This window comes from Coptis chinensis, chromosome 5 (assembly GCF_015680905.1).
Source record: "Coptis chinensis isolate HL-2020 chromosome 5, ASM1568090v1, whole genome shotgun sequence".
Classification (NCBI taxonomy): domain Eukaryota; kingdom Viridiplantae; phylum Streptophyta; class Magnoliopsida; order Ranunculales; family Ranunculaceae; genus Coptis; species Coptis chinensis.
In genome coordinates, this window is record NC_141460.1 from 79,047,742 (window position 1) to 79,119,552 (window position 71,811).

Consider the following 71,811-nt stretch of genomic DNA (forward strand, 5'->3'; position numbering starts at 1 on the left):
AATGAGGAATTAAGCATGCTGGATCAGACATGCATGCCCAGCATGTGATTCAGCTATCAAGATAATATATCATCTATAAATTACAAAAAAATTGAGCCAAAGAAAAATCACTATATCTTTTGTTGTAGTCTGATGCATAACAAAGAAACTTATATGGTACTAGACTATTTCTAGATATCTGAGTTATTATTGAATCATGAAAGTTTAAAAATGGTAGAGGTAAACCCATTCTGAGTATAATAAAGGTTCAGAATGAGGTATCAGCTCCCAGTTTAGCCGATTCATAATAAGTAAAATGATCCAATCCCATTCACAAAGATGAGTGTTATCCAGTCACAGTTAAACGAGACATTCCAATTAAAGTTAGATATAAAATTGGATATACAATTGCGGTATAATGATTTCTTACCATACCCCAGTAACTAGGATTAGATATACCAACACCTCCTGCAGGATAGACATTAGACCCCGTGGTGTCACAGAGTACCTCTGCCCAGAGTGCAACTATATTACGTTCGAAAAGGGATGAACGGTCTATGGAAATGATTATAGAGGATTCATCCCCAATTATAGTCCAAGGATTAATGTTTGAGGGAGTGTTCTGCCCACCAGCTTCAAAACCTGCAGACCAAACTGTATGAGCACCTTATTGGTATAAACAAACTTGGGGATACAAAAGCCACTGATCTTTCATTCATTAAGAGAAACAACCACCGTACTGATCTCTGACACTTCTAGTGCAATCATAGCATCTCTAGACACCCCCTCCCCCCGACACACACAGACCCACATAAAAAGAAAAGCAAAATCAAGTATTGCAAAAATAAACAAGAAATAAGAGACTTGCCCAAAGCATGGATTCCATGTGATGAATAGGGTAGGATACGTATGATCTGGTCTCAAATGAATAAGATAGTTACCGTTAGAGAATACTAAGTGTCATGAGCATGATGCCCACATTCAGTCTGAAGAATTGTATGAAGTTTTACATTCTAGACGCAGCATGCTTACTGTTAGGTAGAAAAACCACATGTGTCGCCACATTTCAGGGACACAACAAAGTTTGAAGGGGAAATTTAACAAGAGGACAACATATAAGGTCCATTTGAAGTGGCATGTAACTCCTTTTTAAGTTGTATCATATGTTCTGGAATCTAGTGGCATGTGACTCATGTTAATAAATAAATATATGTTTTACTTGCAAACTATTTTTAGGAATTTATAATTGACCTCTGTTGCATACAAGTTCTGCCCATATCCCATCAGCTCCTGCATGATTGATCTCATGCATGAAGCATATCATGGACCAAAGTGTGTAAGGTAGGAATGAGTCAGGGTTAAGAATTTATCAATAAGCCATGAAATAGCTTTTTCTTTTTCTGATTGGCAGCCATGAAATAGTTCACCTCAAAGAATATGCCAAATAGTGTTTCAGAAGCCTTCCTACCTGTTCCTTCAGAAGCGTCAAAGACCAAGTATGATGTATGGTTCGTCTCTGCTTCTATAGCAGAACATTTGTACAAAACACACACAAAGAAAGAAGAGACACAAGAAAGTACTCGAGGATGACCCATTGATTCTTCACCTCATCCAAATCTCGTACAATCGATGAGACAATAGACATTACAGACTTTAAACATACTAGTTCAATGACATCAGAGTATCTGAAGATGAGGTGGGAGCAAGTCAGAGATGACATAAAGAATCCATCAAATCCCGAAAGAGCATTTATGGAGCCCATTGGATTGTTGATTGCGAACTTCTTCTCTGCCATAACAACCGAAACTGGACTACACCTACAATCCAATAGACTCCTCTCTTAAGAGACATGGATGGTTTCAAACATCAAATACAACTTTTTTTCTGAGATGATTTGTTATGTCTATTAGTCTATATATAGAAACATGATACAAACTCTTTACAAAACAAGTGATACAATCATGTAATTATTGTTTCTTTTGGCAAAAAGCCATCTAACTATCAAACGACACAAAAGAGAAATTGTAGTCACTCCAGTATGGGAGACATGGAGTGTTACAAATATATAATGCAGATGGAAGTTTTTATCAGATAATATGTTGTGTCTAGGAATTCCTCATAACCAAATTTTATTAACGACGCATGGAGCACAATTAAACCTAACTTGAACAATTTGATCATGGAGCACAATAAAAAAAAAAAACTTTATAAATTCGCTAGATGGGGTTTGGGTAGAAGAAAAGAAAAAAAATGTACCTAGTTTATTTCCTTCTTCGTCGGCGAGGGTTTGACAGAGGAGAGGGGGAAGTGTTCGATAGAGGCTTGAAGAGAGAGACGAGAAGGGGAAATCATCAGGCACAATTTTGTTCTATTTAATTTAATGTTGTCCGTTAGTTCCGAATATACCCTTCTGGTCATTATTTTAGTTGTTTGCTAACGGACAAAATTGTTACCAAACATTAAAATACTGGATTTGATAATAATTAGTAAAATCAATTGAAATATACTAACGGATACCAACAAACCTCACAATTATGTCCGTTAGAAAGGTAGTAACGGATATATTCGTTACAAATGAAAATTTTGTTCGGTTACAAAATGACCCTTATAGTATAGTGATGGGTGGCATTTTCCAGAGCTTGCAAAAATTGTAGAGGATAACATTATGTATGCCAAGGCAGTAAAGCTAATGGGGGACCGCGTGAATGTTGTTGATCTTGATTTCTCTGAGGTAAAGTCTTTGTGTTCCTGAATTTGCAAAAGGAAAACTATCTTACTTGATTAGCAATGTTCCATGTGCATAACCGATGAGTTTCCAAAGGTATAATATAGACAAGTAAAGAACCTTGATCGCGTGCTTCTAGCATCGTTGCGTTGTATAGAATTTTTGTTGTTTTGTTATTTGCTTGCCTAGTGCATGTAACACTCTTCATACTCTATAGTTTAGTTTTTGAGAGGATAAATTATTATAACTAGCATTCTCTTAGAATTCATTGTATTCCATCCCTCAAATTATAACGATTGGCTATTTGTTTTAAAAATTACCTCAGTTCCTTATTTATAAGTTTTAGAGATAAGACAAAGTGTTCAATCTAGAGTGGCTAGTAGGTTAGTCGGTAAGAATTAGTAGGTTGACTTAGGGTGTGTTTGTTATGATGGAAACACTATGGAAAGGAAAGGAAAATAAGAGTGGTCCACCTTTTCCATAGTTTTTAAGGCGTTTGTTTACCCATGGAAAGGAAATGGGCTTTTCCATATGGAAACAAAATCATAGAAATAGAAAAGGTTTTGTGTCCTTAGCTGACCCCTGAAAATTTTGTGGAAAGGAAAGGAAAGGAAAGGAAAGGAAATAGATAGATAGAGACTTACTACTAATACAGCCATGACCCAACAATACAATTATTCCTTTCCATAGTTTTTGCAAACAAACATGATTATTCCTTTATCCAGTTTTTACTTTCCTTTCCCCAGTTTACCAAACACATACCATTTAAAATTATTTCCTTTCCATTCCATTTCATTCCATTCCATTCCATAGTGGACCACCCATTTTATTTCCTTTCCTTTCCATGAGTTAAAATTTAACAAACACACCTTTAGTAGGTTATTCCCGAAAGCGATTGGATTTCTTTGCTTTGGGGATTACTGGGTTACAGAAGACCAACACACAAAAGTCTGAAGAAGCCCAAGCCCAAAACCGACCCGAATTTCCATCCCTAAAACCCTAAATAAGTCGAAACCCTAAAAACAACAACTTCCCTTTTAAACCCTTTTTCCCAATTCTTGTTCTCTTTCTCTTTCTCCACTCCCGCTGCCCTTCAACACAGGGAAAAAAAACACAGAGGTAAGCCCTTTTGTTCTCTCCCCCTTAAAGAGCTGAAACCTATAAAGCCCAAGTCAGCAAATGTTATTATTACTCTTGTATTGTTTTCGTTATTAACAAGTTTCGGCTGTTTGTGTTTTCCAGTTGAATAAAATGTTGGTGCTATTTGAAACGCCTGCTGGTTTTGCTCTTTTTAAAGTTTTAGATGAAGGGAAGCTCTCTAAAGTTGAGGTATTTTTTTTTTTTTTTTTTAATTTATTTATTGATTTTTATTTTGTTATATTTATGTTGATTATTTGAGTTGTGTGTGTTACAGGACTTGTGGAAGGAGTTCTCTACATCAGATTCAGCTAGAAAGGTACCTACTTTTAGTGTTTTTGTTTACTTTTGGATCATGTTAGTTTTACTACTTAATTTGTTATGGTAATTATTTTGGATGAAGATGCACTGGTTTGAGGTGAATGTATCCATTAGTAATATGAGGTTGGTAGATTAAAAGAGAGTTCTTTAGAGCATCTTGAATGACAAAATTAGTTTAGGGAACTAATACGTAGGCATCCAGAGTCCTCTGGTTGAGATTTTACTTGTTAGAGCATTTAGAGAATCTTAATAATCAATATGACCCAGAGAATAGTTTTGGAATGACTAGTTTTGGTTTGATTAGGGTTGAGATTATAAAAGCAGAAAATGAATGTTGGACAGTTTTTTTTTTTTTGCTATTTTACATCTACAATATTATTGTTTTCATAGGTATTGTAACACATTCTTTATTTCTGTACAAGTTAGTGTTGACAAATTAATTGTTTAACAATATTTTCAGGTGGTTAAGCTGAAAGCTTTTGAGAAGTTTGAGAACACTTCGGAAGCCTTATCTGCTGCAACATTACTGATTGATAGTAAGCCGAGCAAGGGTCTCCGCAAGTTCTTGCGTGCTCACTGTGGTGATGGAGAAGCATTGGGGATCGCTGATTCAAAGCTTGGAAATGCAATAAAAGAAAAACTGGTTGTGTATTGTCTTGAGTTAGTATATGTATTGCATTCTGTATCACTTCGGTTGATTAAACCTTTTTGCAAATGTATTATTTTCTGCAGCAAATAGAGTGTGTGCATAACAATAGTGTGATGGAGCTGATGAGAGGAGTGAGAAGTCAGTTGACTGAACTCATATCTGGGCTTGGTGGTCAAGATCTATCTCCAATGAGCCTGGGTCTATCCCATAGTCTGTCCAGATACAAGCTTAAGTTCAGTCCTGACAAGGTGAAGTTTTGTTTTTGTGTCTGAAGTACATTAACATTTTTTATTTTTTTGCATATTTGCTGTCTCACAACTTTTCAATTGTTTTTATGAATATTGAATACTCATACCTGTTCCACTCCCAAACATCAGATTAACTAAGTGCAAACAGGTTTTGGGGTAATTAGTATTTGCCACACCTTTTTTTCCCACTCATTGTGTTCCATTCTATGTAATGTATCTAGATAGTAAGAAACAGGAATTTCAGTGTTGAACTTTTTTCCTACCAGAATATAAGGACCACAGTCCAGTTGAACTTGAGTTCACTTGGTGTAGTTTTTAGTGATGAAAAGAATTTAACAAAAAAAATTTGTTGTCAGTGGTTATATAATAAGATAAATTGTTGGGTCTTTTTCCTGCTGAGGGAAGTTGAGCTAGACAGTGATTCAAAAGATTCTGTTCCACCTACCTGATGCTTGTGTGGGCGTGTGGCAAATGTCTTCTTCTTAGTTGGGAGAGTTGCTTGATTTAGGAATGGAGTATGGACATATGGCGGTAATTTTAGTATTTTTCTTGACAGTGGGAAGGCTGTCTTGGTTGGTCATTAAACATTGCCTTAGACTTTCCGTTATGTTTCAATGGTTTCATTTCTCAGGGCTTTCTGGCTCTCTGGTTGTTCTTCATCATCTCAACTTTTAGTTGGCAATTCTAGTCAAGGCTGCAGACTCTAACTTCATTTAACAATATATCTCTTCTACCTTCACTAGGTCACTCTGCATGCTAACACCAATTTCTTGTAACTTATGTAAACAGCTTGTTTATTACTAATACAACCATGATCCATGTTTCCGTTGTAGAATTCTGTTAGTCTATCTTTCTGAAAGCTTGAGATGTCAATCTTCACTTGAAGATATTTCTCCATATTGTCTTTCTTTCGCTCTGCTGCATTTTCTTAAACTAGTGATCTGAGGATGCGTTTCTTATATTTGTTAAACTAAAACTCTTGTATTCTTTAGGTGGACACAATGATCATTCAAGCCATTGGCCTATTGGATGATCTCGACAAAGAACTTAACACATACGCAATGAGGGTCAGGGAGTGGTATGGGTGGCATTTTCCAGAGCTTGCAAAAATTGTACAGGATAACATTATGTATGCCAAGGCAGTAAAGCTGATGGGGGACCGCGTGAATGCTGTTGATCTTGATTTCTCTGAGGTAAAGTCTTTGTGCTCCTGAATTTGCAAAAAGGAAAACTATCTTACTTGATTAGCAATGTTCCATGTGTATAACTGATGAGTTTCCAAAGGTATAATATAGACAAGTAAAGAACCTTGATCGCGTGCTTCTAGCATATGTTGCGTTGTATAGAATTTTTGTTGTTTTGTTATTTGCTTGCCTAGTGCATGTGTTGATTGTGGCAATATTTACTAGTGTTCCAAAATTAGGTGATAAGCCCGCTAGAACTAGTACTTGTTATTTAATTAAACTTTCACTAACTGGCAAATAGTTTTTTATTTTTTATTTTGTTCTTATTTTATTTTTCCTTCTCTATTTCTATTTTTTTGGTTAACAATTTTCCTAACTGGCATGTTGGTTGCACAGACACTACCTGAGGAAGTTGAAGCAGAGTTAAAGGAGGCAGCGGTTATTTCTATGGGAACTGAAGTCAGTGACCTAGATCTGCTCAATATCAAAGAGCTTTGCGATCAAGTTTTGTCTCTTTCAGAGTATAGAGGACAACTTTATGACTACTTGAAAAGTAGAATGAACACCATTGCTCCAAATCTGACTGCCCTTGTTGGAGAGCTTGTTGGAGCCCGCTTGATTGCTCATGGTGGCAGCTTGTTGAATCTTGCCAAACAACCTGGGAGTACAGTTCAGATTCTCGGTGCAGAAAAGGCTCTCTTCCGAGCACTGAAAACAAAACATGCTACACCCAAGTATGGGCTTATTTACCATGCCTCTTTGATTGGTCAGGCTCCCCCAAAGCTAAAGGGAAAAATTTCTCGAACACTTGCGGCCAAGACTGCTTTGGCTATCCGATTAGATGCTCTCTCAGATGATCACGATAACACTGTGGGACTTGAGTATCGAGCTAAGGTAATCAATGGGAGGAACAGTGTGTGTGTGTGTGTGTGTGTGTGTGTGTGTGTGTGTGTGTGTGTGTGTGTGTGTGTGAGTGAAAGCCTTATTCGATTACAATTGCACAGGTGGAATCACGACTGAGGAATCTTGAAGGGAGAGAATTGGGTCGCTCTGCGGGATCAACAAAAGGAAAGCCGAAGATAGAGTTTTATGACAAGGACAGGAAGAACGGTGCATTAGCTATGATTACTGCCCCTAAGGTCTGAACGTTGCTGAGCTTGTCTGTATTTTGTTTTCTGTATCTTCTCTTAATTGGCTACCTTTTGCAGACTTATAATCCTTCCAATGACGTTGTACTTGACCGATCTTTGGAAAAATCATTTGATGAAGAGGAGATTACACCTAAAAAGAGAAAGCATGGAGAAGAACAAACTAAAACCAAGGATCCAGTAATGGAAGTCCCAGCAGTGAGTGAGAAAAAGAAGGAAAAGAAGAAGAAGGCCAAAGTTGAAGACATGGACTTGCAAACTGAGCTGGACAATAATGACAGATCAGTGGGGGAAGAGACTGATACAAAAGAAAAGAAGAAGAAGAAGAAGGTTACTGACTTGCAAGAAAATGATGGTGCTGAGCAAGGGGAAGAGAAGAAAAAGAAGAAGAGGAAGCATGCAGAAGTTGGCGAAGAAGAGGAAGAACCACAAAGCAAGAAGAAAGACAAAAAGAAAAAGGAAAAGAAGGCAATTGAGTAAGAGCCTCCATGAGCAGCAGGCAGAAAATTTTGGTTAATCTATGGGACTGACAGGGGTGAGAGTCTTGTATTGTAATTGCTAGAAATTTGTTCTAGAGGGCATAGAATTTTCAAGACATGGTGGCTTATTTATATATTTAGTCAAGAAATTATGGAGTGGCCTGCTTTAAAACTTCTAGAAACAAGTTTAGGATTTATGAAGCAATGATTTAGAATCAAATCCTTTCACCTTTGAGAAAAAATGCTTTCATTATCAAATGGTTGTATTGTGCTTTATGAGTAGGTTAATTAAATACTTTTGTAACAATACTTAACTGCTTGGAATGGCAAAATAGTGGGAGGGAGAGTTCCAAGTTCCAACTCTGTAATACCTTATTCATCTGTGTTTTTTTTTTCTTGGATAAACGACTGTCGCTTAATACCTCTTATTGTGGTATTGTTTTGTTGGTATTGTTTTGTTTATGCAAATTTGTGTTGTATCTTACAAGTAGCCAAAAAATGAAGTAAAAGTTGTGCAATGCCGATCATCAGCAAGACCGAACATGAGAGCCATAATAGATCCCCATCTTACCATGTCAAACACTAGCACTAGCAGCCCCATCGTATAGGCCACAGGGAATGAAATGTAGATACTAGCAGCCCCATCGTACAGGCCACAGGGAATGAAATGTAGACGTGGTATATGTTAAAAGAAGGTTGTTCCGCTCTCCCACTTCTTCAGCAAACTACCCATTCCTGCCAAACGGCTGGCTGGACCTCTGAGACCCAAGTCTGCTTCCTCCTCTTCCTTTTCTAGTAAGGGTAAACTGGCTATGTATGCCTTGATGACTGATGCGTCCAGCTCTGGGTCTGTTTAATTAACAACTGCTATTGGCGGTTGTAGTACTTCAATTACACCGCCAATAGCATTGCCTCAAAGGCGCTGTCAACTGCTGGAGTGGGGTTAACTGGTCTTCTTAGTTCTTACTGCCCTTGCCTTTGCCCTGCGCCCTTGGTTTGGCTTCTGTAGGATCTCATCGTTCATTAGTTTGATATGCTACTTTCAGTCAGTCACCCTGCTGGATGTGGTTATGCTTAAGGACCTGTAACTTAGTCAACTGGTTTTTTGTTCTCGAACTAGACGAAGAACTTGCTCTGGTAATGCTAATCGAGCTGATAGGTCTACCGCTGGTTCCTTATTAATATATTATAGGGTTTGTTCCATCAGGATTAACATATGGATATATGCTTCTTGCTCTGCTACAAGTTGGTGTGTTATTGCCTATTGGTGATAAGTTTTAGGTATTAGCTACTTACTCCTATTGCTGATAAGTTAAGGAAAAACACTGAACAAATACTTACATAGTCTACATGTCTGCATGAAGCTTCCTTGAAGTCTAGTCCACTTACAAAGTCAGTAGGTGTCTGTTTTGTGCTTCTGGTTTGTTTAATATTTTTTGTCTTTTGTTGTAGCTGCTACGACTATTCTTAAACCCCATTCTAGAGGTTCGACCTCGAAGATATTGGGTGTGTCATTTTTGGTCGCCACTCCTTCCTATTCTTTTTAACCATTTCAATTTCTGAAGTAGTAGCATGAAAGTAGCCATAAGCATCACTTGTAATGGCATATCAGATTTTTCTCTTATTATTTACAACGTAGTATAGACTATAGAGAAAGAAAATCAGCACGTAAGACAAGCCTACTATTTTTATATAAAGTACATGTATAACAAATGAAGTAGAACTGTGGAAGTTACGCAAAGAAGCAAGGATCTTCTCGAGGTTGTACTTCTATAAACTGAAACTAAATTGTAGACGAAATGAACTGCCTCATCAGTCTTCACGACATCCCCACACTAATATGTAGGAATTGCATATTGATTTGTTCTTCAACGTAAAGAAAGAAAACCAGCACATAAGGTACAGATACAGAGAGTCCTGTACGTGTATATATAACAAACAAAATACATAGAATTTAAGCGAAAAAGCAAGGATCTTCTCACACGCACATCACAATTTCTGAAGAAACACTGCTAACCAGAATATTTGGGTCCATATAATGGGTATGCAGCGACAACATAGCGCCTTGGCGGTGGAAAGCATGTCATCATGAGCGCGAGAGCAATAACAGCTGCCATGACAAGCCCCATCATAGGTATCCCGTCATCAGATTCTGAACAACACGTCTTTCCCATCACTTACGCTAAAAGGCCCAGTGTTTTTTTTATTTGTTTGGAAAGAATTGAGCAGAGAATGGAGTGTACATGGAATATATATATTAAGAGAGGGTGAGTATTGTAAGGGGGTCCGGGGCATAGGTTAAGAAAATACATGGAGAATTCTAGAAGTACTGTACTCTGTCTGTCAGGTCTGGTCCCCTGGGGCGGCTGACGTGTGTCTCGGTGTAAGAAGTTTCCTTGACAAAGATTTGGCCTAGTCCATCTTCGATGTTAGTTGGAAATTGGAATCTGTATGCTCGTTCACATTTTCCTCTGTTTTATTCTAGCCACTACTCTGGCTATTGTTATTTCATTCTAAAATGTTATTTCAGTTTCTAGCAACAATAGCTAGTTCAGTTCTCATTTCAGTATCAGTTTTAATTGGTGTTCTCAACCTTTTCTTACACGGTATTGATATCCGAGTTGCCCGAGTTACTGGTCTCATTTAAAACAGGCTTGCCGATCAGAAAACAAAGATATCAATATTATATTCAGTTCCATTTTCAGTACTAATCTGAGTATCTAAGTACACAGTACTAATCTGAGTATCAAGTACACTGTTTCTCTGATAAAAAAAAAGTACACTGCTTCTATTTTAACATCTCTATGCCTTCAATTCCAGTTCCTACTTTAAGAAACAATGTGAACACTACCTTAACAAATACAATTACATAATCCCCACTTCCAGTTTTACCCGAGGTTGTATGTGTTAATGTGAAACAGAAGCTCAAAGAGTTAAAGCTGATTACACTTAATAAGAGTTTATTGGTTAACCAATGCTATTAGAGTTTTTGCATTTCCATGTCATGAACATTGGACCTTCGATGATCAAATTAATTCCAAAAGCTTATCGTCCTTTTGGTGTGTGTAATACGAAGTTTGCAACCGCGAGCCTTTCTCAGCGGGAACTATTAGAACTCTATTATTATTATCAGAGAAGAAATGCATCTAGACTCTAGGCTTTTGAAGATAAACAAAAAATGGTGTTGTATTGTTATTATGGTACACAAGAATGTGGACTCCTAATATTCATGTACATGTGGAAGCACTTGATTTTATAAAGATGTAGGGGGAAAAGGTACATCAGTGACTTCTTCACAAGTGTTATTAAGAACTCTCTTAATAAATACAACATAAATGAACAATTGCAGCAAATAAGGGGCCAAGCCGTTTATGAACAAGTAATTTTATTCATGAAACAAAAGATGAGCTAAAGGTAACCAGAACAGCAGGGATTCCGAAATCCAATGGTTTTTTCTTTAAACACATTAGCAGTTTCCAAATAAAAGCGCTAACCACAGTTTTGTGGTCCATTGAACGGATATACAGCGACAACATACCGCCTTGGTCGTGGAATGCAGATCATCATTAACACGAGAGCGATAACAGCTGCCATGAGAAGGCCCATCTTGTCCAGACCACCTTCATCAGATTCAAAACAACACGTCTTTCCCATCACCAACACTAACAACCAATGCTTTGTTTAGTTTGCAAGAGTGTCGAATGCAAAGGAATGTAAATGAAATATGTTAAGAGAACTAGAATGCAAGGGGCATATATTAATGTCAAGTACTAAAGTAGTCAAGTGTTGACATAGAAAAATATAGTATGTAACAAAGTCTACAATTCTACATGTGCCTTGGTCGCCTATAATGTCTGCATAAATGTCAACTCTGGGATACTAAAATGAACTTGCCTGAGTGGCTTTAGTCCATTTCTAATGCAAAATTGCTGATCTATTTTTCATTTTTATCTCTGTATCCTAATTACTGTTACTGTTATGCAATCCTTAGCACATTCTAGAATTACTAAAAGATCACGCAAGTAGAAGATAAACATGATCCTATCGTTTCTACACTCATACTACTCGTTCAGTTCCAATTCCTCAAGGGGTAATGCTGGGTATGTAAGCCAGAATTCTACAAGGTATTTTATCAATGCATACCGCATCAAGTGACTGATATCACCATTAACCAATTCTTTCCCTTGGCCATGAAGTATAATTGATTTTTAACTGTTTTGAAACATTCCAATGCACGACTGACTCGTCTGTTAAGATATCAAAATCATGGCCATAATCTACCTAGTACCTATCATTGCTAGGCTTTAAATTTCCCAGCACCTAAGGTTACCTAGTAAGCCATTGACTTGACTCCGATAAGTTGTATTTATTGGTAATCATCATTCATCCACCTACCTGTCTCATTATGCCTTAACTAATCATATCCGACCAGTGACCATAAAGAATATTTGTAGTCTTTGATCCTAACAACCTTGACGAGTCAGACCAAGGCATTCACCTAGAACTCAGATCAGCAACTATGGAAAAAGGACCGAATTGGAGAAAATATGTTACCAATGCAAGACGGGTTGGATCCTCTATAAGTGATCCACTGATATCCCTAATTTACCTTTGCATCAAGTTCAACCTTAAAAATCAGACTTCCCTTATATTTGTCACTAATTTCCGTTGAGCGCCTCCAATTTTTCTCTGACATTGGAGACAGAGACGCCCCAAAATATACGCAAAAAAGACTTGCTTACAGGCCCGGCTAAGAATTTCATCTTCTTCTAAATCCCTGGGTAGTAAAAATTTCTATACCTTTCTCTGGACATTATGGAAAATCATATTTACAATTGTACAGCTTAAGCATAACTTATTAATTGGAGTTCTATTCTAGCTTTGCTCATTTATTAGTTTAGTTTTTCTCACAAACTATAGCTTTGCCGGGAAGAAGTAAGAACATATGTATCAAGGATGGCGTAAACTTGTAAATCTGGTGAAACTTTTCCAATGTCTAGTTCATTTTCAATAAGTGGCACAACAGCATCTGTTATCTTTGAAATACTGAGCTCCACTTCTATCATGTTTTATGCAACAACCAATAGTTACAAAGAGATGATTAACAGTTGTGGCACATCGTACAATTAGTAAAGCTATCAAGAATCAAGCTAATCTTATAAACGGCCCATCTTTAACACACTCATAATTAGTCCTGTATTCCAAGAAACTGAGCAAAGCTTGGGTACTTAGGCTCCCATCCAATCTCAACGCGGGTTCTTGAGTTGTTTAATTTTTTGCCTAAAGGATCACCAGTGCCTGCAGAGTAACATATGTAACAAGCAGGCTAAGCATACAGAACACAAAGTATCAAAGTGTTCCTAATATCACTACTTTAAATTTAGCAATGCCAAGAAGCTAGCCTGTAAAAGCCTGAAACTTTTTACTGAACTTCCCACTTCTCTCGACCAAGTCCATTACTTCCTGCCTGCAGAGGTCACACAGTTACATACTATTTTAGAAAGGAAAATAACTTCGATCGCTTGCATATATTTTACTCATTGCACACAGATTGGAATAAAGAATAAGAGTTCATTTGAAATTGAGAATAACAACATAACCTGGATACAGGATGACTGTCGCAACCCAAGAAAATCCGACTACGGAATTTCTTTTTCAGAATGGCAATGGCCAGGGATGCAGCATCCTGCCATTCCAAGTAAGAAGTCAGAATAACACAAAAATTTCATACTTGCTTTAGAATAAAATGTTGATACCAAGGAATAATGATGATCTCAATTGACTAAGAGTCTAAGACAAACAACCTGCAGTTCCACATATTAGAAGAATACATAATTTATAGTAGGGTTAGTAAGGGACTAAGTTACATTGACACGGACATGTGTGTCCATATCCGACACGGATATAGAGTGTTTGACACGGTGAAATATAAAAAACTAAGGTATATCACACACAATATGTGTCCGACACGGACACATGGATACGTATCCGACACATTATTTTTGAAATATGGCGTGTCCATGTAACATAGGTAAGGGATGACCCCCATTGTCAAGGGATACCCTAGCTTCATTCCTGAAAAAAGAACTTCATCTTCGTAGCCATTGAATCTTTGGGGGTGGTTTGTCATCTCTAACTAACCCTTTGCAGTATTAGATGTCCTTACTGTAATGCATCAAAATGTGACATGAAACAATGGAGATAACTTTCACCAAGACAAAGGTTTCGGTATTGTAGACATCTTTCGCTATGCATAGGTTTATTGATATCATATGGGTGTGAGGCGTTCAGAGGGCTCAGACTAGGTAACAGGATTTAAGTATGTAGCAGTAACAGACAAACATTACCACCAAAACTTGGAATAACAGAAATGAAAAGAGGAGAAATTTTAAAAATCACAAGCAACACCATATCTTCCTCTAAACTAATTTTGGTATCAAAAGATTTCGGAAAAGATTTCAGCATGTAAAAGTCGCAGCAGTTTTAGTACTAGGCCAGAATAGAACAATCAGTGAAGAGACGACCAGGACCTCATAGTGAATCAGATTTAGAATATGATCTGGGCGAGTGTCAATGATTCCTTTCTCCAACCAATAAACATGAGCGCCTCTATCTAACTTGTATAGATATAGTTAAGATAGAACAAACTACTTCATCACAATAACATTAACAAACTGTTCAGCCGTTGAGCTTTTGGCGAAAATAGTTAAGCAATTTTGAAGTTTCAGAGTAAAAAACCGAAATTAAGGATATATAAAGTCCCGCCAATCTAAGAACACAACCGCCAGCTTCCAGCACTTCCTTTTCTGCTTTTAAAAGGACATCCGTTCGCGCACTTGTACCAATCGGCACAACTGGAGAGTCCTGCACAATCATACGAAGGCTGTTGGTCCAAACTCAAAACTAAAAAAAAATGAAAAATATCCTACATATACCTCATCACAAGATCCATTGTCATAGCAATCATATGGAGCAGAGCTTGACGTAAACACAAAAGAGCCTTGTCCATTCCAGTTTGATGCAGCCAGGCTGACATCACCAGGGTAGTCTGCAGTCCGCGAAGGTGGAGCACAGAAGATAACATATGGAAACTTGTGAAATGATTCACTTCCTTTCAATGATGGACTTATCCCAACCTTAATCAATTCTTCATGATGATCTGTAGTCACAGTCTGCCCAACAATTTGGCATCCCGGATGTTCCTTTCTCCATTGTTCAGCAACAAGACGTCCGAGAACACCGGGTCCAATTATCAAAAGATCATTCTGTCCAACTAAACCAGACACGTTAAGAGAAGAAGATGATGACATTGATCGAATGTTAGTTCTTGGGAGAGAGAGAAAGGGGAGTTGTTTATGTTTTTGTTTGAGTGTAAGGCAGGAGGAGTGGTGATGATATGTTGTTGAAGTAAATAAGATTTCCATTGACACCTGTGAAACTGTTTACTTTCAGAGCCAAATCCCAATTTTATCCACTTTTTCTTTTTTGATTGATTCAGATATATAAGGGAACCAATCACATATTGACACGTCATTATTTAATGCATCTCGAGGTGAGGTATCTATCTTGAGGGCTTTGGGCCTCCGTATTACCGAACCAGGTTCGGAAAGCCCGAGGACAACGTCGACTAATAATTTTGTCCTAAGTCTATTTTAAATTTTAATTTCGAATTTAAAGAAAACTTGACGTAATCAATATTTACTTATAATTTCAGTTTAAGAACAAATTTTCATTAATGATAATTTCTGGCTCAAAAATAAATTGGGCTCATGTCATCATATGTAAATTTAAATTTATATATGACAATATAAAATTACACAATTTTCTTGACCTACGTGAATTTACATAATATTTTATGAGGACATCTAGAGTGCATCAAAACAAAAAGGAATAGAGAGAATATGTTTGTTTTGATTTTTGGGAAATAAGAGCAGTTGATAGTATCTTCTTTGTTGCAATTTTAAATGAATCTCCTGCCATGATGATATGTGTGTGGCCCAGATGCCTATAGTACTTTTTGTTGCAATACACTCTGCACATATATGAGTAGCTTTTGGATATTTTATATATGAAAATTTTTGGGTACACCCTGCACATACTAGCTTTTTGGATATTTTATATATGAAAATTTAAATTTATATAGATGTCAATTCCTAAAATTCGAAATTAAAATTCAAAATAGACTTGGGCAAAAAAATTAGAAAATTGGGCTCTCAACCATAGTTCGGGATTTCGAATTTTGGAATTCCGATAAATCCAAAAACCGAAATCTATTAAATTTCGACCCTATCATATTCGGAATTTCAAATTCTTTTAGAATTTAGGATATTTCGACTCTATGTTTGGAATTCGTTTTTTGAAAAATTGAAATTCCGACAGAATTTCGGAGTTTCGTTCGGAATCACGAACTATGCTCTCAGCTACTCTTGAAATTATCGAATGGGATTAGTGCACTTTCTTTCATAGTTGGGCTGTTTGGTCTAGAATTTCACCATTATAGCGAGTTAGATAATTTGGATGCATCGTACGGTTGCAGTTCTTCTTTATACCTTCACGACTTCACTCAATAGTTCTTTCTTAAAACCGAGTAGAGGATTCAACAATTATGGAATATATAGAAAGTTAGAAACAAAAACTCATTGTTCGTGGTCTTGTGGGGCTAAAATCAGACAGGGTTGCAGGTGTCGACTAGCAAAGTTGGTAAAACCTTTGGGTGATGATACTGGAGAGTGCAGGGGCTCGAATCCCCCCCAAAGATCAAAGAGTTCTCGATCTCATTTAAAATAGGCTTACCAAAAAAAAAAAAAAAAAAAATCAGACAAGGTTGGGTTGTAATTAGTAATTTAGCATCAGCATACAGTCTAATCTAAGCAAACATAAGAGTTGCTTTATACGAATTGCACGTCTTATACTAGTAATTATCTCAATGAACTGTTTCAATACTTTCTACGGAGCATAATTATAGTTCATTGAAATTGGAAGCCATTACTGTACATTTCATTTTATCTGTTGAGATGGCCGAGTTGGTCTAAGGGGGCGTGGTTTCAATTCCGCTCTTCAACAGCTAAGTCGACAAGGACTTCTTTTAAATCACTTTTTTTAATTGTCAATTTTGTTTATTAGTAATTTTTTCTTCATGAGCGAATTTTCATAGAGGTCTGCTCTTGCGAAATGTGGAGGCGATGCCGCAATGGACTACTAACGACATGTTATATTTCATTGTTTAGCATCTAGTTGGTTGGGTTATCTCGAATTTTCAGTTAGCAATAGAACAAATACCGTATTAAAAAACACCAACATGCATAGTACTTAATCTGATGAGAACACTGAACACATGTTGAATTAGGTGAAGACTAGTTAGATTCTTCATTTCTTCTGCTCATCTGCCTTATTTGTATTGGACAAGGAATCAGTCCAAAACTTATGGGTGAGCAATAGAAGTGGACTCAAATTGACTTTTAAGGAGTTCTCTAGATTATATTATCGAATCTTGTTTAATCTTCGCTTGTAAACAAGTAGATGTGATGGAGAAATGCTGATTTTTGTATATATATCCACCTGCTTCTGTGCCATACTTTGGACTAAAGTCACAAATAAGCCATCTAATTGCTATCCCCACTCCCCACCACCCAACCATATGCATCTTCTTTTCCTTGTTCAAACTTCTAACTTGTAAGTGCCTTATTTTGGCTGAGATAATGATAGGTTGAGAACAATACAAGACATCTCAGTGTTCTTCAAGGAAAGCTACAATGTCAAAACGCAATTCAAAGGAGTTGCTAATATGCCCCATAAATTTGATGCTCCTCATCAGCCACTAGCTAACTAACAGTGAGCTAATGAGGATAAACGTATTTTCCTAACATTTTATCTTTCTCGGGTGGAATCTGTATTTTCAAACACATGCTTGAAATAATTGATAGGGATATGCTTTATTACGCATCATTGCTACTCTTGACCCTTGAAAGAGGCTGCCTTTGGAATTTCTTGATTGGATCGATCCATTTGAGTTTAGACTTTAGAGTAACAGAGGAGAATAACAAGTCCCTACCTCCTCATACCAAACCACACTAATCACTTTATATTACTAGTTCAATTCTCTTGATAGAAAAAATAGCACAAAAATGTCACATGTTCAACCGCGCGTGTTTCACGAAATACCGGACCAAAAAGGCAGAACAGAAACAAAAAATTCTCAATCATTCCGACATATCGAGATATTTTGGTCCAAAAGAAAGCCACATGTGTCCACGTAGGACAAGAGAGAAAAGACAGTTTGACTAAATAGACCCACACTGCGGCGATCGGAAAGAAAAAAAAAAGAATATAAAATTTTCTTTCTTCCTCCTTAAAAATAACAGCTCAAAACACCACAACAAAGAAGAAACGAAAAAAAAAAAGTTAGTTTCTTTCTTTTTATTACTGTTTAACTTTTGTTGACCATAAATCAAGGGGGACTACTTGAAATCATTACTTTATTTATTTATATTGTTTATATAGTTAATAGTTAAACACACCCACCAAGATTTGATGAAGGGTAAAGGGAAATGAAGTATAGTTATTATTGTTTATGTAAAGAAAAGGAAGAAAAATGGGATGTGTATTTGGTAAAGAAGTAAATAGATCGAGTAATAATGATAGTACTAGAGCTGATTTAGAAGTGAAAGAGAAAGTAAAAGAGAGTGATTTAGTTGTTACTAGCACTACAAATCGGAATGTTTCGACGAGTACGAAGATCGAAGGCGGTGGTGGGGAGATTATTGAGAATGGGGAGGTAAAGGGTGAGGAGAAAGAGGAGGGGGGGAAGAGAGTAAGAAGAAGGGGTTCTAGTAATAGAGTGAATAATCCGAGGCTGGGTAATTTTACAAAACATTTACATGGTGAACAAGTTGCTGCTGGTTGGCCTTCTTGGCTATCTGCTGTTGCTGGTGAAGCTATTAATGGTTGGACTCCTAGACGGGCCGATACTTTTGAGAAGATCGATAAGGTTAGTGGCTTAAGTCTCTTTTTTTTTTACTGTTTGTTTTATTTGATTGCGTGTTGTGATTTTTATTTGGTTTGGTTTTGGTTTTAGATTGGGCAAGGAACGTATAGTAATGTGTACAAAGCTAGAGATAGTTTAAGTGGGAAAATAGTGGCGTTAAAGAAGGTGAGATTTGATAATTTGGAGCCAGAGAGTGTGAAGTTTATGGCGAGAGAGATACTCATTTTGCGGAGATTGGATCATCCGAATGTAGTGAAATTGGAAGGATTGGTGACTTCGAGGATGTCGTGCAGTTTGTATCTTGTATTTGAGTATATGGAACATGATTTGGCTGGTTTAGCTGCGAGTCCGGGAATCAAGTTCAATGAACCCCAGGTTAGTGTGGTATTCTGTGATTCTCAGTTTGTGAAACTTTTTAATGGAATTGATTAATATATGTTTATTTGGCAGGTGAAATGTTACATGCATCAATTGTTGTCGGGTCTTGAACATTGTCATAATCGTGGGGTATTACATCGGGACATCAAAGGTTCAAATCTCCTTCTTGACAATGGAGGCATTCTAAAAATTGCTGATTTTGGATTGGCATCCTTCTTTGATCCTAATCACAAGCAGCCCATGACTAGTCGGGTGGTGACTCTATGGTATCGACCTCCAGAGCTTCTCCTGGGGGCTACTGATTATGATGTTGGTGTTGATCTGTGGAGTGCGGGATGCATTCTAGCTGAGTTGTTAGCTGGTAAACCGATTATGCCTGGGAGAACTGAGGTATCGTGTAATTTTGAATGTTTACCTCTGTTAGTTATTATAGTGTCTTTACAGAAATATGTACCCTTCAGAAAATATTAGGTTTGTTTTATTTTTTGTTTTGTAGAGGAGAATACTGTATTATGCACAGTCAACATTGGCTGAGGAATTTTTTGTCTTTTCAAATTCCACTACTGAAAAGATGCATTGCTAGTTTATTAAGTTAGACTGTTCTTATATTAGTGTCTTTTTTTATTCAAAATTTTCATTTTACCAACTCACAGCATAGTTTATTTTTAACCTTTCAGAAGAATGCTGTATCATGTGCATGGAACATTTATGAAGTGATTTGATGTTTAATGTAGTTATGATTTAGGCAAGTTGGCAATATATAAAGTTTGTCTTTCTGATGTCATGGTGTGCCTCTTATCTCTCTCTGGAGGAAAATTTCTTGGAATCATGGAATTCAGTTCCATGGGGAACGAGGATTGTCCAATTTATTGTAGATTTATTTTACTTCTGATTGGAGGTGCCCACATATTTCTATCATATGGTTTTACTTGTGTTTCAATTTTAGGTGCCACTTGTAGTGAACTTGTGTTTGATGGCTACAATACTATCTACCACTTGACATTTGAGTATGTATCTAGTGGTAAAATGACATGCATACTGACATGTATCTAGTTGTTTCCCGTTGATAGCTAGCTCTCTGACCTGTGGCTTTGGCATACAAGCTTAGGGTTACCCATCATGTCTAATTAGACAAACATGTAGAAGGTGGACATTAAATAATGTAAAGCGGATACAGCTTTTTGCCAGATGTAGAAGAACCCAGTTGTGGGATTGTAGTTAGCAACTCTTAGTTCCTTGCTTGCTAGCGTTCTTGTTTGTTACACTTTATTGGGGATGAAATATAACTTTTACGGATAAAAAGAAAAGCTTTTAATTTAACATTTATCTAATCCTTTCTAGCCTGTTTCTTATAATTAATTGAAAGATCTAACTGACTATTCCAACACTGTACTATTTTGTAAAGCAACGCTCTCTGTTCTTATTTAGGTGGAGCAATTGCACAAGATTTTCAAGCTATGTGGCTCTCCTTCTGAGGAATATTGGAAAAAGTCAAAGTTGCCACATGCAACCATTTTTAAACCCCAGCAACCATACAAACGGTGTATAGCAGAGACGTTCAAGGATTTTCCTCCATCTTCTCTTCCTCTAGTTGAAACTCTTCTTGCAATTGACCCCGCTGAACGCCAAACTGCAACTGCGGCATTGAATAGTGAGGTAGCTCCTATAATTCATGCTTTTGTAGGTTAATTGTTTGGTTTCTTCAATACTTACTTCTTGCACCCCTTATTGGCATGAATCATCTTTTTATAATCAACCACTCTTTTTTGGATTACAACACTACCTGTGTCGGAGACTTCAAGTACATTGGATACCTTTAAGGCTCTCAATGGGGCTGATTAAGGACTTGGATTTTGTGAAATTTCTATTTAGCATGCACCTGACAGCCCATTCAATTAAAAGGTTCCAGTGAAGACTCCTAGACACACTTTTGTTGGTGACGACTGACGACCCTCGATACTTTTCTGAGTTACCATCTAATCGATTGTACTTTCCAGTGATTTGGATCACAAATGTTGAATTGCTGATAAACTATCACTTGAGTTACATTATTGCTCCTTATCTCTTTGCTTCTTGAAGGATTTGGTGTTGGCGGCTTTAGTATTGCCTTTCACATAAATGTCTGGATGTTCTGTTTCTTAACTTTCTTTTGTGATTTGCAGTTCTTTACAACAAAACCTTATGCGTGTGAGCCTTCAAGCCTCCCGCAATATCCCCCAAGCAAGGAGATGGATGCTAAACTTCGCGATGAAGAAGCTAGAAGGTATGCAGATGGCTATGATATGTTACATATTCTTGAAAATCTGATTCAATGCTTGTAATTTTCTTCTCTAATGCATAATCATCCTTCATTTCCTATTCAAAACTTTTTACAAGAATTCTGGAAAAGGTTAACCTTGTTACCTCGTTTGGACGATAATTGTCTGTTCTTATAAAGTTTAGAAGAAACCCTAACCTGAAATTATCTGCATCATTTGCCTGTGTGCTTGACACATGAGTTGACATATACACCAGCATTTTGCAAATATTATCTGTATTGGGTTGCATAACTCAGTAAGCTCTCCCACAGGATGGACAAAAAGTTTAGGGGGCAAATGGGAAGAAGTATTGGGTTTTACTAGTATTTATTGACATGTATATGTAACCAATACACTGGTTTCTACTTTGAAAATCTATATGTCCAAAAGAGGTCTTTTGATAAAAAGAATAACCCTAGGACAAAACATATAGAACAACAGAGCCCCTAACTATGACTAAAAATGGTGAATCCGTTTATCATCATGGCTGTGAAGGAAACTTTTGTTCGGAAAATAGTTTTGCTCATTTGCTGTTTTGTAAATTATACACCTTGCACTAAGTCGTTTGCAATTTAGTTTGGCTTTTCATTTGACAGTTCTCAGTAACAATTTCCCCCTCCCCACGTTCCACACACACACACACACACACAAACAAAAAAGAAAAAATATAGTGAAGGTGAAAAAGAGAGAAATGTTAATTATTTCTTAGAGTTATTCTGTGCTCGTCTGCTGCACAATGACTTTGCAGCGGGCATATTTATTGGTTTTTACTCTTTTCCTTTTGATAAGAATTGTACAAAAGAATTAATATCATTTATCTTAAAACAGCATTTCCTTATTGTACTGTTAGAGGTGTTCGTATTACGTATATTCTGTTTTGCCTGACGGTTATTGTATAATGTGCATTGTGGCTATGTGATTTATCTTTCTCTTCTGATCTAAATGTGTAGACTTCGAGCTGCTGGTGGAAAGGCCCATGGTGATGGTGTGAAGAAAACTCGCACACGTGATCGGGCTGTTCGGGCAATTCCTGCTCCAGAGGCCAATGCTGAACTTCAAGCCAATCTTGATGTATGTCATTATACACTGCTCTTTTCTTTGACTTTTTAGTATAGTAGAGAGTGTGTACGTGCCTCGCACGTCATAGAAATAATTTGCAACCATACTTCACGTAGACCCATGATTTATTTACTGCTTCCATTTATGTGTTTTATCTAAAGTGGTACACGTTTTACCTGATCATTGGCTTAAAGGGGTAAAAAGGCAAAAAAAGAAGGCAGGAAAAATAGGATAAAGAGAACACCATGTGTAGCCTAAAAGGGGGTGTTAGAACGGATACCACTTAATCGGCTAGCTCGCCCATGCCTTTTATAAAGTAGTAGATATAACAGATAATGTGTGGTTCTCATTGTGAAATTTCACTTTTTCAATTATATCTTGTTTTTGGCAAAGAAGAAACAATTCAATTGATTGCATGTGTGGTTCCTCTTAACCTTCCAAATTGGTTTCGAGCATTCAATTTCAATTTTTTGTGGGTTTTGAGGATTTACAGTCGCCAAGTCTATCGAGCATCAGTTTTCTGTTGCTTTGGCCTTTTTTAGGAAAATATAATGCAAAAGTGGGAATTCATAAGTTATTATTTTTCATTGATGGTGAAAAATGGCCAAGTTACATTGACACGGATAGGTGTGTCTGTATCCGACAAGGATACAAAGTGTCTTACACTGCAAAATATAAAAAATTGAGGTATATCACACAATGTGTCCGACACAGACACGTGGATAAGTATCCAACACGAATTATTTTTAAATATGGGGTGTCCATGTGACATAAAAAATGGTTATTTACTTTTTGTTGTTGGCTCGCCATTCTTGTGATGAGTTAGTATTTACCTATCAAAATAAAAAAGGGCTTTACAAGAATGCTAAGAAGACATATTATGTGAGGTTCCTGAAAGTCTAGGAAATGCAGTTATGTTATGTGGAAGTTCTATTTACTTGTATTCTCTATCCGATGCAGAGACGACGACTCATCACACATGCTAATGCAAAGAGCAAGAGTGAAAAGTTTCCCCCTCCACACCAGGATGGAGCACTTGGTTTTCCTTTGGGATCTTCACATTACATGGATCCTACCTATGACCCTCCTGATGTTCCTTATAGTTCCACGACGTTAACATACCAAAAAGGACCGGTGCAAAATTGGTCTGGTCCCCTTGTGGACTCTGCCTCAGTTGGTGCTCCTAGAAGGAAGAAACAAACTGGTGGTGGTGGTGGACGTGTTACCTCTAAGCAGCCAACCAAGGAATCTCTAAAAGGTAAGATTGGTATTCGGGTTAAAGACAAGGAAACATAGAAAAAGAAAAAAACATTTTGCCCAATACTATCATTCTAGTGTCACTGGATATTGAGGACTGCTTGTGCCGTCATGGTCACTGAGGTTGCTTAAGGTGGTAGAGAAGTTTCATAAAGCCGGGAAAGCCATTTTAAACTGTTTGAAGAGGTAAAAGCTCTTCTTTTCTTGTACTTGATTTTTTTTGCCATCTATTTTTTGGATGGCGGCCTTACTATAGGTCGGAGCTGAAGCTCCCTTGTTATATATATATATATATATATATGTTGATTATTTATCTCTTGGTTTGAGAACTGGGTGTTGATTAGGTTAGTGAAAATTAATAAATTGGTCATGTTGAAGTACTCATGTTCATTTTCTTTTCAGTGTTTAACACCCTCTTGAAACCAAACTCCATTGAAGTTAGTGAATTCAATGTACATTAGATTCTCTTGCAGAATTCTGTCAAAGGATTGTCAGTGAAAACAAAAAAATAAAAGTACAGTAAAATGAAACAATCAGGGATCTGGAACTATTTTTGCCAAGTTCGATTCTATTGTAGTTCAGTACTTCAATTGTAATTTGGATGTACAACATACTTGGGATCATCCATTGATGCTGGCAGAATACACCTAAGTTCTCGGTGTTGAGGGGTGCAGAACTTTATGTATCCACTGTATATAGTTCAGTTTTTCTTCAAATAGTTAGAGAATATCTCTATAGTAGTATACTCGATTGTTAGGCTGGAGAAAGAAAGAATGTAAATGAGTGAGTGAGTATTGCTCAAGGTTGTTTTTTTTCATGAATACAATTGTTGTTCGTCTGAATTCCAAAGCATCAGATTGTGCTTGTTCTGGACAATACTGCCCCTACTGGACTGAAGGTGAATCATGATTGTAAGACATCATCTGAACTGCCAAGAGGAATCCAGTTGTAATGGGTGAACCGATTTGAATAGAAACTATTTTGGGAATTATCTTAGTTCTTGGTGACCTACAGGGAATGATCCGAGATTTTTTTGATGGGTAAGTTTGATCTGAGTTCTTGGTGACCTCAAAGATTTGGTACATGCTCGACCCTCATGTTCAACAGTGAACAGTGTGGTCTCCTGTCTTTTTGATATCGATCTCAAACAGTAGTTTCAAGTGTGTCAATGTGTTTGCTAGTTTGCTTGACAGACTTGTTTTTTCTTTTCATTATTATCTGTCAAGTGGAATGAAATCACTTCTAACTTTCTTGTGCGCAGATTTTGGGGATAACGTAACATAACAACTAACAACATTGATCTTTCGTACCTCAACTGAGAATATAATCAATAAACTGGCACATTGATCTTTGGTACTAAAATCGAGTGGGGTTTTGATTTTACAAGACCAAGTCTGGACCACATATCTGAAATGTTAGTTCAGAACCAACAATTCGAAATTTAGCCTATTGGACGTGGGCTAACCCAACCCAAGTTCCACCCCTAAAATTAGTAGCATTCTGGAATATATCTTTTTGGCATTTTCTTCAAAGCCCCCAAAAGTTAAATGCACTCAATGTGCACTAATCCACACTCCTCATCTACTCAAACTAAGGGTTGAGGATGTAACAAAAGGCAAATTTTTTTTAGTGAAAATTTTCACAAAAACCCAAATCTCAATAAAAAAAATGTCAAAAAATCAAAGGCAACAAATTGTGCTCATTGAGTCTACTCAATGTGATGCACACTGAAGAAACACTCTTCCTTTTTCAATAGGGAAAGAATTGGGTTCGGTCTTTGTTGGGCTTGGGTTATAAGAAGTTTCAAACTGGGCCTTGTTTAATTACACAACGTTTGCCGTGTCCGCCGCTGATTCCTTTTAATTCTTATTATCGAAATAGAAATTCCTTTTAACGTTCGGGGTTTTATGGTACTAGTATGCGAACCGAGCTTCGCACCGGTTTTTTCAAAAGTAGCCGGTGCACACGTAGTATTTTAAGAAAATTCTGCTTAAGGATCATTATATGAGCAATTATTATGTACACTACCCTGTCCCATGGTATATGTTTAGGCTATTAAAATTTCTAGTTTATTTAAGCAGCACTCTAAAACCTCAGTTTTTAATATTTAGTATAATAAGTTTATAATAAATTACAAAAGAGAGGCCCGTAATATGCAGCTATTAGCCCTTCTCCATCATGGCAAAAGTTGTAACCTCTCCATAATGGAAAAAAGTTGTTATCAAGAAAAAAATGTGCTAAAATATGAAGGTTAGTTTCAAAATATTTCAGCATATCCTAGTACAAACACAGAGACTGAGCACAGAGCAAATGCAATTTTGTTGTAGGGAAAGAGCAAGAGAGGTCACCCACTTCATTAATTAATATACTTACTGGACTTTGATGGGAAAAAGTAAAGTAAAAGTTGTTTGAACCATCCAAGTTGTATTCCCAGTGAGTAGTTCGTAACAATACTAATATTTTTCTCTTCAAAAAATTCAGAACCAAGTGCTGTAGCACCAACAACTGCAAAATTCACCCCCTGATATTTTTCACGATTAGTCTGCTACTCTGAATTTGAAATTTGCTGGTACAGCAGATAGCCTGATACATTGCCACTGATATATATAGCACGATGTTACCTACATGGGTACCTACATAAGTACAAATAGCACACACACTTAACATACACGATACACTTAACACACTTACCATATATTCCAGAGAATTACTATAGGTACATTCCCTTGCGATGAAAATTGAAAAATGGTACACTTAAATAGATATGTGCTGGCATGCGGCATATAATTGGGTACTTTTGTTTGCCTGATTGGACTCCACATGGGCATGATACCTGTATTACTGAAAACTCACGAGGAAAGTCGAGATACTACCTGTGGAATGTAGTAGAGTTATATCAGTTTCACCACTGTAAAGTATCGGAGGATGTTCTGAAAGACATACCTATTGACTGCAGGGTTTCAGTCTAATGGTACCCTATTGAAAGTATACCTATTGCAGGATGTTCTGTAACTGTATACCTATTGACTGCAGGGAGGATGTAAAGTAGAGATACCTATTGAAGCATCAAAGAAAGCCGTTTCCATTCAGTCTAATGGTCTGTTGCCAAAGATTTCATCTCTAAAGTTTCTAAGAGCTGAATTACTGGCTTTATACTCAAACAACAGCATAAGGACCCCCACTCTGACTCTCTTTGGAGACCAATTGTGTCATTCTTTTGTTGGGTTCACTCATCCACTAATCATGGTGACTGGTACTATGGTGGAAAGAAACCACATGGTGAAATAAGGAAGCCAGAATTGGTTCTAAACCAGTACTGGGACCTTCTTATAGATTGGATTGTAACTGATAAGCAGGGAAATCTTGTTGCTTAGATCTTCTTCTATGTAGTCATACTCCATACCATTAAGCTTTAGAGTCCATTCAACTCTGTAACAGAACAGGCTAAGAGAAACTCCAACCAATTTTACGTCCCTCACTCCCTCATGCTTATAATTTTGAGCTCACTTAAACAATTTAATCTTCTGAATGGAGACCGGTTTGAGAAACTTAAGAGTCTCTTTAGAATTTATAGAGATAAATGGATGCAAAGAAGTCTGGCCGTAGTGTGCTTCTATGAGGTTTCATCAGTTTTTTTTTGCAAGTCTTTCGAGCAATATCGAGTGTAGCTGTGCTGGAGTATCAAAATAGTTGTGGGTGTATGAAGGCAAAGGCTATTGTATGCTGAAAACTGGTTCCTTAAAACAGCAAACACAGAATGGTATTACCCTCAAATTTGATACAACATGACCTATCGGAAGGTTACTAATTATACAATGAGGTGGTGTCCGTCAGCTGAGTACATGCCATGAGTGTCAAAGGGTTTAGGTGTGACAGGACAATTCACGAAATGATGACTATGCTTACTCGATATTTTACGGACCAAACACTTGTGCTGTTATTGTTGTCTTAGTGGGATAGTGAGAACTTTGACCTGCTCACAGATCATATTCTCATTAAGTTTCTCCCATTCCTACTCCCTTGTACTGGAGCTATTAGCACCACAGCTAGGTATTTAAGCATGAGTCGGTGGTTCTCCACTTCTCGCACAAAATTAGTTAGAACTGCATGTGGGGGTTCCATGGTGAACAACGACCCTTACTTTATGCCCTCCCTCCTGTACATGGTTATGCTGCCAAATGTGTCCTAAGAAGTATCTTATTTGGAATATTTCTGTTAGTGAGTAGTTCTGAATCAGATTATCCTCTTTTATGGTTGAACTGAGGTGAACATTGTGTATATTTCTGTGAAGGAAAATGTCTGTAGAAGAGAAAAGAAAGCTTGGTATAGGCCTCAGCAGATTGTCTCCCGATGATCTAACCAAGGCACTGGAATTATAGCCCATAAGAATCCAAGCTTCCAAGCCACCGCCGAAGAGGTGGATATCGACATGGATGCTCAGGTAATCATAAGTGTCGTCTAGCTTGCTTTAGGTTTTAGTATTTCCATTTATTATGCTTCTTTTGTTTCTAATTTTGTATAATCCTTCTGCAGTGTGAGGGAAAAGTCTACAAAGAAGACAAAGTCTTCGAATCAATACTACTACGAACGTATTCGATGGTGCAAAAGAGCAATCATGCAACACATACTAATTATTAGCTAGTAATGCCCAACACTACCTTCCATTGCTAGATTAATTACATAGATAAGAGACCACGACTCTCACGTCAATAATGATAAGAGACCATGACTGAGATGACTCTCAAGTCAATACTACGACCGTATCCAATGGTGAAAAAGAGCAATCATGCAACACATACTAATTAGTAGCTAGTAATGCCCAACACTACCTTGTCTAATTATTAGCTAGTAATGCCCAACACTACCTTGTCTAATTATTAGCTAGTAATTATTGATGTGGAGAGAGCTACTGCTGAAGCTCGTCAAAGAGCAATGGCAGAGGCTCGTGAAAGATTAGAGAAAGCATGAGTTGAATTGGAATTTCTTTTGACCTAGCCACTAAAACGCTAAAGAAGTCTTTGTTAGTACAAACCGTATATAGATTCTCTAGCTAGCTTGGGGTCTCTTAGCATTTTAGCAAAAGTTCCTAACACTTGTCTCTATGATAAGTTCAACATCTAAACCTAGACCACCTATTGTTCTTCCTCACCATCTAATTGCTTCCCAAGAGAAGGTCAGCAAAAACAGTCAAGATCAAAGAGAAAGTTGAAAGCAAAACATGACACAATCATAGTTTCACATGATTTCACATATCCATCAAACTTTTATAATAATAATTAAAAAAAAAAACAAAAAAGGCAAAATTCTAACCTTATACCTCTTCCACACCAACCCACACTTGATAATGCTTAAAAAAAACCTTATACCTCTCAACAAACTCTCAAGAAAGCCCTTCATATATAGAGAGAGAAATTGGTGTGTGGAGTTGGTGTGTATGTGTAATACAGTGAACTTGGTGTTTAATTTCGATTGGAATTGGTAATTAGTGTTTGATTTCGATTGAAATTGGTGGTTGTTTGATTTATTATGGGTATTTAATAAATATTTCGAACTCAAAGGAGGAATGGCTAAATAATAATAAAAGAGAGATTTAAATTGGCTTACTCGAGAGTTGAGAGGCTTCCCGATAGACCCGGCTATCATATAGTGTAGAGAAGAGATTGCTATAAATAGGATTTGGAGAATTCCCTGTTTCCGTTGGTCAGGGAAATGGCAACTTCTATTCCTCCCCCTTCACTTTCAGATGAGGAAGAGGAAGTGTATTCAAAGTTGCTTGATTATTTCCATGGAGAACCACGAGATGTTACTTGTCAATTCGTTGCTAGAGCATACTGCGAAATTAGAACAACTAAAAGCAAAGACGTTGCTGTAATATTTGATGATTCTGATTGTATGTCTCTCTTACTTCAATTAGCTCATTCTTTCGTAAGCCTCGATGAAATTTCAACGCGTGTGGATTCTTATGATGAGGTTTTAACATATATTTCATCTGTAAAGTTGAATCCGAAGAAAAAAGACCGAATCATTAGAGATGTTCAATTCTTGGTTGAGGGTAAATTTTTAGGAGAGACAGGCCACGAAATTCTCCAAGTTGTCAATCAAGTTTTTGAGCTAAATGAGGCAGATTTTGAACAAATTCGCAATAAGGTGTTAGATTCTTTTGTTGCCCCTAAGTTGGGGGAGAAAACCAAAGTTGTTGTTGATGCTCAAACTCAGAAAACAAATAGGTTAGTCAAAACTAGTGTTTTCTCTCAGTAGGCTCAATAGAAAGTAAACTTAATGCTTTGCTACTTGTTACTCAGGTCCATCAGAGAGCTGTATGATCAAGTTGAGGACGATTGCTCTGATGATGATGAGAAAATATTTGGTGATGAGGATGAATATTTTAATAATCAAATTGATGCGTGAGTCACACTGTTGACTCGTTCTCCTATTTATTTCTGTGTTCGATAATCATCTAGCCCTGCATAGAACATGTTACTCTTCTCTATTCACTTGTGTGTTCTTGAGGCTCACTGGATTTTGGGTCGAAGGGTACAACTGTATTTCATGTGTCTTATGTTAACTTTAGCAACCTTTTATTGTCTTGTCTAAGGTTTTCATCCTTCCATGCAGCTTATGCTCCCTTGTCGGGTTCAGCTTTCAGTATCCTATAGTGGAAGTCGAGACCGTTGCTGCAATTTTACTATATTATCCCGAGTTCAGACAATTGGGACAGGAGATGGCGAAGTATGAAAGTAACCGCATTTGTGACTCCCTTATAGAACGCTTGTTTGATGGTTCAAGTGATTGCTCAACTTCTCAAGAACTATTGTGCCCACCAGGTAATCTATAGAGTATAGATATTGGTGAAATCAAAATAATTGTTTCTTCTTTTGTCTCTTTTTTGGCAATTTGTCTCATGCTGGACACTTGATTCTCCACTGTGCCTGTTACATTCTTTTTTCGCTTGGGGAGCCTTTGTTTTGTTTGCGCACACTATTAATTTAGGAGAGACCTAATTACAGCTCCCCCTTCCACTTCTCTCAAGGCAACTCCAATCTATATCCTAGCAGACAGGCCCTTCGATTTCTCTAAAGGCAGACCCCATTAATTCCAAACTTGTCTCTTCTTCTTCCTTGTATTTTTAAAACACCATTTATTCTTCTCCCTTTCCAATCTAACTTGATTTTTCACCACAGCACCCAATTTCTTTTGTTATTTTCAAATTCGTGTTCCTCTCTGCCACTCCAATTCCATCACCCATCAAATCCATGCCCCCAATACAGTAATTGTCGTTGTTGCCTCGAGAATCTTAAATAAACCGGCCATTTTAGTTTCGGTTGGCCGGTTTATTGATCACCAAATTAACAAGACTGTTGAACCAGAGGACAGCCCCAGTACTCAAACTCCTGCACTCTCTGACATTCGTAACAGACCAACCGACAAAAACTAAAATAGTCAGTGGAGCTGGACTTCCCGTCTGAGTTTAACCATAGCTTTTACTAAGACCCATTTGTTTTGTTTTTAAGGTGGTCCACTTTGAGACAAGTCAGTGGTGTAGATAGTCCTTCCCTTAATTTCCTGTAACAAGTTCTAACTGTTTAATCTTAGTTTTTTGTTTGTATTAACGCCATTGATTTTCAATCTATTTTATTCGACTAATAGTCATAATTTTACAGGGGAGAATTCACCTTCCAGCAACTTCATGTGGATTTTACGCATCTTGAAGAAAGTTGTGGCAAATCTTTCCTCTCTATTTGAATCTGAAACATCTCATTATTTATTAAGTGAGTACAGTTTGCCTATCTTGTTTTAAAAAGCAAGTCTATCATTGTCCTGATTGTTATGTGATGCTCTTTGTGCATTTGTCATACTGATTTTGAAGTTGAATACTTTGATATATATATACTTGTGTTGTATCCCTATATAGGTATTAGAGGCCAAGAGTGTGGGAATTTTAGAGAAAGCCACATTCAGAGTGCCCACATTGTGTGGACTTAGAGGCTAGAGCATCCTCCTGGTTCACTCGTAAACCAAATGTGAGTGGACTATTTTTTGTGATACCCCATGGTCCTCCCATTCTCCTATATTATGTACTCATAAGTCATAATCACTTCGCCTGAAACGACCTTTACAATCAATATTACCATGTTAATAGTTTTATGATATATATGTTGCGTAAGCAAGCAATGTTTAGACTGTATTTGATTAAAACTGGTGAACATATTATAAATTATATATTTATTTTTATTGCAAATGTATTACATTAACGAAAATTAATTGCAGAAAGTTAGCAAATGACTTGAAATATAAAGAAGGAAAATACTCCATTACCAGTTTTGACCAGAGAAGAATTGTATGTTGTCCAAGACATTGATGTCATTGTTGGGCCAATATGACTTCCATGCCATGATGTAGGATAGTTCTTCCAAGTCCAAGGAACCAAGCTTTCCTGAATAACCACACTCTTCTCCTTTTGCCAGCAAGTGAGCCACAACTTCTGCATTTGGAGTTCTCCCATACCTTTCTTCGAATAGCGGAAAAATTGTGTAACAGAAATCTTTGAGACATGCTTGTGCAAATTTTTATCTAATTTGCAATCTTGTGAAGGTTTCAATTGCTTGAAAATATGATTTAGAGAGTGTGTCTCATTTGGAATCTTCTGTGAATTTTGTTGGATGGAAACCAGGATTTGAGAAGTAATCTCCATGAGATGTTTGCGTGCTCCATCGTTCCATCCCTTGTCTTGAAGCACAAAAGTTGTCTCAAAACTTGTACCAACTTGATTAGCTTTGTTTTTTAAGTGCATGTCTCACTAATTCAAGTACACTATCTTCCACAAAATCTTCTGTTACTGATTATGATGTTTCATCGCTCGAATAATCACCCATACTGGTAGCTATTAAAAGCTTATAATTAGATTCGGTTGTGTCGATGAGTGAGATTTAGAAACCAGTTTGATTAGAAAGAAATTTTAGTTGGTTGCTGTGACAAATAAATAATAAGGCTTTGTATATGTGCAAGTTTGTGTTGGTGTTCACTGGGTGTGTTTATTTGGGATGGTCAACTATCCTGTGCTCTTACAATGCTTTTTCAAATGTGTTTTTTTGGTTTCGTCCACGTTGAAAGAGATAAGTGGGCGCAAACCAGAGACCAGTAAGTATTGAAATCAAGTGCTTGATTTGGATGCCCTTAACACACTCCATTGTCCACCCAATTGTTATGTGTGTGGGGTTCTTGATTGATAAGAGATGTCAATCCAAAGATGAAATTCATTTTATAGTTTTCTAATGATCTTTTAAAAGTCTGTATTTAATTCTTTTAATTTCGTCTTTTCTCTTTCTTGTTTGAGCAGCTCGTCCTGAATATGTTGAGATTGTTACTGATGGAGCTGCAATGATAAATAGTGTTTCCCACACTTATGCGTCTACTTTAGTTCTGTGTGGTGAACCGTGTAATATATCCAAATGTGAGCATGTGGTGAGCAAATCATTGCTTAGCATGGTTTGTCATCACGAATCTATGAAGTTGAAGTTTCTAACGGTTCGGCAAGAGCTCATAGCAAAAGGTAGTAGGTTTTTATATTTACTTCATTCCCCTTGCTTTTACTTTTTTGTGTGTCTGGGTCTCATGTTGTTATGCTATGTGACATCTTATTTAGGAAAACCCGTACATCTCGATGTGGAGTGTTATGATACACTTCTTTTCCTTGTTGCTTATATGCAAGAAATGGAGAGTGAGCTGAAACAAGGAATGATGATGCTTTCAGAAAAGATGGACTTTGCCCGGGTGATATTTGAAGGGTCAAACGTGCATCAGAGACTTGATATATTTTACGAGAAACAAGGGAAATTGGTCGAGGAGTTGTTTAAGACTGTTTATTTGGAAAATGTAAATTTGTTTTCTGTCCTCAATACTTCCCAGCCAGAACTATCTAATGCAGTTATGGTGTTGAGAGGGGAGCTGATGAAGTTGTTTCGCAACGTCTTCGAAGTGGTTTGTGAGGAAACCCGAATATAAATATTTAGTGACATTTATAAATTATAATGTTTAGAGACCAGAAAATAATATTTATGTAAAGCCGATCATTGTTGTGGCCTTCGCCCAAGAAAAGCCAGCTTTATTTTTGGTATATCTTAATTTAGTTTCCTATGTAATGAGTTTATATAAGCGATTAGTGCAAGCCAAGATTGGATGTGAATGAAAGAAAGGTTCTGAGGTTTTCAGTATCATATCGATGTTTCACATATAATTATAATGACTAGTTTGTATGCCCGTGTGACAGGCTATTTTGAAATTTTTCTTCATTAAAATCCAATAATCGGAAGCTTTAATAACCTGTTAATAGGGGTAGGGATCCCATTGGCTTAATTTAAAAGTGTAATAAATTCCTGTTTAAATAAATGAATTAATTTAGAGGTGTGACTAGATTTTGGACCCAGGCATATGTTCGGGATTTATTAAATATTTTTTGTGCTGAAAAGGTTTTACAAAATGTCCCACAAATTGATTATGGTGCATAAGTAGTTGGAAACTAAGAGATCAAATTGAGATAGCCTCTTCACTTTGTGGTTTAGGATATTAATTCGTAATTTTCAAATGGAATTATCTTAAACTCAATCTAACTTGTATAATAGTTTTCTTAGATTTATGGAGATTTAACGGTAAATTTTCGAATCAGAATAAATTTTTATTGAAAATAAACCGAAATATGTTAATGAGCAGCGATTATGGTGCATAAGTACTTGAAAACTAAGGAATCAAATTGAGATAGCCTCTTCACTTTGTGGTTTAGGATATTAATTCATAAGTTTCAAATGGAATTATCTTAAACTCGATCTAGCTTGTATAATAGTTTTATTAGATTTATGGTGATTTAGCGGTAAATTATCACTGCTCGGCTTACGTACTAACATGTACAAATTACTAAAATATCTATCAAATCACTAAAATAGATTTATTATTTCCATATTCTCAAAGAATACACTACTCCCACTTGAAAAGATTTATCATATGAACGTGTTCTACAATGAATTGATGAATACAAAAAAAATTCTCTTTCAAGAAAATACATTCACCTACTTAGAATACTCCCCAAAGTATTTTCTATTTTTCTAGGTGATTGTTTGTATATATGCAAAATATACTTATTCAATTCTAACATGAATAACAGAGAAGATCATGTTGTTCTATGTCTTTCGTCAATATGAACATGTCAAAGTGTTAACATAAGATTGGGTGGGTAAAATGAGTAATGACCATTAATTTTCAGATTTGAACAATTTAATAATCAAATGGATGGAAGAAAAGTGTGACTTTCAAATAACATTCCCTTTCCAAACTTGAAGCTTCTAACACACACCTTGAACTTACAATAAAATGCTCAAATATTCCATCTTATTCCACCTTTTTTCTTATTTTTTATAGTAGATTTATCTATTCTCAATGTTTCTGCAAGCACATTTGATGCGAGGACGCAATAGATTATCATGTGCACAACACATGCATAATGCTACAGCTAGAGTTTATCTTTTATTCTACTTCTATTTTAAATCCTTAGTTAATTAGAATTAGACTAGCTTCTATTTTAGTTTTCCAAGTTCTATTATGATTAGGATTTGTTAACTAGTTCTCTATATAAGCAGATGTAAACCTTAAGATTTTCAGACTTGATTATTATTATTGAATTAAGAGAATTCGTTTTTTATTCATTAAACCCTAGTTTTGTGTATCTTTATACATTGTGTATCTATTGTTCTTGCTTCCGCGACAAAGATACATCAAATTGGTATCAGAACTTTAGGTTTTTTTCCTGGTTTGCTCGTCATGGACACTCAACAAAGAGAACGCGGACGACCACCAGCAGTAAATACATGACTAAACCGTGTAGAAAAAGAACTACAAGGTAGCAAGATGGAATTGCGAGAGATTAAGGAGATGTTGTCGCAACTCGTACCTGATTATCAACGTACCACAACTGTTGAAGAACAACTCGTGCCAAGGGATGAAGACGCTGCCCCTAGTGATCACAGTTTGCATAGTTCCAATTCCGATGTCGATGTACGCGACCCTCTAGCACCTCGCCAACGTAGCCATGCACCTTCTCGACCACATTCACCCCCAGTTTCTAGCGATATTGAACGTATTGCTCAATGGGTGGCTGTTGCAGACCCCCACAATCGCAGCATATCGAACCCACCATCTCCAATTTGTGGAATTCAAACTCCCTACCACACCCACGGAGTTAGAGAGAGAAATCACAGCACTTACAACAACAAAAATCTTGATTTTGAAGGAGAGGGAGAAGATCTAAGAGCTCACCACCGCCAAGTTCCGAATTTGGTTCCTCCAAATCAAGTTGACAACCACCACCATCAGCGCAATCAAGGAGGTTGCTAAGAAAATCAGCAAGCTTACCTCACAGATCAAGCTTTTGCTCCGGAAGGCAGATCGTCTTCCACGGCCGGTTAAATTCGGGGAAGAAGACCTCTTCCTTCTATGTCCGTTCGTGAGATTGAAACCCCAAATTGGGCTTCTACCGACCAAGCCTAATATGCTACTAGCACTGGACCAGGTTCTAATTTTGCACCTTATAACCAACTGTGGGCTTATCCAGACCAGGCCCACGGCCAACCACAACGTGCTTTCAGGCCCAAACCTCATGGTCACGCCCACCAGAATTTGAGACGCCACTAGGATGCTACCATTAACCGTGGCCGATGAGCTTCACCACCAAGTTCTCCACGACGAAATCGACGACAGCCCCACCGCATTGCTCCTGATTTTGATCCACCTGATCCTTTAGACTTCTCATCTAGTCCATCACCACCTCGTCGCAATGGGAGAAATCGGAGAAATTCACGGCATCGAAATTTTCAGCACCCCCAGGTAATTTTGATATTAATCGTTTATTGCGCATTTTAGAGAAAAATCAGATGGGTGATATTAAATTAGACGTGCCTGAATTTAATGGAAAATTACAGCCTGATGCTTTTGTTGACTGGTTAAATAAGATTGAAAAAGTTTTTGATTATAAATTTTTTGAGGATCCCAAGTGTGTTAAATTAGTTGCGACTAAATTAACGGGTTATGTACTTGTTTGGTGGGATGAACTTCAATTGACTCGTGCTAAATCGGGTTACAATAAGATTACTACATGGGATAAGATGCGCCGAGAGTTGAAAAAAAATTTATTCCTCATGACTATGAAAGGGATTTATTCATGCGCCTCCAAAACTTGAAACAACGGCTTCAAAGTGTGGCTGGGTAATTGAGGAGTTTCTTTTGTTGTGCACACGGGCTGATTTGTCTGAATCCGTCGATAAAAAAAATTGGGCGTTATTTGAATGGGTTGCGAAAACCACTTCGAGAGGCATTAGCTTTCAAAGATGTTTATGATATGTCTGATGCTATTAAATATGCTCTCAAAGCTGAAGATCTGCTTCGCTCATCCCCTTCAGCTACTGCTAGTGCCACTTCTACCCATGTTCCTTCATCATCCAAACCCCCTCCTACTAGAGTGGGTCCAATCACATGCTATGAGTGTAAGGAAATTGGACATGTTCATAGTGACTGTCCTAAACGCAAACGCGTGGGTTTAACACAGGATGAAGAAAATCTCAACCATCCGGAAGAAGACGTCACTGAGATTGATGGTTTTTTAACTTATGCAGATTCCGGTTGTCCCCAATTGATTGTTCGCCGTTCTTTAGTTACTCCAGTTATTAAGCATGATCCTACGTCATGGCTTCGTCATAATATCTTCTGTACTCGCTGCACTTCAAATGGCATGTTGTGTAATGTTATCATTGATAGCGGTTCCAGTGATAATATTGTTTCTAAAGATATGGTGGACAAGCTGAAACTCAAGGATGAGCCACATCCTGAACCTTACACTATTTCTTGGTTACAGGATGGTGCCACAGTCAAGGTTACTCACCGTTGTCTAGTTTCGTTCTCCATTGGTCCTAAATATAGGGATGATGTTTGGTGTTCTGTTGCACCCATGGACGCATGCCACTTGTTACTTGGTTGTCCCTGGCAGTATGATCTCCTTGTTACTCATAATGGGCGTGAGAACACTTACACATTCACTTCTGATGGCGAGAAAATTGTTTTGGCACCACTGACTCCATTTCGCCCACCTTCTCAGCCACGCCCACCAGTGAAACCAGGTTTTCTAGTAGACGGACGTCATTGCGGTATGTTTCTTGCTCTTACTGCGTCATTTCTTGCAAACCCTACTACTATACCACCTGTGTTACAACCACTACTAGATTCTTATTCTGATGTTTGTACTGAGCCTGCTAATGGAGGATTGCCCCCTTTACGAGATATCCAACATGCTATTGATCTTATTCCTGGAGCTCCCCTCCCTAACTTACCACATTATCGCATGGCTCCTTCTGAACACACCAAGTTACAGAGGCAAGTTACTGAGTTATTAGCTAAGGGATTTGTCAGAGAGAGTATGTCCCCTTGTGCTGTGCCAGCTTTACTTACTCCTAAGAAAATGGGAGTTGGAGGATGTGTGTTGATAGCAGGGCTATTAACAAAATCACTGTGAAATATCGTTTTCCCATTCCACGCCTTGAGGATATGCTTGATTCATTGCATGGTGCTAAGGTGTTTTCCAAGCTTGATTTGTGATCTGGATTTCATCACATTCGTATCCTCCTTGGAGATGAATGGAAAACTGCCTTTAAAACAAAAGACGGTTTATATGAGTGGTTGGTCATGCCCTTTTGTCTTTCTAATGCTCCTTCTACCTTCATCGCCTTATGACTCGGGTTTTGAAGCCTTATCTGAATAAATTTTGTGTTGTCTACTTTGATGATATTTTGATTTACGAGTTCTTTTCCGAAGTCCGAACATATCAAGCATATTGAGATTCTTTTGGGTGTTTTCGTCGTCTTGAAGCTTTATTTACAACTCAAGAAATGTTCTTTCATGGTTGACTCTGTGGTATTTTTAGGTTTCGTGGTTTCTGCCGATGGTATTCGTGTTGATGATTCCAAAGTCCAGGCTATTATTGAGTGGCTTGTTCCTTCTACAGTGACTCAGGTTCGTAGTTTTCATGGTTTAGCTTCTTTCTATAAAAGGTTCATTCATAATTTCAGTAGTATTATGGCTCCTTTAACTGCTTTGACGTGTGAGAAAGCTTTCAAATGGACTCCTGAAGCTAATGAGGCATTTGACTTGATTAAGAAGAAGATGACTTCTGCTCCTGTTCTAGTTTTGCCAGATTTCACTCAACTCTTTGAGGTAACATGTGATGCTTGTAAGTACGGCATTGGTGCTATTTTGAGCCAAAATGGAAAGCCGGTTGCTTTCTATAGTGAGAAACTTACTAGTGCTAAATTGAATTATTCTACATATGACTTGGAGTACTATGCAGTTGTCCAAGCTGTACGACATTGGCATCATTATCTTATTCATCGTGAATTCCTCATAAAGTCTGACCATGAAGCTCTTCGTTATCTTAATACTCAGAAGGATGTCAGTACTCGACATATCAAGTGGAACTCTTTCTTGCAGAAATATACTTTCCACTTACAGTTTCAGGCTGGAAAGGATAATCAAGTTGCTGATGCTTTGAGCCGTTGTTCGCATCTCTTGGTTACTCTCCGTACCTCTTTGTTTGGTTTTGATGAGTTACGTGAATTATATGCTCAGGATGCCTATTTTGGTCCTATTCATGCCGACTGTTTGGTACATCATGGTGTATCTGGTGAATTTTTTCTCCATGATGGTTTCATATTTCGGGGTTCACAGCTTTGTATTCCCGTTTCTTCCCTCCGTGATCAGATTATGATTGAAATGCATGCTGGGGGGTTGAGTGGTCACTTTGGGATCATAAAGACCATTGCCTCTATCAGGGAGAAGTACTTTTGGCCTACTATGCGTAGAGATATTAACCGGTTTATTGAGCGATGTTATGTGTGCGGGCAAATGAAAGGTAGCACACTAATGCTGGTTTGTATACTCCACTTCCGATTCCCGACAAACCTTGGGTTGATGTCTCCATGGATTTTGTGTTGGGTTTACCACGTTCTACACACGGAAAGGATTCTATTTTTGTGGTTGTGGATCGTTTCTCAAAGATGGCTCATTTCATTCCATTCCCGTCGTCTACTCGATTATCTCTTTGCCGCAGGGTTGCTCATTTATATTTCCGTGAGATTGTTCGTTTGCATGGTTTACCTCGCACTATCACTTCTGACAGAGATGTCAAAATTTACTAGCTATTTTTGGAAAACATTATGGAAGCTTTTTAAGAGTAAGCTCCAATTTTCTACAGCTTTCCACCCACAGACTGATGGGCAAATTGAGGTTGTAAATCGTAGTTTGGGTGACCTATTGAGGTGTTTGATTGATGATAATCCCAAATCTTGGGAGTTTGTTCTAACACAAGCAGAGTTTGCTTATAATAACTTTGTCAACCGTTCTACAGGCCTTTCTCCTTTCATGATTGTAACTGGAATAACTCCTCTTACTGTTCTTGATCTTGCTCTTATTCCATCGACTGTTCCCATTTGTGCATCCGCATAGGAATTTGCTTCCCGGATTCACCTTATTCATGAGGATGTCAAGAAGTGTTTGGAGAAATCTTATGCCATGTACAAGACTAATGCAGACAAACACAAGCACTTGGTGACTTTCGAGGTTGGTGATTTGGTGATGGTTTATTTGAGAAAAGAACGTCGGCCTTCATCTCACAAGTTAATGATGCGACAATTTGGCCCATTTCCCATTATCGCCCGTCATGGAGAAAATGCTTATGAATTAGACCTCCCTCCCGAGATGCGTATCTCTCGCACTCATAATGTAGCGGATCTCACTCCTTTTGTTGGCACTAGTATTCCACCTATTCCCCTACCTGTAGATCATAGTATTGTTCCTGCTACTGCTACAGATCGGATTGAAACTGTCATTGATGTTTCTACTACTACGACTTGCCAGGGTACTTATGATCGTTATTTGGTGAAGTGGTGTGACCGTCCATTCTCAGAAAATTCATGGATTTCTGATGCTACATTTCAACTCATGGATCCTACTTTCTACCAGAAGTACAAGGACTTAATCTCGAGGACGAGCTCTTCTCAAGCTGGGGGGATTGATGCGAGGACGCAATAGATTATCATGTGCACAGCACATGCATAATGCTACAACTAGAGTTTATATTTTATTCTACTTCTATTTTAAATCCTTAGTTAATTAGAATTAGACTAGCTTCTATTTTAGTTTCCCAAGTTCTATTATGATTAGGATTTGTTAACTAGTTCTCTATATAAGCAGATGTAAACCTTAATATTTTCAGACTTGATTATTATTATTGAATTAAGATAATTCGTTTTTATTCATTAAACCCTAGTTTTGGGTATCTTTATACATTGTGTATCTATTGTTCTTGCTTCCACGACAAAGATACATTAACATTACAAAACAAAGTTTGGATGAAGAAATAGTACTACAAAGTTCTTCTAATATTGCACTAATGTTGAAAGGGTTAAGTTTGATGGTATCAATAAAGTGCCACAAAAATAAGTATAACAATAATTCACACAAACACTCTTCACTTTTTGGACCAAAGAATTGTCATCCATCAATTATCAGTAGAACACTCGTAAGAATTTTTAAGTTCCGATATATTTTACTCCAAAATTATTAAAATTCCTTCAACCAAAAAATATTTAGGTGACTCTCTTTGCAACCAAAGTTTGTTGCGTATCGAATAAAGGTTGTTGAGCTATTGCAAGTTCAACTGTAGTTCCATCGCTTTGAAATGCTCATCACAATGTAAATTCAATAATAACTTTCTTATGCAATACCAAGAGTATCTCATATAGGATATCTTTTTATTATACAACTTGGCAAGATCCTACTCCATGATGATATTGACATTCTATAAGCATCCACACCTGTAAGGGATTTTCTGAGTATCCTACAGTCCTCCTCTGTGCTGTGTGATGAAAAACTTTGGGGATAGAAAAGAGGGATGAGATGAGTTGATTGAATAATCAGGGTTGAACCGCTTGGCGGCTGCCTACGTATCTTCCTATTTGTTTAGAAGAATTAAACCCTATCTTGCGTAGTTCCAAAGAGTAGAGTAGATTCCAATTGTTTATATAGGAGGAGTCTTAGGAGTCCTGGGGTTTGGGCTAACCTCACTGCTCGTGAGTCCCCCCCCCCCGTACTTGGACTCTGCTGTCCTATTAGGAATCCTCTTCCTTGGGAAGTCGGACTGGACCATATCCTAGAAGGGATAGGTTTCCTTTAGATCACAATAACCTGCCATGTATGGGAAGATTAGGCCTAAAGGATAACTTCTTAGAGATATGTCGTCATCTTGATTCCTTATCATCAAAGATTGCCCTCTTCAGTTTTCTTCTGTTCAGGAATTGCCTTTATCAGTTCCTAACGACTTGAAGAACTGGCATGTTCAGAGGCGGGTCGTCACGTGACTAGCACATGCTTGCGACACACTCGTGATAAACACAAGATAACTTATTCCCAGAACTAATCCGATGGTCCTCGTCTTATTCCAGGTATCCATAGTCTTAGGCCATTTCCCATACACGTATTATCTAATCAATGACGAGAAAGCCCCTTATAGATGCCCCCTCTAGTGCCATCTAGCACGTGGGTGCTTGAAGCGACACTGCTTTTGGCGCGAGAATCTTTTTCATAAACAGTAGTTGGAACTGCTTACGGACTCACCTAATTAAGGCTCTGAAAAGACGGCTCGAGCAGACACGCTGTTTCCCCAAAAAGGTAATGATGGCAGTTCCATCCCGAAAAGGCGCAATGCTTGGGCTATTCGTAACCGTCCATAGCATCTGTATATAAAGTGACTTAGAGAGAGAAGCTTCCTCATCTTTTCTGCTAGCTTTCTCTGTATACAAACCTTCTGTTCTCCTACTAAGTTTTAACTAAAAATTCAAACTTTCTACCCTTTCTGACCATGACGAACCCAAATTGGTCACTTATCAACTTTGGGGATCTCTCTTCCCTAAAACTGATTAGAGAGAGATTTTGCATCCTTGCCAATATTGGGCTTGAGTGGGGGAGATTATCTGACGAGTTGGCCTACAAGGAGGTTGCACTCGTCACCATTGGTAAACTCAGGGCGTGTCTCACTCTTCCTCTCCACCCATTGTTGAGGGAGTGCCTGATCCACTTCAATCTTGCCCTTGGTCAAGCGGCACCCATGTTCTACATAACTATCATGTACTCTGCCATAATGGCAAAGAGGCATGGATTCGTCTTGAACAGATGGGTGTTTGGGTATTTTTATGAGGTCCGTTGCATTCGGGACCAGTCTTACTACTATCTCATGACTAGGGACAAGAATGCTCCGATCGTCTTTTTTGAGGGAAAGCACAGTTATGAAGGTTAGGCTGATCATCACATCCGGGTGTTGGGTGATGAGTGGGACCTTCAACCTCAAGATGCTCATGGCAAACCAGTGGGGATTCCTGTTCCCAGAAAACATACTCATGCACCGACCAGTAAGCATACTTTCTCATGAATTTACAAATCCTCCATAAGTGCTTTCAACTGATTTTTCTTGTTATTATCCCTTAGGTGACTCTTCCCCAGGGAACCAACTTACCGCAACTGATGCTGCTACTGTGGATTTCATCAACAAGATCTCCAAAGATCAGAGGATGCCCTAGGTGGTAGTTCCTGATCCCACCCGTCTCCTTGAGTATTTCAACGTGTCTGCTGAAGAACTGCTGGCACTTGCTCCCAGACTTTTCTCCATTTGGGGTTAACACTGTGAACACTAGGCGCACAGTACTCCCTCCTCCTGTAGATCAAGATGTTGACCTTTTTCCTCCTCCAGGTCAGGACGAATCTTCTCTTAACACTAGAAGAAAGGGGAACCGTAAAGAGAAGAGTTATGTTGTGACTTCTAGTGATGCTGCCACATCGGGTACAGTTCAGGAGCCTGATGTCAGTGATGATTGTATAATCACTGGTGGGAGGGGTCCTGAACTACCGCACAGACTTCTAGCGGCTAGCAATTTTAAGAGGGAAGTATGCTGCTTCCAACTGCTCAAAGTCAAAGAGACCTGATTCTGCTCTCGTCCTTGGTGCTGCACCCTCAAGTAAGGGAACCAAATTTCGTCCTCTAACTGTGGATGAAGAGACACCTTTTAAGGCTCCTGTGAACGTTCCAAGTAAGTTTTCTGAAAAAGTTACTGCACCACTACCAGTTCCAGACCCTCTCCTTGGTTCTGATGAAGTTGTTTTGCAGTCTACGAAGTGATTTGTGATAAAACCCGAATATAAATATTTAGTGATGATATAAATACTAGCAAAATTAGTAAAACCTTTAGGTGATGATACGAGAGGTCTGGGGCTTGAACCCCACTAGCATCAAAAAGTTACTTATCTCATTTAAAACAGGCTTACAAAAAAAAAAAAAAAAAAAAAAAAAAAAAGAGAAATTTATAATGTTTAGAGACCCTAAAAATATTTATGTTAAAGTCGATCATTGTTGTGGCCTTGGCCCAGGATCTTTTAGGCTTCACAAAAAGCCAGCTTTATTTTTGGTATATCTTAATTTAGTTTTCTATGTAATGAGTTTAAAACTTTAAATAAGGGATTAGTGCAAGCCAAGATTGGATGTGAATGAAAGAAAGGCTATGAGGTTTTCAGTATCATATCGATGTTTCACATATACTTATAATGACTAGTTTGTATGCTTGTGTATATGCACAGGCTATTTTGAATTTTTTCTTGATTAAAATTTGTTAATCGGAAGCTTTAATAACCCATTAATAGGGGTAGGGATCCCATTGGCTTAATTTAAAAGTGTAATAAATTTTTGTTTAAATAAATGAATTAATTTAGAGGTGTGATTTCCGTTTTGAATAGAAGTGAAATTCCCGTTTATTTTAGATGTGTGACTCGTTTAGTAGGACTCCCCTTTAATTTAGAAGTGCTAGAATCATAGATAGAGCATACACAATTTAACCGTTGTCAATTCTCAATTACGAATCTATATCTACATCTTAATATTAAAGCTCCCACAAGGGGTATTTTTCGAGCTCTATTAAAATTCGACGTCATCTCCTATTAAAACAGGAATTTCTCTCCTATTTGAAAAACAGAATTTTTTTTTACAACGAAAATTCCTCTCATGTTATAACGGGAATTCCTTTCCTATTAAAACAAATTCTAACACTTCTAATTAAAGCAGGAATCATTCTCCTATTAAAATAGGAATTCCTCCCCTTTTGAAAAGGAAAAATCTAACATATTTAATTAAAACGGGAATTATTCTCCTATTAAAACATGATCTCTCTTCCAATTGAAAAAAAGGGTTTTTAAAACTTAATTAAAACTTAATTTAAAACAATTTGTTAGAAAATTAAAATGGGTTAGCGACTAAAACGGTAGTCCCAATTTTCTAAAAAAAATCTAAATGTTTTCAAAAGAGCAACAACTAATCTTAATATTAAAGCTCCCACAAGGTGTATTTTTCGAGCTCTATTAAAATTCCACGTCATCTCCTATTAAAACGGGAATTTATCTCATATTTGAAAAACGGGAATCCTTTTATACAACGGAAATTTCTCTCCTATTTGAAAAATGGGAATCCTTTTATACAACGAGAATTTCTCTCCTATTATAATGGGAATTTCTCTTCTATTATAACGGAAATTCCTCTCCTATTAAAACAAATTTTAGCACTTCTAATTAAAGCGGGAATCATTCTCCTATTAAAATGAAAATTCCTCCCCTATTGAAAAGGGAAAATCTAGCATATCTAATTAAAACAGGAGTTATTCTCATATTGAAAAAAATGGGTTTTTAAAACTTAATTAAAACAATTTGTTAGAAAATTAAAATGGGTTAGCGACTAAAATGGTAGTTCCAATTTTCTAAAAAAAATCTAAATATTTTCAAAAGAGCCGGTGAGTGTTCTCTCTCCCAATTGAAAAAAATGGGTTTTTAAAACTTAATTAAAACAATTTGTTAGAAAATTAAAACGGGTTAGCGACTAAAATGGTAGTTCCAATTTTCTAAAAAAAATCTAAATATTTTCAAAAGAGCCGGTGAGTATGCACGGGCCTACAAGCTAGTCTTAATATTAAAGCTTGCACAAATGGTATATTTCGAGCTCTATTAAAATTCCACGTCATCTCCGTTTTTTACGTAATGCCATTAAACTGCTCCGTTTTTTGTCCAATTCGGCATCTGATTTAATACTACTGTAATAAAAAAAAAATTCAAGAATAATATATAACTTAAAATCTAAAATAAGTAATGAAGATAACATCTGATTTGATATGGGCAGAAATTATAGGCTGTGGCAAGTATGCAACTGGATAAAATGTGCATTAAACTTCCTTTACTAAAAAAAAAAAAAATTAAAAGTTTTTTTTTTTTTTTAGTGACTCTCAAGGACAAAAATGCCGAAAAAGTAACTCTCAAGGACACCTTTTTATTTTTGTAACTCTCAAGGACCAGGTAGATGAAAGTTCAAGTATACCCTTGACGCGAAATAAAAAACGGATCGGGTAGATGAAATGTCAAGTATACCCCTGACGCGAAATAATTAACGGCCCGACCTAGACGAAACGACCTGGTGTATTTAGTATGAACATTGAATGTTCATACATAAACATTGAATATTCATAGTTTTTGGGTATGAACATTGATTGGGTATGAACATTCAATGTTCATAGTCCTTTGGGTATGAACATTCAATGTTCACAGTCCTTGGGTATGAATATTGATTTGGTATGAACATTAAATGTTCATAGTCCTTTGGGTATGAACATTCGATGTTCATAGTCCTTGGGTATAAATATTGATTGGGTATGAACATTCAATGTTCATAGTCTTTGGGTATGAACATTGATTGGGTATGAACATTCAATGTTCATAATCCTTTGGGTATGAACATTCAATGTTCATAGTCCTTGGTCCTTTGGGTTTGAACATTCAATGTTTATAGTCTTTGGGTATGAACATTGAATGTTCATAGTCCTTTTGGTATGAACATTGATGTTCATAGTCCTTTGGTATGAACATTCAATGTTCATACATCAATATATTGTATAAGGTACATTCACCTATTTAGATATGAACAATTATTGTTCATACACCAGTAGAAGGTATGAACACTCATTGTTCATAGTAAAATGACAGAAAGGGTAAAATTGGAAAATATTTATTTTAAATCTGGGCCATTTGTCCTTGAGGGTTATTTTCACGAAATGATATAACTGGCATTTAAAAAAAGTAAAATGGCCGGGCCAATTTATTTTGTCCTTGAGGGTTACAAAATTTTAAATCGTGGGTTCGTGAGTTACTAATTGCTAGAATTTGTCTTTGTGAGTTACTTACCAAAAACCGTGTCCTTTAGACTTCATTTTCTCCAAAATTGGGTGTTAGGCCCAATTTCTTGTTTATTTTTAACTGTCGAAGCATCGTAAAAGTTCAATAAAAATAAGCTAACTTGTGCAATTATAGGTTGTTTCATTCTCGCTTAAAAATATTACACCAAGGGTCATGCTCTTTTATGACATTTACATCAAATGATGAAATGCTTCTCCAAGTACTCTTTATTAATTTCTTGTACAAAATAAAACTGGTCAAGCAACAAGCAAACTCCTATCACTACTATCCTCTTCAGGGCAAGCACTTACACCACCAAGAACAACCAACCACTTAGCAGGAGTACCAATTGGCCCAACATAGGCTCAGATTGGTCTTATATATCTACAAATGCATTTTGGGTGAACAATTATACCAAAGCAGGCCTTGGTTTTGCTTTATGGAACTCTGCTGGTGTATGCATTGGTGCAGGACATGACAAGGTTAGAGCTGGGGACGCAGAAGAGGCTAAAACCAAGCTATCCTTGAAGGAATGAAGTTAGCACAGCGGTTGCAAATCAATAAAGTATCAATATTGTCAGACTGTCAAACCCTTGTTGTTGTTTTGGAGCGTAGAGGGACAATGCTTCTTGGGGAGCAGCGTCTATAGCTCATGATATATACTCTTTATTATATAAATTTGTTGAGTGTAACCTTTACTATGTTAGTAGGACCTTGAGCTTTGTTGCCCATAGTTTAGCTTTTAGAGGTAGACGAGCCCCTCCGTACTTTTGTCTGGACCCTGTTTCAGCACGGTCTTTAGTTGAGTTGTCATCGAGTCTGTAATTTTGTAATCTAAGGGAGTCGGCCCCTTTTTAAGGGCTAACTCCCTTTTGCTAAAAAAAAAAAAAAAAATAAAACCGGTCATACATATAGTTCTATGAAGCATGTACATTGACGTGGACACAGACATCGATGCAACGACACATGCATATCTTAAAAAAGTAAGATACATATATTAAAAAAAAAAACGTTAAAATTTATTTGTATATTTATGTAACGTCGGGTTTAGGGTCATATATCACAATATATCAAGATTCAAAACCACAAGAACAATAAAAACTTAAAAGAAGTGGTTGTTGGGGCGAGAGACTTTACAAATTTTTGAAGGCGATTTATGAAGTCTTTTTAGTTGTTAAGATTAGACTATTATTAGATTGTCCAAATTAGATTTGTTCTTTTGGGCTTATTCTTTTCTTTTTATTTCATTTCAGACTTTTGGGCCTTTTGTTTTAGGCTTTTTAATTTCTTTTTATTCCATTCTAGTCCTAATCCACATCATGATGTGTCCAATCCACGTCCAGTTCATGTCCAAACAATTGTGTTACGTGGGACGCGTATGTGCAGCGTCGGGCATAGTAAATTTTTTGCCGTGTTAGCGCTTTAGATATATTGTTTTACACTTTTATCACGATACATCCTTGAGCCTTCAAGCACTCGCACTCATAATGAAAAGTATAATCAAGCTTGGAATCATATAAAAAATAATAATTGAAAACAAATACATTGTCATATGGAGATATGGTTTGCATAGTTGTTCACTACATCATTATATGCATCATATTAGGAAGCAAGGATCGAGTTCAACACAAATACATGAGAATAGTAGTGGCGGGACAAACAGTTGTATGGGAAACAAAGTGATTGATGTATATGCAAAAAAAGTTGAGTTATATATAACAGTACAAAACTGTAATAATGCACCTCACTTAGCTTTTAAGTTAGGATAATGAGAAGGGGATGGTTTTGTTTGTTGTTAATGGATGATCTTCATGTGGATGAAGATGCCTACGTATCCAGTCTGTATGTTGAGAATTAGTAATGGGGTGAGAGTTAATAACTAAGGTTAAGATTAATTGACCAGACTGGAATCAAGCCACACATAGTTATTGAGGGTGGCTTTTATAGGCATTAGGAATGAGCATCGGATGCGACACGTGTACTGATGAGTATAGATGTGCGGTCGAGATGAATGACATGTGTCTATGAGAAGCATGAAGTAGTTGTAGGTGTTTAGGTTTATCTGTGAGGTGTAATGATGGTGTGTTTAGGTTTATCCCTTCACTTTTTGAGTTGACATGATGGTGTAATGATGGTGGATGGTTTAATTATCCCTCAATAAGTAAATGATATTATCGCTCCACTTTTAAGGTATGTTTATATGAAGGAAGGGATTAAAACTATAATTGTAATTGATTTTAGATTCTAATGCTAAACTAAACTAAACTAACTAAACTTATACTAAAAGCTAAGAATTGGAAATAGGGAGAGAATATGAGAGAGATAGATTCAAGAGATTCAAATCCACCAATGCTTTTGATTCAATGACTTTTTGCTTCATGTTGTTCTCCAAGTAGACTACAATCGGCAATCGAGCGAGTGCCGATGCCTTTTTGGGTGAAACATCGTTAAACAATTAACTCTACTTAAGGTTGTTCCTATGTTCATGTTACTAGTATCTTCTTTCCTTTTATGTGAGCTTGGGCATCTATTCAATGAATCACCATCTAAGGCAAACACAAGGAATACTTCCCTTTACTCTAAAACAAGATTACACAACTAGAAGAAAAAGTAGAGAATAATAATATAATATTCAATTACAATAAATAAAACCCTATTCTAGCATTATATTCAATTGCAATAAATAAAAACATGTCACTATCAAATATTCAATTGCAATAAATAAAACCCGAAGCTAGCATGATATTCAATTGTAATAAATAAAAACCTTAATCTATACTTCCATCCCCTGGTGTGGGCAATGAAACTAATAACTAAAAACATAAAGAACTAACATGATTGAAGAACACCATAAACCAGAAGAATCATTAAACCTTAAGCACTAGCTTCATCTCCTCCTTTGAAGGAGAAGATTAGCCTTCCATATAGAAGGAAGAGCATGAAAAACGAGAAGAAGAAGAGTCGAAGAACATAAGACTAGAAAGACTAATTTATTAAGACTCAGCTAGTTAAAACCGATCTTTTATTATTAATCTCTCTCTGCCTCTCAAGTTCTGGAGACAAGAATATAAGTGAATTGGCCAATTACATGAGGCACTTAGGTCCTCTATTTATAGGGGTTACAATGAGCTCTAGAAGCATTCCAAACCGTCATTTGTTTCCTAATACAAATAGACTTCTTCCAGAGTCCAACTTCATCTCCAAAACTGAGAAGGAATTGGCTATAGTGTCGATTCATGCGTCTGGACACACTATTCATGCGTCCCAGACTTAATCAATGCATCTGGATGCTCGATCCATGCATCTCAGACTTGATCAATGCGTCTGGACGCTCGATTTATGTGTCCCATACGCGTAAGCCTATTTTGTCTCTTCTGCTCTATCCTTTTATCCTCTTTTGTGGGCTTTGGTCCAAGCAACGAATCCTTTGGCCTTGGGCTTCCAAATAGGCTTTAAAATAGGTCAAAGTCGCATCTTTAATAGCTTCAATTCTTTGGCCTTTTCCATGATTGTCCACGGGCTTCCCATGTGATCCTTAATGCTCCGTATTGCTCTGTTTTACCCCTTTTTCTCTAATATTCTACAAAACTCTCTTTTTCACCTGTAGAATCTTAAAACATAACTTACAAGCACTATTAGTCCACTAATATGGCTAAACAAGAGGCATAATCGAGGGTTAAATTGCACTTTTTGAGCACTTATCACAACTCCCAACTAGCCTTTTGCTAGTCTCTTAGCAAATAAGATAAAAAAATAGATAAGTGATCAAAATTACATCATAAAAAATAAAATCCTAACTTATTTTCGCAGGCATCGCAATTGCATTTACCATATGCGACAAGACTTTAAACCTTTAAGTTCCCCAAAAAGGACGAGTTATAGTCTCGTGAGGGTTTTCAGGTGATATACCCACAAAATCAATCAATATCATGTTCAAGAATGATAGTATTTTTTAGAGAGAGAAATTCCTTACCTACTTAGTGCTTACTCCAACAGACGGTATCCATTGCTAACTATATTGCTGCAAAGACTCATAGATTATGATGGGAGATAGTAAAAATTGACAAAATTCTCAATCAAGGCTTATGTTTGTACTTAGTCAATCTCCTATACTCTCCTATCCAAGAAACGGAATCCCTAGTTTACCTTTAGACAGAAAATCTCGACTTTCAATCCTCACCGGTCATACTCTCAACAAAGAATCTCTCAGAAGATGGTCTACTATTTTACCTCATGTATGTGGGGAAAAGAATAATGCATACGAACATCCCACATACTACCTTGAGAAACAGACTTCTGAATGAAAGTAGTCTCATGGAAAGAATGTCAATCACATATGAAGTGTCGGGTCCTTCACTTTAGCATCCTCTCACCTATTCTAGACTTCGTGCCATACTGTAGTGATAAGTCATGGATTGTAACTTGGCTTGGGTATTGGTTTATGAAGGAGAGGTAAAAAGGATTCTAAGGTTGTTTCTGAAAACACTAAGGGTTTTGCTTTTTTCTTTGGAAGATTTCTTCAAATTCTGTATTGCAGAGAAAATTCTTTCTTTGTCTCAGCTTTTCCATCCATTCTGTTCAACTTTTTTTTTTTTTTTTTAACTCAGTGGTATATCCATGATTAGTACTGGATATGCTTGTTTTCCACTAGCTTCTTTCACTTTGAACAGAAAGATGGTCTTCATTGTATCTCTCTGATATTTCCTTGTAATCTTCCTTTTGTGGTCTTTCTTCCTCCTTGTGCCCCTCGTATTCTCAGAAACATATGGGTATGGCTGATAAAGATTTTGGCTATACTCCTTGTCTGGAGTTGGGTAAAGGATAAAGGGTTTTGGAAGAAAATGACTTATTGTAAGACTTAAAAGGGTTTAATATGATGGTCATATTAGGTGGGATAAAGGCTGAATGGGTTCACTACTTTACTTATCAGTATGATACTCTGTTTCGAATAGACTACAAGACCTAATGGCTATCTCCCCAGTTGATGTCATTTCATGATTAACCAAATCATCGAATAATGAGACTATATTACAACGACATAAAGAACTGAAAGATGTTGAGTCACTAAGACTCGGATTTTTCTCGTAAGAACTCTCCAAAAAATGGGTATAAAGCTCAAGTCTCACAGGCTAAGTCTAAAAATTCTACTTCCAGTTTACTAGGGGTTTAAATCTCTCTTCTAGCAAAAGTACACAAAACTGACCAAGTACTATGGTGGTGCCTTGATAAAGAATTCTATCAACAAGAACTATGTCCGAGCATAATAAATAGTCTAAGCGATAATGAAATCAATATTATCAACTATCTATCAAACTCAACACTAAGCAGTAAAGAATCTATATCCCAGACTCATCATTAAAATTCATTTTTCTCATGCTGTTGATATAGAAAAAAAAAATATATTTTTAATTTTTGAAAACTAATTTTCGAAATTCATTTCTCAAGTACACCCTCCCCCTACTTATGCATGCATTGACCTCAATGTATAAAGAAGTAAATGAAATGGATGAGAAAAAGGTAGGATATTACCATTGATGCCGAATTTTTAGGTCTTTTTACATCAGATCCCCAAGACGTAATGTATTATCAATTTGGAGTGAGGAGATCAGATTTTCTTACCCAGATCTGACGAATGTTTGGAGGACGAGGAGGTCTCACCTTGTGGGTTGTTAAAAATACTCTTTGATATGCTGGAAAGATTACTGGTGAAGTTGCTTCTCTACCTTGAACTATTTCAGGTCTGATGATTGTGTGATAGGCCTTGTGGTTCCCCTGTGTAGAAGATTGACGAAAATCTTTCTTTCTAACAGGACAATAGTATCTGATGTGCCTTTTACCACCACAGTAATGATAATGGATGTCTGGCTGACTGTGCTCAGGGTGGGCGGTAGACTGGTTCACATACTTCTCTCGTTCAGACAATGATGGTGTAGAAGAAGCTTCAACAGTGCAATTCTCCTTATCAATATGGTTCACTTTCTGCTTCTGAAGACTCATTTCAGTTTCTAGATTCTGTTGTTTTTCCAAAACTTCTTTAAGCTGATTCTCTAGCAACTGATTTTTCTGGGTAGAAGTCTGTTGTTCATCCTGAAATGTAGAGTTAATCTTCTCAAGATATGATACTCTCTCTATCAATTTTCCATTCTGCTCACTTAATTTCTAAATTTTCTGCAGAGATTCTAAGAACATGGCTAGCAACGCCTCTATGGTGGGGTTCTCAGGTTCATCACAGTTTTCTGTAGATTGAGCACTTTCAATTGTATCTTCGAATGGGATGAATTCTTGTATCAAACTATCAAAGAAGTACACCTCTTCACCTTCGATGTCATCACAATCCTTATGCAACAGGTGAAAGATATTTATGTCCATGGACATCTTACCAAAGTTGATCTTCATTTCACCGTTGTAACAATTTATCAAAGCTTTTGCGATAGCGAGGAAAGGTCGGTCTAGAATAATTGGTATTTTATCAAAGGCTTCCTGGGTGTCTATCACAATGAAATTCACTGGATAGTAGAAATCGGCTACTTGAACAAGAACATCCTCAACTATGCCTCTGGGAATCTTGGTAGAACGGTCAGCTAATTTCAATTTGACTTTTGTAGGCTTTAGGTTCTCCAGGCCCAACGCTTGGTACACATGATATGGCAAGAGATTAACACTAGCACCAAGGTCTAAAAGAGCATTACCCGTGAATTTTTCTCCTATCTTGCATGATATTGTAGGACTTCCTGGATCTTTGAGCTTATGACCGAGCTTGCGATGGATAATAAATGTTGTTTGTCCAAATAGAAACGCCTTCGCTTTGGAACATGAGTACTTCTCTTTATGTTGCATGCATCCTTCAAGAATTTGGCATATGATGGCAACTGCTTGATCGCTTTGAGAAAGGGGATATTGATGTTATCTTTCTCAAATGCCTCCTTCATCTCTAAAAATTGCTTGTCCTTTTTGCTTTGAGCAAAAAACATAGGAAAATGTGCCTTTGGTACAAACACATCAGCATGTGTCTGCTCTTCTTTCTCTTTGGCATTCTTGTATATCTTGTCTTGTTCATCTTGACAATTAGGAGTGGAAAGGATTTCCCCCACTTCCTTTCGAACTTCATTTGAAATCTTGACTGATTTCTCTGTAGCAATGTCATCATGAGAAGGTAAGTCAACCTTGTTGTCTATCTTCAATCCCGATCCGAGGAGTAGTAACGAGTTGACATGATCATGGAGTTGATCAATTACTAGAAGTTGTCCTAATGTGGCATACATCTTCACTCTTCAATATTGGTTCCAATAAGCTAGGTTGAGTGGCTTGCGTCTTTATGAGACAAAGCGTTGGTGAGAGTTAGTCGACCTTAGCCTCTAGAGACTCCATTCTAGAACATTGACTTGCCCGAGATTGCCGGAGGTTGAGCTGAGACTGCAAGAAGCTCTAGAACACTTTCAAACTTCTGATTTTTCTGTGATAGCAAAGTAATTGCATTCTCCGGTTGGCAGGTCGCGGCATAATTTCTCCTAGGATCGGTACTAACTCTCCCACTTGTATTGGAATTTTGTTGAGAGTATAATTGTTGTTGAGGGACCAACTGCGTGAAACTTGAGTTGTCTCGTGGAATATAACTTTGATCTTGAGAACACGGGGGTCCAAAGATTCTGCCTCCAATAATTACCTTGAAAGTTATTACCACCTTGGTTGGGCCTCTGAAATGAGTTTATATTGTACTCTCAACCGATACATGTTAATAGTAACCGGGACATTCTAGAGTTGCATGAGAGAAGTGTCCGAATAGACTTCGCAGATTGGCTAGCTTGCATGACCGAGAGATTTAGTTTGAGACTTGTTGAACTTGGAGGGATTCATAGAGAACTGATTAAATTTCTTACTCGAGTTTTCAATGTTGGCCAGCCGGTGGCAATGTAGACTTTAGTTCTTGATCCGATTGTTCATGTGCTTGGTAACCAAATTGCTTTGGCTCCCCTCCATGCTAGCGACATCCTCGTTGCTAGTAGTCCATTGTTGTGTTTCTTCACTAAATTCTCGAAAAGTTGTAAGCTTCCTCTCCATCCATTGATGTAAATTTGCTTTTGTGCATTGATATCATCATCTGCTTGTTCATCATCGAGAGTCCTCGATAGAAAAAATGAGCCAGTGTGCTCTTGTCATATCCATGATGTGGACATGAGACTAGCAGATTATTGAATTTCTCCCAACTTTGATGATATTCTTCAGTCACTTTTCCTTTGAAATTGCTAATGGCTTGCTGCATGGCATCTGTCTTCTGGGGTGGGTAGAACTTGTTCATAAATTTTGTTCTCAACTTCTCCCAATTATCTATTGAATTGATCGGCTGTGCAGTTAACCATTCGGAGGCTTTACCTTCGAGTGAGAGCGGAAAAAGAATCAACTTGATACTCTCATCTTTGATATTCTGGTTCTTGAAAGTTCTGAGGACTGATAGAAATTTGTTCATGTGAACATATGGCTGAACATTGTCTGAACCATTAAACTTTGGAAGCATAGAGATTACTGATGCTTTAAGTTCAAACTGGTTAGATTCTGTCTCTTGAAAAACAATACTGCTTGGTGGGTCTCCAATGATTGGTGAATAGAAATCACTCAGCTTCTTCCTCTATTGTGCTTGCATGGGTGGGATAGCTTCAGGATTATTGGTGTCCACAACACCTCCATCATTACGTGCGGCCATTGTATCAATCCTGTCTAATATTCTTGTTATGCGAAGATGATGAAAACTATCCTACTATGCTTGAATGCAATTAAACTAATATGCAACTATTCTAAATTATACTAATATGCAAAACTACTTTCCTTCAACTCGTGGGCTTTGCAGCTAGTATCTAGCCTGGATTAATGCAAGCTCTCTCTTCTAGGGTTATGGTGAATCACTTGGATTGCTTAAGTACCACGGCCCACAGACGATAGTCCGTTTGTCAAGATTCAGACAAGAAACACTAGAGTTTGATATTTCACTGTGTTGGCTTATAACTTCAATTGTTGAAAAGATCCTAAATGCAATTATACTAAAAAGCAATAAAATTAAACTAATTATGATGCAACTAAACTAAGAATGAAATAAAAAGAATGAAGATTCGACTAACCTGGATGGTAGATCTTGTCTTCAAGATGTCCTTCAAGCTTCTCTCTTTCTCAAAAGGATGGATGATGCGACTAAAATTACCTTAAGATCCAAACTTCTAATCTTGAAAGAAAATGTTAAACATAAACAACTTAAAATGGCAGCGGCGCCATTTGACACTCGCTCCTAGGGCTACAATTAATTATAACCCCGGTAGCGGCGCCATTTGACCTTCACTCCTTTTGTGTGTGAGATGTGGTATATGGATGATGTAGATAGATGATGGTTGTTGAACAAAAAGAAGCGTATCAAAACCTAATTATCCCTTAATAAGTAAAGGATGAGTAGGGTATCGTTCCACTTTTAAGTGTATATTTATATGAAGGACATGACTGGAAAGGGGGTTTGAGGGATTAAAAACTATAATTGTAGAGATTTTAGATTCTAATGCTAAACTAAACTAAACTAACTAAACTTATACTAAAGCTAAGAATTGGAAATAGGGAGAGAATATGAGAGCGATAGATTCAAGAGATTCAAATCCACCAATGCTTTTGATTCAATGACTTTTTGCTTCATGTTGTTCTCTAAGTAGACTACAATCGGGCAATCGAGTGAGTGCCGATGCCTTTTTGGGTGAAACATCGTTAAATAATTAACTCTACTTAAGGTTGTTCCTATGTTCATGTTACTAGTATCTTCTTTCCTTTTATGCGAGCTTGGGCAGCTATTCAATGAATCACCATCTAAGGCAAACACAAGGAATACTTCCCTTACTCTAAAACAATACACAACTAGAAGAAAAGTAGAGAATAATAATATAATATTCAATTACAATAAATAAAACCCTATTCTAGCATTATATTCAATTGCAATAAATAAAAACATGTCACTATCAAATATTCAATTGCAATAAATAAAACCCTAAGCTAGCATGATATTCAATTGTAATAAATAAAAACCTTAATCTATACTTCCATCCCCTGGTGTGAGCAATGGAACTAATAACTAAAAACATAAAGAACTAACCTGATTGAAGAACACCATAAACCAGAAGAATCATTAAACCTTAAGCACTAGCTTCATCTCTTCCCTTGAAGGAGAAGATTAGCCTTCCATATAGAAGGAAGAACACGAAGAACGAGAAAAGAAGAGCCGAAGAACATAAGACTAGAAAGACTAATTTATTAAAACTCAGCTAGTTAAAACCGATCTTTTATTATTAATCTCTCTCTGTCTCAAGTTCTGGAGACAAGAATATAAGTGAATTGGCCAATTACATGAGGCACTTAGGTCCTCTATTTATAGGGGTTACAATGAGCTCTAGAAGCATTCCAAACCGTCATTTGTTTCCTAATACAAATAGACTTCTTCCAGAGTCCAACTTCATCTCCAAAACTGAGAAAGAATTGGCTACAGTGTCGATTCATGCGTCTGGACGCACTATTCATGCGTCCCAGACTTAATAAATGCGACTGGACGCTCGATCCATGTGTCCTAGACTTGATCAATGCGTCTGGACGCTCGATCTATGTGTCCTAGACGCGTAAGCCTATTTTGTCTCTTCTGCTCTATCCTTTTATCCTCTTTTGCGGGCTTTGGTCCAAGCAACGAATCCTTTGGCCTTGGGCTTCCAAATAGGCTTTAAAATAGGTCCAAGTCGCATATTTAATATCTTAAATTCCTTGGCCTTTTCCATGATTGTCCACGGGCTTCCCATGTGATCCTTAATGTTCCGTATTGCTCTGTTTTACCCCTTTTTCTCTAATATTCTACAAAACTTTCTTTTTCACCTGTAGAATCTTAAAATATAACTTACAAACACTATTAGTACACTAAGATGGCTAAACAAGAGGCATAATCGAGGGTTAAATTGCACTTTTTGAGCACTTATCAGCAGGTGATGACGTCACGAGGTGGAGTCGAGTGACGAGTCGCTGGGGCTGCTGAGTATGCGAATCTTCTAATATGGTGAGTGCTTGGAGTCGTTTGTGAGTGTGAGGGGTACTCGTATGTCTGGGGTCGCATTATACTAAAGGAGTCATTGCATGTGAGTCTTGTGTATATCACGTGACTGGTGGGATGTCCCTTATAGATCCCTCTCTCATTAGCATGTCATTGAAAAGGGTGTGTTGACGAGAAAATAAGATAACTGAAGGCATGTGATGTGGACGATTCTGAAAAGAGAGGTAAAATTTGTTGGGGTAATAACTATTGTGGCTATGATTGCTTTTTGTTTGAAGAGACGGTTGTGGAACTCAAGGTGGGTACGTGGCAAACAAAATGTTGGGTAGGTGTTGTATCTGCAGTAAGAACGGAAGGCCGTTGGATGAATGGTGTGTGGACCGTTGATCTGGATGATGATATGAAAAACTGGTGCCCAAAAGTAGGTAAGTGACTTTTTGATGTGTGGAAGTGTGAGTTTTGAAGTTCGTCCTAAATCTTATGTTGGAGAGAGTGGTTTTATGGCTAAAAACAAAAACTTATCTAACTTCTCCTATTCATGTTTCTAATCTCTAAAAGGGATTGAAAACAAGTTGTCTAAAGTACTAGGAAGATAAAAATATTGAAAGTTCGTTGGTTGCTTTGAATTAAAAACTTGAAATAACAAGGGAAGAAAAAGAAATGACTTGGTTAACAAGTCACACTCATTTGATTGATTCAAATGAGTGTAACTTGCTTCTATTGATTGAAATGACAAAAGGCAAATGTAGAAAACAAGTTGTTTGATAACAAGATTGAAGGACAAGTAGTTAAATGCAAGGAAATACTTTAAAGTAAATAAAACACAAAGTTAAACAATGGAAAATAGCAAAACAAGAAACAAGGAGTAAAACTTAAAATAAAATAAATCTATCTAAAAAGCATGAGTATTAATGATCTCAATCCTTGGTTTGTCAAACCAAGAATTGGATAATGATCGCTTTATACTTTTTGTTTATATACCCATACTTTTACATTTACAAATTTGCCCTCTTGCTCTAGATGTAGGACACCTCTTACAATTGCTTTTCCTTTTGCTTCTTTGCTTTATGCTTTATCTTTTCTTCTTGAACAAGCTAGGGCAAGCAAGAGCAAGCTAAGACCACTTTTGAGATAAGAACATCATCTTCGATCATTCTTTTGAGCTAAGGACAAGATCTTCAGGCTTTTGGGTTTGAGTCCTTGACCATTGACTTTGACCGTTGACTTTTCAGCACTTTCTCATATAAGCTCGGGTCTTCCTAAGCAGCATTAATAGAGCTCCTTTTGGCGCTAAAGTGCATCTTTTACGATAAATAGTATGAAATGGTCTGTAATCTGCAAAAAGCAGTAAAAGCTATGAGTTATCTATTTATTATGCGTAAGAATGGCTGTAATGCAGTAATGTAAGGGGATAAAAACACACATTTGGGGTCTAATTAGCTACCCCCAAACAACATTTTGCTTGTCCTCAAACAAAGATAAGAGAGATAAAAACTAAGATCACAAATGTGTGATTTATTATACTAATCTCGTTTTGTGGAGTGTGATTGCATTGACCATATACAATAAGGCCTTAAACCACTAAGGAATTCCCTAGTGGACGAGCTTATATCTCGTGAAAGTTTTCCAGAGAAGGTACTCAAACTTCCTCTATCTAGCACAAAGGGTCTTGTCTCCTTATTTGTTCTCAGAAGTCTATACATCTCATTAGCGGGAATAATGACAAGTTTCTTTGAACTTAGGATAACATATGTACAGTAATTTAATCATCTAAAGATAAATATGCATACATGAGAAATGAAATGCAAAAGCAGAGTTGTTTTTGAAACTTTTGGAGAGCGTCCTTAAAGTGGGTTCTCACAGGGATGTGTTAAAACAGAAACTCTCTGATAGATTCACTTAAGTTTCATTCTCTCAAGTGCAAAGGGCAGTTATATTCCTCATATGCACGAATGACGTCTAAAGAAAACCCGGGTCTATTGATCACAATTGCCACTTACTATCACACCATCCTATTCCTAATCGAGCTATCTTAGAAGTCTTTTATAAGGAGTTACGGGGCTTGGGTGATGGTTTAGAAAGAAAAATGGAAGGGAAAAACAAAATCTAATAAGTTGAGAAATCGGGTCTTTAAGATACTTGTAACTAGATAAGAACCTCGTTTTGTTCTTTGCTCCGAATTGTGATCCATTCTTTAGCCCTTTGGCTTTATGAGTCCATATGATTTTGAATTTTGGGAGTTCTAACTTTTCTTTTGTTTCTTTTGAATTTGACTCCTTTTGATTTTGAACTTTTGGGAGTTTTGATTTTTGATTCTGAGATTTTTTTTTTTGGAGTTTTGGTTTTTGAGCTACTGAAGTTGTAGTAGTGGGAGTATTCAAAAGAGTTTTGATGAGGTTCACCATAGATTGTTTGGAAGATGGATTGATGGGAGTTGTGAAGAAGAGAAGGTAGTATTCTTAGCTTTAGAACTTGTTTTTAATGACTCAAACTTGAATTGAATGAACAAACTCAAATAGAACAACTTGATTGATGAATGAAAAAAACTTTGATTGAAGATTGAAACATAAACTTGAAATGAAAAACTTTGATTGAAGATTAAAACATAAACTTGAAATGAAAAAGATTGAATTGAAGAACAAAAAGTAAAGACAAGACTTGAATGTAAATGACATGAAAAATAAATCCTACACTACTCCTACATGACACTAGAATAAGTCTAGGTGAATTCTCTCATCCTACTTTTAGGTTCCTATACCCCTACTTTTACAAAAGACTGATTTGCCCTCTTCCTCTACAATCAAGACACCTAAGTTAGCTACTTTATGCTTTTGCTTTGGTTTTTTCATATCTTCTTGAGCAAGCTAGGTTTTGAGCAAGTCTTCTTTTGTAGCAAAGCCATCCATCTCTAGTCTTCTGAGTTAAGGACATGACTTTTAGTACTTTGGTTTTGAGTCCTTGACTTTTGACTTTGACTTTTTCAGCACTTTTCCATAGCAACTTGAGTCTTCATAAGAAGCGTTAATAAGGCTCCTTTTGGTGCTAAAATGCATCTTTTATGATAAGTGGTCTGAAATGGCCTGTAACATGAAAAAGGAATTAAAACTATGAGTTGTCTTTTCATTATGCGTTAAAAGAGCCGTAATGCAGTAATGTAAGGGTAATAAAACGCACATTTGGGAGCTGATTAATCACCCCCCAAATAGCATTTTGTTTGTTCTTAAGCATGGATGAGAGAGAAAACTAAGATCACAAATGAGTGATTTATTATTTATTATACTAATCTCGTTTTGCAGAGTGTGATTGCATTGACCATATGCAACAATGCCTTAAACCACTAGGAATTCCCTAGTGGACGAGCTTAAGCCTCGTGAGCTTTTTTCAGTGAAGGTACTCACAAACTTCTTTTGTCTATTACAAAGGGTCTTGTTTCCTTATTTATTCTCAGAAGTCTATACATCTCATTAGCGGGGAATAAGAACAAGCTCCTTTGAACTTAGAATAACATATGTACACTAATTAAAACATCAAAAGATAAATGCGCAAACATGAGCAATGAAATGCAAAAGTAGAGTCATTATATTTATGAAACTTTTGGAGAGCGTCATTAAGGTGGGTTCTCACAGGGATATGTTTAAAACACAAACTCTCTGATAGATGCACTCAAGTTTTGTTCTCTCAAATGCAACGGGCATTTATATTCCTCACTCACACAAACTCTCTGATTGATTACACTTGCCACTTACTATTACACCATCCTATTCCTAATCGAGCTAGAGGTCTTTTATTAGAGGTTACGGGGCTAGGGTGATGGTTTAGAAAGAAAAACGAAGGGAAAAACAAAATTTGATAAGTTGAGAAATTGGGTCTTCATGATACTTGTAACTAGAGAAGAACGTCGTTTTGTTCTTTGCTTTGGAATCGTGATTCCTACTTTAGCCCTTTGGCTTTGTGACTCCATATGATTTTGAAATTTAGGAGTTTTAACTTTGATTTTGTTTCTTTTGATATCGACTCCTTTTGATTTTGAACTTTTGGGAGATTCGATTTTTGACTCCTTTGAATTTTTTGGAGTTTGGGGGGTTTTTTTTTTTTATGGGTCTTTCTTTTGTTTTCTTTATTTTCTTTTCGAAGCAACTAACTGGTTTGGTTTTGTACAAAGTCTTCTTTTCTCTTTTTCTGATATCCATCCGTTAGCTGGATAAGCTTTTTATTATGTGTTGTAATAGGTCAGGGATTGATGGCGAAGAATAAAAAAGTTTTTAGAAATTGTGAAGGCTTAAAAGGGGTGACTAGAGGAAAAACTATCTTTTTGGGTTTTTAACGTTTATTTGGTTATATCGATCCAAAAAGGGCCTAAATTCTCTCCTAGGATATGGCATGGTGACCAAGTAAGTGGACTTGTGGTCTTTCTATTCGAACATCCTTTGTGTCATCACTCAATAATCATTCAGATGAGGCTTTTGTCTAGATTCTCACAGGATATGGAACTTAATTGTTCTAACCTTGATTTCAGAAACTCACTACTATATACAATCAAATGCTTATACATGCTATTCACGAAAAGATGCAGAAACTATATATTGTACGTATATTAGTCCAAGTTCAGAGAATGAATCCTTATTCTATTGCTATAATGAGACTTCTAGACTATTTATTCATCATAGAAAAAGGAAACAAGACTTTTGGTGGGTAACGTCTCTTTATTGAGAAGGTTTAGAAAATTATGAAGGATCTCAAAGGCAATTGGCTTAAGTGCGAATTTGAGGTTTCTTTGAAATGGTTTAGTGGTGCAGTCCTTAGAAATGGGTGAATTTTTGATGAATGGAGGATAGATTTCAAGATCAGGTGTTAAATTGGGATGGTGATGGTTGGGTGGTGGTTCTTCACATAATTTCGAGGACTCAGAGAATTCTTCACCTAGTTTTGGCGATTCCACAATATTGTGGTTCATATCTACAATAGAAAGGATGTCATAAATTTGTTCCATCGATAAGTCTTTAATAGCCAAACTAAATTGGGATCCAGTTTCCACAATAGAATTTATATCCTCTTCTCCAGGCACTTCATTTTTTTTATCCTCTCTACCTAGAACTTCATAATTTTTCTTAATGTCATCATCCAAGTTTGTTGAGTTAATCTCTAACACAAGTTCTTGAGTTTCTTCTGTCAGAATGTTCTCATGCATTTAGTCATCATCATAGAATAATCTGGAATTCACACGATAGTCAAGTGGATGGTGATGTGGTTTTAATTGGTCATAAATATCAGGATGGGCTTTAGCAATTGGCTCTATTATTGTAACACATTGTTCTTAGTTTTGGTTGGGTTCTGGACTGGTGGGAAGAATATTATTCTCAGATGTGGAATCTTTTGAGCCGGATTGGAGAAAACATAAGGTCATTGCTATTTGCTGAATTTGTATTGTTTGCTCAGCCACTACCTGGTAAAGTTGGTCTGTGATAGATGGTGGAGTGGAATATGAATTTGAAATGGATGGTGATGGACCTTGGGTGAAACCGCACTCTGACTGACCAGGTGGATATATGAATGGTGGTTGACTAGTTGTGGTGGAACTCAATGAATTGTCTGCATGATTAGAAAACCCTTGCATGTATTGTGTACTAGGGAAATTTGAAAATTGAGGTTCGTAACTGGAAGAATATTCCATAGGAGGCTCGAACTCGGTATATGATGTGCATTGAGACACCTAATGATACAGACTACCACAACAAGAACAAGGTTATGGGTTTACATTGTAATTTCATGATTGTTGCGATGCATATTGATAAGCCATGGATGTTCAAACAAAGATGATGCACAAACAACAGAAATTCATTTTTTTTTTTTTTTTTGAATTTTGAAAAGTTTGTTGGCCTGTAGATTACTATGCCCTGTTCGAAACGGACAGTTGGGCACAAAACTAGGTTTTGGGGCTCTACACGCTTCAAAAGAGAAGATCACTACTTCACCACGTGGTGTGCTACCAAGAATCTCACTCGCAAGGAAATGACGGAGGGGAGTGAGTAAGATAGTTGGTCCACTGGATTATGGTAGTTTTCCACTCTAAATCTTCATGCTAAGTGTTTGTCTTGTGGACATGACTAGATTAGCTCTGCTTGGTTGATTTAAAATTTTTGTTTAGTCAATGTAGCAATTGAATCTCGTAACGTCCGTTAACTAAAGTGAGGATTAGTCCCACTTGTTGTTATGTTATGGCTCGGGTTTAGCCTTAAGCGCGTAAAGTAAATACAATACTTAATCTTAACACGGAGTCACGTAAGCATGCTTTTGTAAACAACCAAGTATCCTCTGACTGAGAGTTGCGAGGAGGTGAAGAATTTACCTCCCAAGTGTGCATACACGTTCTTGGGGATGGAGGTGTCATGGTGGGGTTTGACCGAGTGTTGGGTGCCTCGATATGTCAAACCCACCTTTTGAACTTTACGTTATTTCGGTTATAGAATTTCTAAACTAAACCACATTTTGGGTTGAAAAGGTGGCAAAGCCAATAGGTATACAAATTTGCCTTCCTGGGCTAAATTGACAGAAATGTAAAGCAAAAAGTAACTACGTTTAACAAAACTTAACTAAATGTGATTTAACTATTAACTACTTGATTATGAAAATATAACAAGAAATGTCAAAGATTGAATTTTTAATTTCCGAGTTGATTCGTAATGCGTGAGCATATTGTTACACTACTTGCCTCGCGCATTCGAATGTCACAAGTTAATAAAAAATCCAACACTTGGTACGTTAAAAAAAAAACTTAAATCAAAAGACAAATATTTCATATTTTAAGCCTAAGTTTATATTATCTTAAACCTTATCTTTAAGCAAGTTGATATTATCCTAATTAATAATGATAAAAGCAAAATATGAGATTTTCTAAAAAAAACTTAAACTTTATCTAAAAATGATAATAAACTAAGCTGTTTTTATTTTCTTTTGTTTATCTCTATTATTTTATTTTATTTTTATATTTTTGAATTTGAAGAACACTAAATCTTTGAAATCTATCAAGTTTTAAACCATTACCATTTAGATAAATACGAGTTAAGCAGAGAGTTATACAGTTAAGAATCTTCAATCTGAGCCAAGGAATTGTCTTGATTCAGTGAGGTGGACAGGCGGATTGCGGGCGGGGGCGGGTTGGGTGCTATCGGTGCTCCAGCCACTTTTGATCGGTTTCCTCCAGTTGCTTGCCAAGGTTGTTTTCAACTCAGATGGAGACCTGAAATCACAAACAAAATGGATTAGTAAGATCCAACAAGAAAGAAACTAAGAATTAAGAAAAACAAGTTGAATTTTTTTTAGAAAAAGATAGAGATACTCCCCTTTTGATTCGCTCTTCTTCTCATATAAGTAGATCCATGACGGCGCCGCCATTTGACATATTTCTAATATTAGTGGTTGAGTTGGCGTTTTGTTGTTCATCTTAGATCTAAGTGGGAAGAATGGTGATGGAGGAAACCCCACCTTTTTCTTGATTCCTCTATTGTTTTTGGGTTAGTTTTTGATGTATAATGATGTTGAGAACTAGCTATTGTTGTTTTGATATTTAAAACATGGAAATAAGAGTTGTCTGATAATGAAAAACTTGATATGAAAAAGGTAACTTGGTTAGCAAGTTATACTAATTTGATTATAACCAACTTTGGTTGGGTGAATGAATGATATAAAAGATATTTTGAAGAACTATTGTTATGAAAAACAAGATAACACAACTTGAATGGAAGAAAAGCAACAAGATTCAACAAAGCTTCAAGCTTTAAGTAATGAAAAATGGAAAACAAGGTAAATAACAATTAAACTATTTATTTAAAACATATTAAACTACTCCTAATGACCAAAGGTTAATTCTAGGGTGTTTTCTCTTTCCACTCACTTTGGTTTATGGCAAAAAGGCAGTTTTCACCCTCGAACTTGTCAAGTTTTACCACTTACCCCCCTGAACTTCACTTCAGGCAATTTTAACCCTGGACTTGTAAAACGTATCCAGCTCCATTTTTCCAGTTCATTTCCGGCACCTGAAAGAAAAGTGGAATTATATTTTCCTTTTCGGTGGCAAAATTAGAAATTCCACATCATAAAATATAATTCCATCGCCACTCCACGCCACTCTTCAAAAAGCGAAAATGTCTAAAATATGAAGGTGGATACGTTTTACAAGTACAGGGTTAAAATTGCCTAAACTGAACTTTAGGGGGGTAAGTGGTAAAACTTGACAAGTTCGAGGGTGAAATATGCCAATTTGCCTTGGTTTATATACTACACCAATTATATTTTACAACTTTGCCCTCATCCTTTAAAAATAAGACACCTAATTAGGGTTTAGGTATCTTCTTGAACAAGCTTGCTAAGGATTCCCACTTTTGAGTTGAGGACATAGTCTTTGGTCTTTTGGGTTAAGGACATGATCTTCCGTCTTTTGGTTTTGAGTCCCTAACTGTTGACTGTTGACTTTGACCTTGACTTTTTGGCACTTTTTCTCCTAAGCTGGAATCTTCCCAAATAGTGTCGATAGTACAATTTTTTGCGCTAAAATGCATGTATTAGGAGTATAAGTCCTAAATGGCCTGTATCCTGCAAAAGGTAGAAAAAGCTATAAGTTGTCTGTTCATTAAGCATAAGAAGGGCATAATTGAAGCATTGTAAAGGTAATTAAACGCACATTAGGGGTTTGATCACCTGACCGTTGCTTTGTGGATAACCGGGGCTGAAAAAGCGGTTTATCTTCCATTTTTGGATGAATGTAGAGATAGTGTGGCCCGTGAATTGAGTGCCAATGTCTGAGACGATAATGTGTGGGAGACCGAAACGAGTGATGTTGTTATCCCAAACAAATTTTTGTATTTCATATTCACGGACGTTGACTAGAGGGATTGCTTCGATCCATTTGGTAAAGTAATCGGTGGCAGCCAGGACGAAGCGGTAACTGGTCTTGGGTTGCTTATGTAATAACCCGATGATATCAAGTCCCCACATATGAAATGGTCAGGGACTAAAGATAGTGTGTAGCGGCTATGCGGGTTGGTGAATATCGCGAGAGAACTTTTGACATTTGTCTCATCGCTAAACATATTCGCGGGCATCGTTCTTCATATAAGGCCAGAAGTAACCTTATTGAATTGCTTTGTGAGCCATCAATCGGCCACTTGCGTGATTGCCACATTCTCCTCCGTGAATCTTGGTGAGGATAAGTTGAGACTGGAATGGAGTGAGGCATCGAAGATGAGGTCCATCAGCTGATTTTCGGTATAAATGATTGTTGATAAGGGTGTACACTCATGCCTTGCTTCGAAGGGCATGGGATTGTTGTGAGTCGGTGGGCAAGATATTGTGCTGGAGTAGATTGAGGATTGGTTTCATCTGGCTGGTTTGGAGGCCAGCTTCCATTATGGGAAGGAGATCAGATACAGTATTGACTAGCCCTGTTTGAATGTCAATGGAGATGAGTCGGGGGGAACTGGAGTTGGTGCGAGTGGCCAGATATGCTAGAGAGCCGGATTGTCTGTTCTCTTCACGAGGTATGTGTTCAAGGTGAAACTTGTCGAAAGATTTGATGAAGTCTTTTGCGAGGTGAAGATAACGAGTGAGGTTGTCGGTGTACCGTTCAGTTGTCGAACGATCAGTTGGGAGTCACTGTAGGCTTTGATTTTGGTGACACCCAGAATGTGAGAAATGCATAGATCGTCGAAGAGAGCTTCATATTCAGCTTCATTATTAGAAATAGCAAAATCCAGACGGATGGATTTTTCAATGATGGATCGGAGCCCTCAGCGAGTGAAGTGTTACGCCAATACCGCTACCCTCGTTGTTGTTGGAACCATCTACATAGAGAGACCAAACATCATGCTCTGTGGGTTGGGGCAATCGAGGTTCATATTTTGGCTGCTAATTCAGGTCTTCTGCTGGGAAGACGGTGAGGAAGTCAGCGACTGCTTGAGCTTTAACAATGGTGCGAGGTAAGAAATCAAGATTATGTTCATCCAGCTTGACCGCCCATTTTGCAATTCAAGCGGATTTGGATTTAACAAATTATGTTTAAATATGCAATATTTTATAATAATATATAATAAATTAAAAAAAAAGTAAATTTTAATTAATATTGATTTTTGGATAAGATATATATTTCTTATTCGGATATCCAAAATCGGATTCGGATACTATTTTTTATATTTGTCGGATTTGGAGTATACATTTTCGGATTCAGATTCAAACATATCCGAATCCAAACCTATCCCCCCAGTAGTTGCAATCAAGATTACCCCCATTATAACTCAACTAGTCATGCCACATGAAATGCTCAAGAAATTACCTAATTAGCCATGGACTCTGAGTGATGTGTAATAATCATGTTGATGTCATTGACAGTCGAAAGCACTCTCTCATAAATGACCACCCCTACCCCTCCCCACCTTAAAGGACCAAACTACCCCCACTAGTTTTGAGCCTGTAGTGTCACGTGTCCTCATCTCCTTGTTCAATCAAACGGTCGAAATTAGACATGTAGTTTGCATAGGAGTTGCTCCTATATCTATGAGTACTTGGTGGTTTTAAGCGGGAAGAATCAACCAAGTACGGTGTTGTGCTGCCATTGTTATGCACTGAGAGCAAAATGAGAGCTTTCTATGTAATCTTCACGTTTTTGGTGTTGAAGACCTTTCACCCGAAAAATGGGAGCTTTCTAAGTAATCTTCAAATTTTATTGAGTCCTGTATTGGGCACCACTAAAATTGGATTGGGCAGCCTCCAGCCCAAGCCCAAACAACAAAGCCCAGTACACCCCCCACCTAAATCGTGAAACTGGGAAAACCAATCTAACCGGTATCATCTCTCTCGCGCACTCGCCAAAAAACACTTCGAAACCCTAACGAAAAAAACTCAAAACCAAACCTTTTAAAGATCATTTTAATTCGAGTTTTTCTTTCCTGAATTGAGATTCTTCTGTGTAAAAGTGTACTAGATAGTTGGAGATATCTTGCATTCATTTCCAATTTGAAGGTATGAACTTTTGCTTGCTTTGTCCCTTTTGATTTTTGATCTTTGTTGCATTTTACATTTCGTTGCTGTAATATGAAATCTTTGTTGCATTTTACATTTGGTTGTTGTAATATGAAATCTTTGTTGCATTTTTGATCTTTGTTGCATTTTGCATTTTACATTTCGTTGCATTTTACATTTCGTTGCATTTGATCTTTGTTGCATTTTACATTTTACATTTCGTTGCATTTTACATTTCGTTGCTGTAAAAGAAAAGGATTTTTTTTTATCTTTCGTTACATTTTACATTTCAAAAGGATATCATGAAATATAGTTCGAAACACAATCTAAGGAGGACAAATTCTATCCAAAAGAGGCTGTTAAATTTTATTCCATGACTGATTTCGTTGAATTTCTTCGCCTTTACATCAACTGTCGAGCATGGAATAATTCACCAAATTGCATTCATGGAATAATTCACTCCACCAAATTATTCCTTATAGATTTAACAATCCAAATTGCATGGAATTTAACAATTTGGTGAATAAGGAATAATTTAACAATCCATGGAATAATTGCTTATTTCTTCACCTTTACATTGATTCCATGGCTGATTTTGTTGATTACACAATTTGGTGGAGTGTTTTAGAATACAGTCGATGTAAAGGCGAAGAAATTGTTGAAATCGTTTACTTATTCGTTGAAATGAAATCGATTTCTCTTATTCGTTGAAATCGGAAATCGATTTCAAAGGGGTCGAAATATCGCTTAACCGCATAAGATGGAACTATCTCGACCCGGGCACTGATTTCCAACTTTATTCTAAAACAATCTATAAGGAATAAGAGTAGGCTTTTCTAAAATAATCAGCCATGTATATAGATTCGAAGTATTATTTTCTATAGATTTTAAAATAATCAGCCATGTATATATGTACAATCCATATAGAAATGAAGAGGAAGCTGCATCCGCGAAATGGATAGGATTGTTAAATTTTATTCCATGGCTGATTTCTCTTATTCATTGAAATCAGTCCCTTTTGAAATCAGCCGCTCGCGATAGTTTGAAAAGCACTGGTTACTGTGTCCTGTTGAAATTCAGTGAAGATTAAAGGTTTAAAAAAAAGTTGAATTTGAAGACCAAAATTAACTCACTATTTCTAAGTTTTATTGCTTGTTTTCCTTAAAACGTTGTACAATAATCAGGTGTCCCTATAGTTTATCCTTTACTTATTTTTTTGATTCACAAGGAGTAGTCGACCAATTTCTAGAAGAATCTTGATATGGTTGAAGTTTTAGTTATTGATACAACTATTGTATTCTATCTCACTACATAACCAAATACCAAATACAATCTTGATATGTAAAATGTTGGAACCAAATACCAAATACTACAGGCATCGATGAATTTGCATGTTTGTGGTTGGTTTGTTGGAATAAAATGAGATTGTCGTTTTCTATCTCACTTGGAACGGAGCCCACATTGGGCTTTTATCGTGAAAATCTAGAGTGATTGCCGTTATTTGGGTCGTTCTAACTAAACGACCTTCTCCCTTTTTCTCTCTATCAAGACTACCTTTATATAGCATATACATTAAAGTTTGTACTTCATTTTGTGGCATAATGAGAGTTACAACGGATACGCTGGTGATCGCTATTAGTGTCTTAAAGATTGTAGTCATCTTATGCTAGTGTTTTGGAACTGTAATAGTTACTAATACTTGTTTTATTTTTCTTTGTAGCAATGGGTCCTCGATCAAAGAATGTCAAGAATGTAGCAAAAACTACATTCAAGGGTGTAAAGAAGTTGTTTGGTGGTGGCAGTTCCTCTTCGAGTCGTGGTGACGCGCCTGAGTCTGAGAAGAAGAGAGATAGGGGGTCGAAAACAACAGCTTCAATCCGTAGAGGCGATAGAAAAGCAGATGATGATCCTACGAATGTAGGTGATGTAGAAGGAGAGAAGAAGAGAAAAGGGAGTGCGGGCACCTCGGCTTCAGTGCTTAGAGGGGACCACAATGAGGTTGTTCCGAGTACTGTAGATACTGAGAGTGAGAGTGAGAGTGAAACTGAGAGTGAGGGTGATATTAATGTAGATAAAGATTTAGATGATGTAGATAAAGATTTAGATGTAGATGTAAATATAGCAATGGATCGTGGGAAGAGTATAGTTGATGATGATGGGGATGACTCAGGTGAGGATGGAGATGATGGGGAAGAGTTTGGTGATGAAGAGGGTGATGAAGAGGAGGATGATGATTTGGAAGAAGAAGAATTGATGGAAGTTGAAGCACCGGTCGAAGTCGAAGCATCTCCAGTGGTAGACTATATGAGAAAATCCAAGGATGATTTGGAGTACACACGAGGTGTATATGGTGGTGGCCCTACTGAGTCAGAGCTTCTGTATGACTATTCGGTGCATGTGGCTCGTGATGTTTGGGAAAATAAGGTATTATCATAGACTTAGTATCTTGATTTTCCTTTGTCTTTACAAAACCTTTTGCTTCTTCTCATTGAGTCTTTGTTGTTTCAGGCGGAGCGCGGAGTGTTGAAGTGTGTTCCGCATCTATCCAAGTTAAGCCAATGTG

General features: G+C 37.1%; 4 protein-coding genes across 5 annotated transcripts; 3 read left to right on the top strand and 1 right to left on the bottom strand.

The window, feature by feature from the left end:
* The first annotated feature begins 3,656 nt into the window (after positions 1-3,656).
* Positions 3,657-8,291, top strand: LOC147499110 (putative nucleolar protein 5-2). Its single transcript, XM_086560921.1, has 9 exons — positions 3,657-3,823; positions 3,947-4,033; positions 4,119-4,160; positions 4,623-4,805; positions 4,895-5,059; positions 6,052-6,252; positions 6,640-7,137; positions 7,248-7,382; positions 7,452-8,291. Exons 2-9 carry the CDS (start codon positions 3,956-3,958, stop codon positions 7,869-7,871), a joined length of 1,722 nt encoding a protein of 573 aa, XP_086417047.1. The 5' UTR covers positions 3,657-3,823; positions 3,947-3,955; the 3' UTR covers positions 7,872-8,291.
* A 4,527-nt stretch (positions 8,292-12,818) lies between these two features.
* On the bottom strand, positions 12,819-15,330 carry EMB2799 (NAD(P)-binding Rossmann-fold superfamily protein). Its single transcript, XM_086560922.1, has 6 exons — positions 14,806-15,330; positions 14,623-14,734; positions 14,401-14,489; positions 13,471-13,556; positions 13,273-13,337; positions 12,819-13,168 (listed from the first exon to the last, which is right to left on the bottom strand). Exons 1-6 carry the CDS (start codon positions 15,292-15,294, stop codon positions 13,059-13,061), a joined length of 951 nt encoding a protein of 316 aa, XP_086417048.1. The 5' UTR covers positions 15,295-15,330; the 3' UTR covers positions 12,819-13,058.
* Positions 15,331-17,693: 2,363 nt separating this feature from the next.
* Positions 17,694-24,227, top strand: LOC147499112 (putative serine/threonine-protein kinase At1g54610). The gene is made up of 7 exons (XM_086560923.1): positions 17,694-18,857; positions 18,945-19,229; positions 19,305-19,622; positions 20,661-20,888; positions 21,395-21,495; positions 22,480-22,600; positions 23,549-24,227. Exons 1-7 carry the CDS (start codon positions 18,462-18,464, stop codon positions 23,882-23,884), a joined length of 1,785 nt encoding a protein of 594 aa, XP_086417049.1. The 5' UTR covers positions 17,694-18,461; the 3' UTR covers positions 23,885-24,227.
* A 5,258-nt stretch (positions 24,228-29,485) lies between these two features.
* LOC147499113 (uncharacterized) lies at positions 29,486-34,059 on the top strand. Of its 2 annotated transcripts, XM_086560924.1 has the most exons (6): positions 29,487-30,072; positions 30,148-30,249; positions 30,461-30,669; positions 31,507-31,614; positions 33,183-33,395; positions 33,489-34,059. In XM_086560924.1, exons 1-6 carry the CDS (start codon positions 29,555-29,557, stop codon positions 33,845-33,847), a joined length of 1,509 nt encoding a protein of 502 aa, XP_086417050.1. In that variant the 5' UTR covers positions 29,487-29,554; the 3' UTR covers positions 33,848-34,059. The 2 variants fall into 2 exon arrangements, with proteins under 2 accessions (XP_086417051.1, XP_086417050.1); XM_086560925.1 differs by lacking the exon at positions 30,148-30,249 and having other exon boundaries at positions 29,486-30,072.
* The last annotated feature ends 37,752 nt before the right edge of the window (positions 34,060-71,811 follow it).

What these genes read in the sequence shown, in the direction of transcription:
- LOC147499110 (XM_086560921.1), top strand. Translation starts at nt 3,956, where the DNA reads ATGTTGGTGCTATTTGAAACGCCTGCTGGTTTTGCTCTTTTTAAAGTT. An exon ending in TTGATCTTGATTTCTCTGAG is followed by an intron (nt 6,253 to 6,639) that starts GTAAAGTCTTTG and finishes TTGGTTGCACAG; the next exon opens with ACACTACCTGAGGAAGTTGA. An exon ending in GACTTGAGTATCGAGCTAAG is followed by an intron (nt 7,138 to 7,247) that starts GTAATCAATGGG and finishes ACAATTGCACAG; the next exon opens with GTGGAATCACGACTGAGGAA.
- EMB2799 (XM_086560922.1), bottom strand. Translation starts at nt 15,294, where the DNA reads ATGGAAATCTTATTTACTTCAACAACATATCATCACCACTCCTCCTGC. An exon ending in ACAATGGATCTTGTGATGAG is followed by an intron (nt 14,735 to 14,805) that starts GTATATGTAGGA and finishes ATGATTGTGCAG; the next exon opens with GACTCTCCAGTTGTGCCGAT. An exon ending in AAAGTTTCAGGCTTTTACAG is followed by an intron (nt 13,169 to 13,272) that starts GCTAGCTTCTTG and finishes GTTACTCTGCAG; the next exon opens with GCACTGGTGATCCTTTAGGC.
- LOC147499113 (XM_086560924.1), top strand. Translation starts at nt 29,555, where the DNA reads ATGGCAACTTCTATTCCTCCCCCTTCACTTTCAGATGAGGAAGAGGAA. An exon ending in TTTAATAATCAAATTGATGC is followed by an intron (nt 30,250 to 30,460) that starts GTGAGTCACACT and finishes CCTTCCATGCAG; the next exon opens with CTTATGCTCCCTTGTCGGGT. An exon ending in AACATCTCATTATTTATTAA is followed by an intron (nt 31,615 to 33,182) that starts GTGAGTACAGTT and finishes TTGTTTGAGCAG; the next exon opens with CTCGTCCTGAATATGTTGAG.
- LOC147499112 (XM_086560923.1), top strand. Translation starts at nt 18,462, where the DNA reads ATGGGATGTGTATTTGGTAAAGAAGTAAATAGATCGAGTAATAATGAT. An exon ending in CTTTTGAGAAGATCGATAAG is followed by an intron (nt 18,858 to 18,944) that starts GTTAGTGGCTTA and finishes TTTTGGTTTTAG; the next exon opens with ATTGGGCAAGGAACGTATAG. An exon ending in AACTTCAAGCCAATCTTGAT is followed by an intron (nt 22,601 to 23,548) that starts GTATGTCATTAT and finishes TATCCGATGCAG; the next exon opens with AGACGACGACTCATCACACA.